Source organism: Protomyctophum parallelum, assembly GCF_964188405.1.
Source record: "Protomyctophum parallelum genome assembly, chromosome: 1".
Classification (NCBI taxonomy): Eukaryota; Metazoa; Chordata; class Actinopteri; order Myctophiformes; family Myctophidae; genus Protomyctophum; species Protomyctophum parallelum.
Window position 1 is genome coordinate 92,886,754 of NC_139697.1, and position 72,089 is coordinate 92,958,842.

Here is a 72,089-nt window from a genome sequence, read left to right on the forward strand (position 1 = left end):
CCCCCCCTTTTTTTTTTTTAGAATAATAAGAGGGATAATAAAAGTTACAGGTATGGTGTGTGCGATATTAATTGTTTGATTACCATAATGACGGTAATCATTAAAGGACCACTTTTCAACCTATCTTCATATAATAGGTCCTCACTAATAATCATGATAAAATGACACGTTTTTTTCTACTCGGTCTGTGTCACATAGGAGGGCTGTGGGCAGTTCAGAAACCCACCCAACAGTGACATCAATGGAGAATCCAAGCTAATAGAAACTGCAGGCTTTCTAGTCCTGAAAAGTTGCAATGCGAAAATGGAAGCCATCATTCTCACAATAATAAACCCTGTTAGGGTCCATTTGGTTCCATTTGTACACAGTTACAGTTACAGACCCATAAGGGTCCATTTGGTTCCAAACCATCATTTCCCTGGGGACCCCCTGGAACTGCCTCCAGGACCCTGGGGGTCCCCGGACCCCGAACCCCACTTTGGGAATCACTGCTCTATGTAATCTGATCTTTATAGTCTGATAAACTATTCTCACGTGAATAAATCTTGTTTAAAAAACAATCTGCCTAACGATGATGTCACTGGTGGTCGTGGACGGGTTTCTGAACTGCCCACAGCAGAGTGAGTGTGTGTGTGTGTGTGTGTCCGTCCAGTCGTTAATGTCAAAGCAATGCTGTTTATGCACTGTCAAATAGGTCTAGGCCTACATCTATTCTAAGGTGGCATATACCTGTATAGACATATTATCCTGCTCATTACTGTGCGGAAATATACATAAATCTTCGTGTTTGAGCACAAAAAGCATTTTGAGAACCCACAAATTTCCGCGCTTCGCGCGCACACTGTGCGGCCCCCCCACACACAATAATTCTACAGTTGTGGCCCCCGGCCTAATCTAATTGAATACCCCTGCCATAGGTACTAGCAAGACGTTCTTTATTTAAATACTGACAACGTTTCGATCTGTTAGATCTTCATCAGGTCATGTGAACATACACACAAGTTTGTACATTTATACTAAGGGAGTGCCCCCATTACCCAATCAAAAACACCACATTTTGGTGCCCCTCCCATCACTACAGGTGTGACACGTCAACCCTGAGTGAGTGGGTGGGGACCCAGACATATTGATGTGAATAGTCTGTTCAGAAGTTTTAGTGCACTAGTTAAAAACATTTTAAAACCAATTTAAAAAAAAACATACATGTATGTTTAACAATAATTGTCAACAATCTGCAAAAGCATGAGGAGCATATGCACTGTTCATTTCACAACTTCCTTTGCTCTTTCAACTTCATCCTTTATTTAGAGATATCTGCTTTCAATCTACCGGTATTGGCTTGTGTCCCGTTAGTGCTTACAGAGCAGGAATAAATACATTTAAGAATCATTTTTTAATGAACAAAGAGGCATATTCTTTTGGGTGTTCATTTTCTTAAACAAAGGATTTATTCAACATAAAGTTATGCAATACAAATAGGCCATTCTGGCGAAGTGCATCTTTAATTGAAAAACATATCCATAATATTACACAACTAGTTTTGTATTTACTTGCACATTCTTAAATCAAATACAATGAATTTTAAGGCAATAATCCAGCTTTATGATGGTCATTAACTGGATTATTCAGATGAACGCAGTATTATACAAATATACTGACATTCTTTATACAGTATAAAAAGAAAGCAAAGATTATTCCTCAAATTAGAAATTACATATATTCTTTTGTGATCATCTTCTATACTTCTCTCTCCACCTCTCTTATTTTGTTCAGAAATCAGAACCAGTATTTTATATTCAAATTATTAAATTGTTAAAGTAGTTTTAACATTTCAAATTATGCAACGTTAAACACCCAGGCCCCTATAAAAAGAAAGGAAATAAAAGACAAAGACCATTGAGTAAACTCACTTTGGTAGAGGTTTGGGTGTAGTTACCTTGTCATGATGTAACTACAATGTAGACACGAAATAAAACATAATTGCTCCATTGAGTAGAAATTATTTTTGAAGCTCCTCATTGACTTACATTGTACGCTGAAACAAAAATCACTATTTTTGTACGTAAACAAACACAAAGTTGATTCAGACCATATAGAGCATCATCAAACCCAGTGTTTTATACATGTTAACTTTTTGTTTTCCATTTTTATTAGGAAAAAAACCCGGACTGGATCCGTGGATCCAGATCTTCAAATAGTAAAATCAACCGGAAGTTAACACACTGAGCGAACAGGACGGAGTTCTCCATCGAAAATGTTCCCCCCCATTTTAGCCGACGAGATCGAAAATCTTAAAACTAACTATAACTATAACAAAAAATCTGTCCAATTCTAAGAAAAAAAGTGTTAGTTAGACACCCATCGCGGTCCCGTCGCTAGTCGCGATAGAATTAATCACACCTCCCGTTGTTGTCGATAGCCTCAAGAGTGTTTTGGCTACATCAAGCTACTTCAGCCACATCCGGGATAACATCCGGTCAATCGCTAAATGTGCTCCGCTGCTAAAAATCACTGGGCGCTATGATTTAATGCATTAAATAACCCTGGGCATTCGGGGTGTTAACATTTGTATTAAAAAAAACTAACTGGGTTTGGTGATGCTCTATATTTTCAGAATCAACTTTGTTTAACTTTCTGTGCCGCTAGGTGGTAGCATACGCACACCTAAGGAATGCCACCCGTCCGCTCTAACTCTACGGTGCTTGTTTCCTTTCAGGCTCGATGGAGCTGGATTTAAAAATCCCATAGCTGGTGGGGACGGAGGCTCTCCATAGTAACCGGAGCAATGCTAAAAGGTAAATAAACGGTCGGCGATTTCATATATGGAGTATACGGTTGTCTACGAACATACGCGTATATAGCACCAGTAGGTGCCGTTAGCCTAGCTACGTTTATGAACGTAGATGGCAGCGAAAAAGTTTAAGTTCCCTGCAGACTTGCTGCGTTTTTCTGCATTTATTATTATTATAATTATTATTTTATTTTTAAACGCAGCCAGTCTGCAGGGGCCGTTAGACATAGGATCCCCATCTCTCTCTCTCTCATGTGAGGAAGCGGTGAGAGGCTGTGTGGAGGGAGGGGGTGGTGGCGTATATCTCTCTCTCTCTCTCTCTCTCTCATGTGAGGAAGCGGTGAGAGGCTGTGTGGAGGGAGGGGGTGGTGGCGTATATCTCTCTCTCTCTCTCATGTGAGGAAGCGGTGAGAGGCTGTGTGGAGGGAGGGGGTGGTGGCGTACCTCCTGAGGAGCTCCTTGGCCTTCTCCTGCAGGGCAGGAGGCACCATGGAGGAGGTCCCACTGAGGTGGAGGAGAACCAGACAACACTCCATCACATCTGGACGAGGAAACGTCTGAGGAGACCAAAGAGGGAGTTAAGAGGATTGATTGAAAATTTGATGGACAAAATGCGCACACACACGAACATATTATAGGGCATTTGTACATATATCAGTCGAAAGGGGGGGGGGGGGGGGGGGGGGAGACAGACAGACAGAAAAGAGATGAGGCTCTCTACCCAATTCTCTCTGTCTCTCTTTCAACCACACAATAACCCAGCATTGGCTGGGTTACCGAAACCCAACATACAGTACGCCGATTGTAAGCACAAATACCCTTGGCAAGTTGAAAATCAGCGTGCGAGACATCACATGTACCTTGACTGTACTGGGCAGTTGTTCCAGTTCTCTCTTATACTCCGTCATCTTACTGGACAGAGAGAGCAGGGACTCCTGGTCAGTAGGAATGCTGGGAAGACAACACACACACACACACACACACACACACACTTCTTCAAAACAAGAACAAAGCACTTTCCATTCATACAATGAAATTCAACTCACTAATCCTACTATGCCAATGTCGTTGGGAAAGTCGTTCCGAATGTTGTTATTGTAGTTCCCAATGTTGTCCATCATTTAAAGATCGTTTAAAGATACCAATTTGTGATACTTATCTCAATTAAAAATGTGTCTTTAATCTATATTAAAAAGGAGTTTAATTTAGAGGAGTCGCTACCTCCTTTTTCTGGATCCAAGGGCGGACTTGAAAACCATGAAAGTGTTTGCCGCGCGCACACACACACACACACACACACACAAACACACAAAGTGTGTGAAATCCAGCATAAGTGTACAGACCGTGTCCCATCAGACGGTGGCTTGGTGGAGGACACGTCCACTATGGCAGACGGAGGCTGCGTTCCCAGCGGCGCTGCACTGTGGCGTGCCACCATGACACTCAGTCTGTCCTGGATGTCTGTCATCGCCCTCTGGGTGGCCTGGAAGGACAGACAGGTGCAACCGCTTCATCTAATTAACAGATTTTAATTCATTATGGGGTCTTCCAACAACAGGGCTTCCTGGACCCCGGCCTAGGGGGTCCTCAGAGGAACTACAGAAATCTCCATACATGCGCAAATCTTTGTGTGGGGAGAAACATTAGCCGAAAATAACCGAACTACAATAACGGCTCGCGCTGCGAGGCATTGTGAGCTTGTAGATTGCCAATTTTCTGAGAGTTGGTGTAGAGGGAAAAAAAGAGCAGACCAAGTACAGAGCCAACAGCCAACTTGACTAAAAAGACCCCTATTAATGAATTATTACACAATAACAGTCAATCATTGATTTGAATAGCCACGTGACGCAGCCCTCACCTGGTAGGCAGCGTGGCTCTCTGAGAGCAGCACGGGGCACGCCTCCATCCAATCCCTTCCTTCTGCGTTTTTAGCGCTCACGCACACGTCTGACTCGGACAGAGGCGCGTCTGGAGAAACCCTCTCTGATCGGTCGACGTTTGAAGTAGACACCTCCGATTGGTTGATACGGTTCTCACAGGTTGACGCCTGGTTATTAGCAGAATCACTATCTGCTGGCGGCTGGTGGCTAGTTGAATTGCTGTCGGTCGATGCCTGGTTGATAGCAGAAGTGCTACCTGCTAGTGGCTGGTGGCTAGTTGAATTGCTGTCGGTCAATGCCTGGTTGTTGGCAGAAGCGCTGTCTGCTAGCGGCTGTTGGCTACTTGAATTGCTGTCGGTCAATGCCTGGTTGTTGGTAGAAGCGCTGTCTGCTGAAGGCTGGTTGCTATTTGAGTTGCTGTTGGTCAATGCCTGGTTGTTGGTAGAAGCGCTGTCTGCTAGCGGCTGTTGGCTAGTTGAATTGCTGTCGGTCAATGCCTGGTTGTTGGTAGAAGCGCTGTCTGCTGAAGGCTGGTTGCTATTTGAGTTGCTGTCGGTCAATGCCTGGTTGTTGGCAGAAGCGCTGTCTGCTAGCGGCTGGTGGCTAGTTGAATTGCTGTGGGTTGATGCCTGGTTGTTGGCAGAAGCGCTGTCTGCTAGCGGCTGGTGGCTAGTTGAATTGCTGTGGGTTGATGCCTGGTTGTTGGCAGAAGCGCTGTCTGCTAGCGGCTGGTTGCGGTGCGTCCCTGCGGTCGTCCACCAGGTTTCATACAGTCTGTGGTAACAGATCAACGCCTGTAGGCTGACGGAAGCCGCCCCGGCCTCTTCCTGGTCCTCAGGGAGACATCTGAGAGACGCGGCACCTGAGAGACACAGTGAGACCAGCCGTTGCAGTATATTATGACCGGATTTTGGCGTTCACAAAATGCCTCTTTACAATGGGCAAAAGTGACGCCATTGGTTTCTACAGATCCACCATCTTTCTACTGTATATGCGGTCCAGAAATGCAACCGGTGTGGAATGCTATTGGCTGCAAACGCGGCGAGGGCGGTTCTTCACTCGGTAGAACCAGTAGAAAGCCAAGAAACAAACCCTACTTGATCATTCATTTTAAAATTAATGGGACCATAATTTATTAAACGCATATCATGATGATTAAAAAAATAAAAAAAGAGAAAGAGATTTGGTTCCTAAGAGATTGAAAACAAGGTGTTTATGAAAAGGTTTACTACGGTAATAAAATCAAGTGTAAAGTTTGCCCAAAACCTCACTGAGATTCATTGAGAATTGCAAACGATAGAAGGTAAAATAGCGACTTATAATAAATGATGATAAAAAAAAATAGCGACTTCTGCTGGTCCATTAACCCATTCTGACCTGAGATCAGATTCTAAAAACGTCTTCTACATCCTGACAGTTTTCTGAAAAAGCTATGTTTCTATGTCAGTCGTTCTGCTATTTTTCAATAGCTAAAGCATAACATAATGCTAACACCAAAAGGGGTTCCCGCCCCAAAATGGGTTAATAGGAACAGCAGGCTGAACGAGAACCTTGGAAATGGGGTTAAATTCCAGCGAACGGAGTTTACCCCCTGGTGGTAAAGCTGTGTGTGTGTGTGTGTGTGTGTGTGTGTGCGTGCACGTGCGTGCGTGCGTGTGTGTGTGTGCTTACCGTCAGGAAACAGCAGCATACAGAGGGCTGAACACAAACGGAAATGTTCGCTGGTCCCAGACACAGCCTGCCACAGCGATGTCACTTCCTCTACGCAGTCACACAGCAATAAGCTGACCACAGCCTGAGACACACACAAGGACACACACCACAACACCTGAGAGACAGAGAGAGAGGTCCGTGTTAAAATCATAATGTACCGTTTATATATATTCACATCGTTATTATAATTATGTTGCGTTTAGTAATGTCGTAAAAAGGCAATTTGTTTGTCCGTTGGAGGCAGTGGTTCTGAAGGTCTTGCCCCGAAATGCCCCACATTGACATGTACCGTAATTTCCGGACTATAAGCCGCACCTGAATATAAGCCGCACCAGCCAAATTTAGGGAAAATCCCATATACAAACCGCACCGGACTATAAGCCGCACCGGACTATAAGCCGCAGCTACGTTAGCTCAGAGCCTGAGATGGCTCTGCGTTAGCTGTAAAAATCCATATATTAGCCGCACCGTTGTATAAGCCGCAGGGTTCAAATCATGGGTAAAAAGCCGCGGCTTATAGTCCGGAAATTACGGTATATGAAAGGATGGCAGGGATCCACCATAAGAGATGTACTGTATCAGTAATGGATTACAAAAAAATAATCCCCTTTAAGCATTTTAAACTGGATCTCAAATGAACCTCCCCACTTCGAGAGGCACTGCTCTGGCAGATGTCCTACCTGTTTGAGAGGGAGGTTGGGGCTGGGCTGTGGGTTCTCTACAGCCTTCAGCTCCTGCAGGAGTCTCCTGAGCGTCTCCTTGTCCGTCAGCTCCTCCGAGACGCTGAACTCCTTGGCCCACACCTCCCTGATCCTGTGCCGCAGGCCGCGGGCGGCGCCGGGCGGCTCGCAGCTCTGAGACCAGGGGTGCGCCGAGGTGCAGGACCACGGCAACACTCTGCAGTCGGACAGCGTCAGGGTCAGAAGCTCTGCGACGCTGAAATACAACCTGTGGACCTGGAAGACAGCAGAGAGGAGAGGTTCCTTTGTGTTCTCATGAAGGCTATTCGTTTGTCCAGCTTAAGAACAGCCAAACAGCCATACACACGCAGGCACGTGAGGCGGCTGTATGCCTCACAGTTCTACTGCTCAGCCAATCACATTCGGAGGACGCAATAGAGGTATCGGCCAGGCCAGGAGTTCTGTGTCCAGCAAATCTCAGACGTTTGTCATAACTGCATACTGATTTTCTATAGTTCATTCCAATCGGCTATGATTAAATTAATTTGCGAAAAGAAATGCTGCAAAACATGAATGATGAAGCCCACATTGATGGGCAATCGGGCATTTGAACAACAAATACTACACATGTCACCGTTTGTTGCAGAAACATGTTTTCTGCCTTACCAAAGTGGGTGCAAATGATCTCTAGACAATGCCCGTCAAAAGGTGTCATATGTCATGCGTCATCTTAAAAGACGTCACATCAATGCGTTGCAAGCTTGCCGATTCTCGAAAAGTTTGAAAATCAATAATTTTGTTTGTTGCGACCCTAATCACACTGATCACATGTCAAAGGCACGATGAACATAATTGTGAACGTAATCGTTGGTTCCAGCACTAGCACCGTTGTACTGACCAGCAGGGCGTCCTCTGTGTTCAGAGCTCGTTGAGCGGCCAGCCAATCGTCGTCCGCCGCCAGGTCTTTGGCCAATCGGAGGCAGAGGGAGGCGGCCAGCCCCGCCTCCCCGCTGAGCCTGGCCACGCCCGCCGCCGTCTCCAGGGACAGAGCGTCGCTCTTCCTGGACAGAACTTTGGCCGCGTCGAAACCAGCGCCAGCAGCCAGGTAACTGAGGAGGAATATGTATCATTCATATATAATATATATACAGTATATATATATATATATATAGTGGTTCCCAGACATTTCAGGTTGAGGCCCAAAAGAGAGATTAGACGTTTGCGCCTGGACCCAGACTGGTGGAAATCTACAAGCGCACAGATCTAAGAGCGCGCAGATCTACAAGCACACAATGCGCCGCTTTTCACCACGTTGCGAGCTTGTAGGTCGTCTAATTCCACTACTTTTTAATAATTTTTATTCATCTTATTATTTTTTTTATAGAATTTCTTAGATTTGTTTGTCAGTTTTAAAATGTATGAAGATATTTAAAATGTCTTTATTTAATTAAAACAGAAAATACACATTATGTCTAACCTGCTACATATTTATGCTATATGTAATAATTTACATATCTCAGATTTTTCTTTAGACTCGTTTCTTTCCCATGTTTTCACACTTCTTTACACCGGTAAACCTGTGCTGTGACAAATCTGCTATAATTCGAAGTGGTTAGAATCTGCCCACACTGAGATTGGGAGTTTGGTGTAGTCAATATATCTACTAAAATGATACTCAACAGTTGTGTAGCTAAAAGCATGGAAACCAAGTGTATATAATAAAAGATGAATCAGATGAATGAACCATCGTTGTTCTTTACCACTTGGCAGCAGAGGACAGATGTCCGTCCTTCTCCAGGACAGCGGCCCAGGACAAGAAGAGCTCCTTCAAAACAGGATCGTCTGGCTGCAACCGGGCCTTGGCCAGTGCTATGGCCTCCCTGATGCACACGCACACGCACACGCACACGCACACACACACACACACACACACACACACACACACACACACACACACACACACACACACACACACACACACACACACACACAGAGGGACACACACACACACACACACACACAACTTGTGTGACTGAAGTGAGGGGCGCTCTTATCATACATCATCACATTCCGTGCTCAGCAAATCAAATCATCACATTCCGTGCTCAGCAAATCAAATCATCACATTCCGTGCTCAGCAAATCAAATCATCACATTCCGTGCTCAGCAAATCAAATCATCACATTCCGTGGTACAAGCACACACACAAAGCTGTGCAAAAAAAAAGTATAGAACATGATTGAAATACTTGATTATCTATGACATGATTATAGAAAATGGATTGGCATTGGCAATTAAAAAAATGTAATAATATATATTCAAAGATTTGAAGCACATTTTCATGATTAAAAAAAAGCAGACCTACAAGTTCATAGCGCGGCACTCTGTGTCACGCTATGAGCTTGTAGATCTGCTATTTTTCAATAGCTAAAGTATAACATAATGCTTTAAAACCCGCCCAAAATGGGTTAAAGGACCACTTCACCACTTTTCAACCTATCTTCATATAATAGGTCCTCACTAATAATCATGATAAAATGGCACGATTCTTTTCTACTCAGTCTGTGTCTCATAGGAGGGCTGTGGGCAGTTTAGCAAACCGTCTTCCAGTGACATCATCATTAGGCAGATTCTTTTTTAAACAAGATTTTTTTTACAAAAATGTTTAGATTTGTATTATCGTGAGAACGATGGCTTCCATTTTCGCATTGCAACTTTTCAGGACTATAAAGCATGCAGTTTTTATTAGCTTGTATTCCCCATCGATGATGTCACTGGAAGAAGAAAGTTCTTGACCAGTAGAGTAATTTGAAAAATTAAAATAAGACGGTAGGCATACCTGTACAGCTTGTTGCATTGCAGCAGATCTATGGCCGGGTACACTCTGTTGATGGACAGCAGGTGCGAGGCTGCTTTCAGGTGCTGCTCCTGCAGACACAGCTGTTTGACATAGGCCTCCACCGTCCTGGACCACACCTGGTACCCCGCTGCAATCACATCACATGTTACTGTACACCTGGTAGCCCGCTGCAACACATCACATGATATCCTGTACACCTGGTACCCATTTAGGGGCAGCGGGTGCAATGTAACTCACCCATGGGGGCGAGGGACAGCAGGTGGTCACTGAGCTCTCCCCGCTCGGTGGCAAGCTGCAGCGCCCCCTGGAGGTCTCCGCTCCACAGTCGCAGGTAGGGGATGGAGTCGTAGTGAGCTGCCTCCGCGTGGCCCTCCTCTGTCACAGGCAAGGTTACAATTTTCTGTGTTAGTTTTAGTTCGTTTTCGTTGCAGGTTTGCTGTTTTTTTTTTAAATTAACACTTCATTTATTTTAGTTGTTATTAGTTTTAGTATTTTTTTCCTGCCTGACTTATTTGTCAGGTGCAGGATTGCAGGACTCTTTTGGGTCTCGACGTGAAAACCACGGGTCGGGACCCGTTTGTGGGTTTTGCAACGATTATTTTTATGGGTTGGTAGGGAGGTTAAAGGTAGGGCAAGTGATTTTCTTTGGTTAAAATAAGTGTTAAAAAGCTCAATATTCTAATAGTAATACTCATCGCTAGAATGTTTGTTCAGTAACAGGAGTCGAGTCTCCATGTCTCTCCTGCCTTTTAGTAAACGGAAATTACATTTTCAGGTTACATTTTCAGGTTACCAATTATATACCAATAAGGAGAGGTTTCTTTCCACCCACGTGAAAATGTATGTTCTGTTTATTAAGGAGCCGGAGAGATGGGGAGACTCCTGTTACTGATCAAACACAAAAATGTGTTTAATTATAATGCATTGCAAAAGATTAACAAACAAAGATTTCTAGTTGTGAGTGATAGCAGTAGGTGTGTACTGTATGTATGTATGTAAGTAAGGTGATGGTACCTTCCTCCTGCAGCATGCGGTACAGGGCCTGTCTGTCACTGAACAGGCCCAGGTGGATGTACTCTCCCTGGCCAGGAACACAGCCACCAGGGGGCGCTAGAGACACACACAAAAACATATTATGATGATGATATTATGATGTGTGTGTGCGTGTGTGTGTGTGCGCGTGCATGTATGTGTGTGACTCACGGTGCGTGTGTGTGAGAGCGGCCAGTGTCAGACAGTCTTGTAGCTGCAGGTCTCGGGGTCGGTGGTCCATGGACGTACTGAGAGGAAGCATAGAGCGAAGCCTCCGTTTCTTCAGCGACGTCACCACGTCTGGACGGAGACACACGGACAAACATCAACCCACGTACACAAAAATTTTGCATTTATATAGCGCTTTCATCCAAATGGCTTCACATAGATTGTGCATTACATTCACAAATTATACATTCACACGCGGAATGGCAGAGGAAACGATGCAAGGCAACGACCTGCAGATCGGGAGCAATTTGGGGTTCAGCGTCTAGGACACTTTGACACTAACTCTGCTAAATATGATGCTAAACAAATTCAAGAGCAGCTAAAAGTCCTGCAGCCTGAGAGCCTTGGTCATTCCAAAGTGTCACATGGAAACTAATCTCTCACAGATTGTGCTATACATCAGCATTACTGCCTTAAACATGTAAATGTTGTTGTTAGTAGGAATGAACAGAGAAGCCCCCAGGAGGAAGCGCACTAAGAAACGGGAGGAGCCAAACCGAGTTCCTGTTTTACACAAAAGGGAGGTGGTGGAGGGAGGTGGCACGCCGTCTGAAGGTGACTGGAGCCACGAGAGGCACCGACGAGCAAGCGGAGGTGAGCGAGTCGCCGTGGCGATAGTGGTGCATACATCGATATGGCAATATATCGATCGAAAATAGGTGAATCGATCGAGAGGCTGCTGTCGACACGGCAATAAACGGCATAAATTATCTTGAGCAACTCGCTCCCCTTGCAAGTTGCAATGCAATCCCTTCCCTGACCTCTTGTTAGGATGTTTATACATTTTATTTTAATTTAAATATCTCTGTGGGCCTGAAAGTGTTTTATTGTATTTGTCCAACATGGTCATTATTTTGAATAAACGTATAATCGATATATCGTATATATCTATCGTGAGATTGCAAGCAATCTCCACCACTACGTGGCGAGCGTTGCGAAGTCACCTTCAGCCGGCTCAGCACTGTCCGAGTTATAGAATCATAAATCGCCACATACAGTACCTGGTCTTTCTTTGGTCTTTGAAGTTGTAGAGGACTTTCTGACTGTATCAGCACTTGCTGGAAGCGCACGCACGCGGAAAGACACAGACACACACACACACACACACACACACACACAGACGCACACAATGCCAGTTAATTCCACCACACCTACACCTGTCTGTGTTGCCACTGCTGTTGGAGCGTATATTCATATGGTCATATTTTTGATGCGCGGCCAAGCCAGCGTCGCTGCCACTCAAGTGACTACTAGCCTACTAGGCAATCACAATGCTTCTTTTCCGGGACTCATCAATTCAACCCATGGAGCTTTATTGACGTGAGAAACACGTTCTGTGACTCAGACGGAAGCTTGGCAATCTTCCACATGCGTCACAGAAGCTTGCCTTTCCTCGAGATACAGACACCCCAGAGCCGAAGAAGGTCGTCTACCTTTCTATGTCTATGTCCAAACAGTTATATTTCAGGAAATGGAACGGAAACGTCAGGAAACAGTGACAATATCAGATCTACAAGTCCACAAGGCGTTGCGTTGTGAGCTTGTAGATAGGCTAACTTTGTTGAATCTCAGCCCGGACCACTCCGTATTACAATAACAAACTGAAATCGAAAACAAAAAAACAATATAAATATAAAACACGCAACACTGTAAGAGCCTTGGTGCCGTTACCCGGTAGAGAGACAGGAAGAGGAAAGCTGCTTCTCTTCTCCTCTTCATCATCTTCATCAGAGGGCTCCTGTCTTGCCGGTAGCGAGCTCTCTGCTCCTCTTCCTCCCTTACCTAAAAGAACACATCTTTTTGCTACATTTGCTTAATTTTACAAATTTTGTGGATGCTTTTTACCGCTTTTTCCTCCCCGATTCAGTTGTTATGCCAATTGATTCCTCCCCATCCCTCCAGAACACATCCTGCTGACAGGTGCGTGATTATGAATCCTACCACAGCTCTAGGATAGACCTGTCTGGTTGGCTCCCGGGCAGGCAGTTTTACTGAGGTTATAGTTTAGGTATCATTTTACTGAGGTTAGGTTTAGGCATAGTTTTACTGAGGTTAGGTTTAGACCCCTTTTACACGAGAACGGTGTTCATAGAAAACGGCAAAATAAAGTATCGTTTGCGGGTGTCCTTTTAGACGAGAACAGCGTTTTCGGGGGGTGAAAACGTAACAAATTGAAAACACTCTCCAGAGTGGAAATCTCATTAAGATTTCCTTTAATGTAGGAAAAGAAAATGTTTTTTTTTACTCGAGCCGTGACCCATAGAAATTGGTCCGTGACCGACAAATGGGTCCAGACCCAATGGAAAGTGCAGTCAAGGAACGTTTATGCATGCACTATGCAAACTCTTAATTTCCAGACATGTAAAGGACCCCCAAATTGACACTCATTAGCCTCGTGGACCCCCATTTGAAAAGACCCCCAATTTGTATTGTAAAATCTATGTCAATTTAACTCTGAGAGTGTACAATGGAGCCAAATGGACCCTACCGGCTCACACTCTCAGAGTTACAAACCCATGAGGGCGGACCCCTGGGGGTCCGCAGAACCACTGGGCTCGTGAATGAAGTGGTTCTTACCCGTGCTGTCTCCATTGACAGAGGGAACTGGGCTCGGCACGGAGCCACCCCCTCCTGCCCCAGACGCTCCCGATTTCTTCTTCTTCGCTTTGCTTTTGGGTTTCTGTTTGTCCCTCAGGTTTGCAATCTTATTCCCTGAGAGCAGTGTTGGAAGAAGAACAAAGACGTTTCAGTTAGGCATATAGCTCCCCAACGTTCCTTTTTCTGTACGGCATTCGCCAGAAATAGTCGATCTACAACTATGAGTAGATGAATACAGTACGCCGGAAGCCCCCCCCCCACCCACCTCTCAACGACCCCTGTGTGTCCCCAGACCCTATACTACCTTGAGAACCACTGACTGCCCCAAGGCGCTGTATAGAGGGTATGCGCATGCTTAACCCATTCTGACCTGAGATCAGATTCATGCGAGGTTTCCACTGGACACACACTGGTCTGATGAACCCATTCTGACCTGAGATCAGATTAAAAAAATGTCAGTCGTTCTTCGATTTTTCAAAAATAGCAGACCTACAAGCTCGTAGCGCGCCACTCGGTGGCGCGCTATGAGCTTGTAGATCTGCTATTTTTCAATAGCTAAAGCATAACATGATGCCAACACCAAAATGGGTGCCCGGTCAGAATGGGTTAAAGTGAATAGCACATCGAGTGGCAAAGCAACATGCAAAGTGAGTTTAACATTGTTTAAATGTTGTTTAATGCAATCAGATAGGACTTTTCTGTGTGGATGTATGGGCTGTCGGGGCCAGGAAAGTAGTTTTTTGCCACTCAGTAGTAGGCGTTCCTGCATAACTTCCTGGTTTGATGATGATGTCGTCACGCGCATACCCTCTATTGGAGAAATCATGGTGAAACAATTCTTATCTCGTAGTCGTGTTGTAGTGAGTGACAGTTGTTTACCAGTAGATGGCACTGTCACACTCCCATTGTTATTCCTCTCTGCTCGCCTCAAAATTGTGCACGCGCGTGTGTGTGTATTACAGTATATGTGGTTGTGAAGGCCAAATGTGCCAAAAAGTAGAAAGAAAACGTTCCCAGTTCCCAGTCCAAAATTGTTGTTTGTTTAAATACACAATTAGCACGGAAAAGTACAAAGACATGCACATCCAACCCAAACTTGGGCAGGTGCTGAGCGGTGAGCAGCATAAAGCACAATGCTGTCTGAGGAAGAGCATTGTGCTCAAAACGTCAGTCGTCTTATTGTGCAAATAAAGGCACTTTTCACAGCATATCGGAGCCCACAGTGTGCAAGGCGGGTCTTCATTTTTGATCTAAATACACTATTAGGTCACACCCTCAGCTAACATGACCGGTCGGTCATCACCTTTAGGTGGCGCTGTGAACTCCTGCTGCGACACCCTCCACTCCTGCACGGTGAAGTCGTCAGCTCCAGTCCAGACCACGTCGGGGTCCACAGGAGACCAGTCCACGCACAGCAGACGACCCCGGTGGTCCCGGTAGTTACACACACCTGTCTCCTGTTGCACGTCCCACACCTGGCACAGGAGAACACACACACGCCGTTTTCAATTGTGGTCCCAGACATCATGAACATTTGTGGCCAAATTTGACTGAGGGACTGCCATTGGATTTTTTTGAATTTTCGTTTTACATATATCATAATCATGGCTTCAAATTGACATTGGTTGTTCAGTTTGACCCACCAGTTTTGGAGATATGGCTTATAGAGTAATGTCTTGCAGAAAACAGCGTGTTGAGAAAACGGGCTTGAAAGGTTCACTTCTGTGATCTCCAACATTACACCTAGCTACATGTTTAAGCATTTATTTCATATTTGTTGATTTCAGCTCTGATACTCAGACATGCTCTAGTATGTGAATAGTCTGCCTGTGATTAACTCATTTTGGATAAAAATAAAATAAAATAAAATAAACGTTTTTCTCCTCTAGTGAAAAGCTGGAAGTTGTGCGATGGCAGGCTCTCAGTCAAATCTGGTCACATTTTTTCCCATATATTATTTCCAGGAATTCCATGACCGTGTCGGGAACCCTGGACACTGACCTGAGCGGTACTGTCGTAGCAGACAGTGACCAGGCGTGCTTCGTGGTGGGTTAGGGTTAGGCTTACACTGACCTAGGGCTGACCTCGATTAGTCGAATAGTCGACTAATCGATCGGAACGGGTCTCAGTCGACTGACCACCTCTTAGTCGATGTTCATCATGTTTTTGCCCCAAAAAATTGTATATAAATTCCTGAGCGGTACCGTCGTAGCAGACAGTGACCATGCGTGCTTCGTGGTGGGTTTGGGTTAGGCTTACACTGACCTGAGCGGTACCGTCGTAGCAGACAGTGACCAGGCGTGCTTCGTGGTGGGTTAGGGTTAGGCTTACACTGACCTGAGCGGTACCGTCGTAGCACAGTGACCAGGCGTGCTTCGTGGCGGGTTAGGGTTAGGCTTACACTGACCTGAGCGGTACCGTCATAGCAGACAGTGACCAGGCGTGCTTCGTGGCGGGTTAGGCTTACACTGACCTGAGCGGTACCGTCGTAGCAGACAGTGACCAGGCGTGCTTCGTGGCGGGTTAGGGTTACACTGACCTGAGCGGTACCGTCGTAGCAGACAGTGACCAGGCGTGCTTCGTGGCGGGTTAGGCTTACACTGACCTGAGCGGTACCGTCGTAGCACAGTGACCAGGCGTGCTTCGTGGCGGGTTAGGGTTAGGATTACACTGACCTGAGCGGTACTGTCGTAGCATAGTGACCAGGCGTGCTTCGTGGTGGGTTAGGGTTAGGCTAGCCTCGATACCCAGGCTTTCATTTCGTCTGCGCGAAAGATGAAAGCCTGGAAAAAGCCGTGGGCTGAACCAGTCTAAAAGTGGGAGTCAACCCTTCCGGGTGGGCGTCGCTCTAAATGATGTGACGTAGCGCTGCACTAGGGGGGAGAGGAGGGGCCGGGGGTGAGGGACAGATTGATGAGATCCAATCAGGGTGCGCGCATTTCTGAGGCGCGACCCGCCCCTCTAGACCAGAAATGTCTCTGCTTAGGTCAGGCTAGGGTTAGGCTTACACTGATCTGAGCGGTACCGTCGTAGCACAGTGACCAGGCGTGCTTCGTGGTGGGTTAGGGTTAGGCTTACACTGACCTGAGCGGTACCGTCGTAGCACAGTGACCAGGCGTGCTTCGTGGTGGGTTAGGCTTACACTGACCTGAGCGGTACCGTCGTAGCACAGTGACCAGGCGTGCTTTGTGGTGGGTTAGGCTTACACTGACCTGAGCGGTACCGTCGTAGCAGACAGTGACCAGGCGTGCTTCGTGGCGGGTTAGGGTTACACTGACCTGAGCGGTACCGTCGTAGCAGACAGTGACCAGGCGTGCTTCGTGGTGGGTTAGGGTTACACTGACCTGAGCGGTACCGTCGTAGCACAGTGACCAGGCGTGCTTCGTGGCGGGTTAGGGTTACACTGACCTGAGCGGTACCGTCGTAGCAGACAGTGACCAGGCGTGCGTCGTGGTGGGGGCTCCACGCCAGCCCAGTGACCTTGGCGGTGTGACCCGCCAGGCTCCTGTAGGGCTCTGTGATGACCACAGCACTGGCTGGAGGCTTCTCTGTGGGACACATAAAAAATTAAAAGGTGTCTGCGCATTTCTAAAGTTACAATTTAACATTTTAAGACCTTTTACATAAGAAAGAGGTAAACATTGTGAAAATAGCCCATCTACAAGCTTGCAACGCCTCAGGTGTTGGGAGTTTGAAGTTTGTGCTTGCCAGTGTGGGAGATCCCTAGTTCAAATATGGATATAATACTGTATGTTTTTGGGGGGGTCTGAAAGGTTTGGGAACCCTTGCTGTAAGCGATACCAGTGAAAGTGACTTTGTGGTTGAATTTGATACACCTTAAGGTCTGTATCATGAACAATATGTATACCAGCTGTTATGCTCATGCACTTTATGTCTAAACCTCATGCACACACTGGACGGATGGACATGGATTGTGTAAATACTATAGTTTGATTCTTTCTTGTTTTTTTTTCCCTTGATGCACAAACCCTGTTAACCGTGCTCACCTTTTATTCTAATAATAGCAACACTACGAATGAAAACTACAAATATTACAAATAAACAATCATGTAATTGCTACATCATGTTTCTCCCCAAACAAGCGAGACCAATGAGGGATCACACAAAATAATTAGCTTCAACTTTGTTGCCAGGTGGACAACATTTTGCACACCTGTGCACAGGGGAAATAATGTGTTCATCACAGGGGAAATAATATTATGTTCTTCTAAAGAACACACATAAATAATTTGTAAAGAGCAACCTCAGAGAACTCTTACTTTGAATTGCTGTCAAACATCTACTTTTAACAGCACTTTTTCATTCTTCTTTGGATGGATACATTAAGCGAGAATAATGTCGGTATACTGTCAGGCAGAAACCTTGTATCTCCATATTTCAACTTTCGACAAATGCTTCTTTGTAAAACAATGTCCTACTTTGTCATCCACAAGCATCGTGACAAAGAAGAGAAAATATAGCAGTTTTCGCAATATCACAACGCATGTTGTGAACTTATAGATCTGCAATTGTTGCTATTTTTTAACCATTTTGAAAGTGAAAGGCTAAAATAATGACTACAATGCATTAATTGGAGCACAGCCACCCCCACCCCCCGCCCCCCTTGCCTGAAAAGTATCCGTTTTGGACATAGTCCTACAAGGTTTCATGGATGAAATATGATATGATCCTCAGTGTGAGTCATAGTCATAAGCCTTTGCAGTTTCAGCAGAAAACGGACAAAGTGTAAAGCCAGCTAACGATCCTAGAGAGTAAGGGCCGATTCATACTCCTTTTTTAGAGACGAATAAAAGTCGCTTCGGCGCTGTAGAGCCTACAATGTGACATCATTTGAGATTCGGGGGCACGGGTACCGTCCTAAAGTCGGCTCTTCGGTGCTACTGAAATTTTCTGACGAGCCGAAATCATTTATATTTGTATGAATTGGCCCTAAATAGTATGCACTAATCAGGAGATGAGGGGCACGTCACAACAAGGTCCTGTGGACCCCCTGTGGACCCCCCCTACAGTGATGGACAATAACGGAGCACATCTACTTGAGTGTACCGCACTTAACACATTTTTTTGGAGTGTATGGATACTTTCACTCCACTCCACTCCATTTCAAAGACACATATTGTACTTTGTATTGTACCTACATTTCTCGGAAGGGAGAAAAGTACGTTACGCATACTGTATGCTGTTGCATCACGCCTGTAGAGGGTATGCGTGGGACATCATCATCATCATACCCGGAAGTTATGTGGGAACGCCTAACGAGTGGCAAAAACTAGTTTCTGGCCTCGACAGCCCACACATCCAAACAGAAAAGTCCTATCTGATTGAAAATAAACACCGTTAAACTCACTTTGACACTCACGTTATGCGTGCGCATACCCTCTATTGTGTGCTTGTAGATCCACCATTCTCACAATTGTTTACATTATTTTTGGGGATTTTTGTCTTTTTAAAGCAAAGACCTTTCGAAACTTGAAATGATTGTTCACCCCCCTAAAACACTTATTTTCTATCACACCCCATGAAGCCTTGAATTCATTATTTTGTATTGCATTCCTAAGACAATACAATACTTTTCCAGTAGGAGACTATAGAGCACCGAAGTCTGACGTCACTTTCAGTAGAGGGCGTCAGTCGCCAGGTTCATGTATTTGTTTAGTTGCATTGAAATCCCCATTGAGGCGATTTTAGATCGCCTCATATAACAACTGTGTTTGAAAAATAAACATGTCACCCCGGCCGCTTCACTCATATGGATATGAAGAACCAACTGACTGAGAGAAAACACTAATGTTACTGCTGCTGAATTAGTTACATTTTCGCTAGAAGCAGACTGTATCATATATGAGTGACTGACTGTTGCAAACGATACAGAGACACCTCCCTGACAATAACGCAGAGACAGCTTGTTTATTTTTGGACCACAACGCTTATAGTAGACGATATTAAGATCACCCCATGTTATACTCCATAGAGAAATTACTTCCGCGAACCAGGGGAATGGAAGGGATGAGCGAGTTACGTCAGGACTTCGGTGCTCTATTGAGACTCTTTGATTCTCCTACCAGAGTCTCCGACGGTCATCAAAATATGTGGCTTAGAAATTTGACAAAAACTACAAAATCTCCATGACATGTGAGTAATCGTCTCGAGAGTGGGGGAAAAAAATCATTGCGGGGGTGAACTCTCGCTTTAACCCATTCTGGGCGGGAACCCCTTTTGGTGTTTTAACTAAGCATTATGTAATACTTTAGCTATTGAAAAATAGCAGACCTACAAGCTCATAGCGCGCCACTCGGTGGCGCGCTATGAGCTTGTAGGTCTGCTATTTTTGGAAAAATCGTGAAAATGTGGCACAACTCTTTGAATATATATTCTTTCAGAAGACATTTTTTCCCCCTTTTTTTTTTACATCAGGACTAGTAAATGGGTTAAGTATTTTTACCTTCTTGACCAAAGTACTGAAGTCGTGTGCGGTGTCCACCACTGCTTCACTATGGTACTAATGTGGTTTCCATAATAAACAATAAACGCTGGCTCTGCCAGCTGCTAGCCTCCCGTGTGGCCAATTTATGAAAAAGCCTTCCAGTATTATTATGCACCACTTAACCAATTCTGAACGGGAACCCATTTTGGTGTTAGCATCATGTCATGCTTTGGCTATTGAAAAATAGCAGACCTACAAGCTCGTAGCGCGCCACTCGGTGCTATTTTTTGAAAAATCGAAGAACGACTGACATTTTTTAGAATCTGATCTCAGGTCAGAATGGGTTAATCAGACCAGTGTGTGTCCAGTGGAAACCTCGTATGAATCTGATCTCAGGTCAGAATGGGTTAAAACACTCCTGTCCAAAGTCCAGCCGAGGGGCCAGTCGTGGCACGATGGCAGATTGTATATGGCCCTCGGCTTCCTTCCTAAAATATAATATTCATGACCCGCGAATATAGTAAAGTTCCTGAGCTTTTTGAAAAAAAGAAAAAAAAAAGGTTGGATACATGATATTTTTTTGGTTAAAAATGGAATGCGACAAAAACTTTAAAAATAAATCGCCATGAATTCAAGGCTTCGTGGGGTGTGTATTTGATAGAAAACAGTCTTTTTTAAAACTCCTTTAAACTGTTGACCCGATGGACAAGACATTCGAGCACAGCCAAGTTCAGCCAACGTCTGATCGGTTCAAACACGCATTGTGTCAATAAACGGTGCATGTGAGAGCTAAAATAAAACGAGGAGCCCTGACTCAGTTACATCGGTAGACATTAGAGGCCAAATGTAGGCCATATCAGTAGCCGATATATCGGCCGGGGCACTAGAACCCTTGCAGTAGTCCCCGGTGTAATGCTTGTAGGAGCTGACCTATGACGGAGCGCAGGTCGTGCACGTAGACGACGGCGTTGGTGGACCCAGAGGCCAGCAGGAAGTGGTGCTGAGGCTGCGGGCCGTGGTCGCCGTGCCAACGCAGGCAGTTGATGATCTTGTGATGCTGCTGGATGCTGCAGAGCTGCTTCAGACTGGGAGCCTTGTACACGTCTATGGAACTATAGAAAACAACACAGCTGCTTCAGACTGGGAGCCTCGTACACGTCTATGGAACTATAGAAAACAACACAGCTGCTTCAGACTGGGAGCCTCGTACACGTCTATGGAACTAGAAAACAAATAAGAAATAAAGCAAACACACAACGTGGGTTTCTGCGTGGGGTTGGTTGAGTGGAGGAGCTAATTATTCAATACATCGATTACATGATACCAATTCCATAATTGGTCAATTCTAGCAATATTTATCAGTGTTACCGGCACTATCAATTTCTCATTTACAACAATGAAACTTTTTAACAACAAATAGTATTTATAACATATTATGACCCACAATATTATAAAGTTACATCTTTGAATAACAATCATCCTTCCATAAATGTATTGACTCAGGAGGGTCCCTACTAAGGCCTTGACATACATTAGACAATGAGTTTCATCCTGGCATTTGCCAAGGCAGAACTGCCAGTCAAAGTGAAGACTGGCCAATCAAAGCGCGTCCTCGCCAGACATGCTTGCAGAGACTCATGTGTAATGAAGTCAAAAGGGCGTTTCAAACAGGAAGCGAGGAACGCAGGCGTTGTTTCCTGGATCAACGACAGGTCTGCTACAGGTCTGCTCAAGAGGGGCACGAAAAAGAAAAAAAAGCGAAACAGAATCCAGGTCTAGTGAGACGCGGACGTGTGCACGAAACGAGCATGCGCGCAACAAATTCACGGGACCATGCTCGGGTAAATACGCTTGCATTGTCGCACCACGACTGCTCCACGCAAAAACGCAGGTCTCATTGAAAACGAACTATATGCGCGTTAAATCGCTTCACGTTTGAAAGGCCATAAAGACATTGGCTCTTATATTATTCGTGTCCAAAGTGGCCACAGATACCGTAAACTACACAATGCTGCTTTAAAACGAGTGTTAAACATCTCTATAGTCATATAAATCATTGTATCTGTTAGTGTTTGTGAACAGGTCTCAGGTCAAACATCTAAGCGCAGAGATAGAGAGTGTTTGTGAACAGGTGTCAGGTCAAACATCTAAGGGCAGAGATAGAGGCACATATTACAGCAACACTGATCACACTCAACACTGAAGATGTCATGATACGATTAACACGCGTGTCTCACCCGTCCTCGTTGCCGATGGCGACCACGCTGTTGTCTGGCTTCCAGCTGATGTCGGTGTGTGCAGACAGTTTGTGCTGCAGGAAGAGACACAGAAAGCTGGTTACAGTGGTGGGAAAGGAAAGGTACTCATAATGTGTTACTTAAGTAAAAGTATTATTATTAGGGGTGCACGATTATGAAATTGTGACCGATTATTTGCAGGGTCATATCTGACCGATTCTGACCGATTCCGATATTATACAGAGGACCACAATGGAAACAAGCCTAGGCCCTATAGGGGCTTGACCCAAAGCCTGTTAATAAAGTATTCAATCAATCAATAAATAGCATAATACTTTTCCAAGTGTCTGTTTTCACAACTGAATGACTGAGATGAGTACACAAATTAAATGTAGATTTTTTGCTGGTGAAAATTATTCTGAGACCATTCCGATACCGATATAGTATTTCTATGGTAAATATGGCATATATATATGCCTATATGCTAGCGATTAATCGTGCATCCCTAAAAAGTATCAATACTTAAATGGTCAATTCTAAATTTACTTGAGCAAAAGTACAAAAGTATTGGTATCAAAATGTACTTAAAGTACTAAAAGTATAAAGTACTCATTATGCCGAATGTCCCATTTTCAAATCAATTTGTTTAAATAAAAATATATATATTTTAAAAGTAGCCCATCTACAAGCTCTCAATGCATCTCGCTGCGATGCCTTAGTTCTACTGGATCTCGCCAGTCTAGCAGTCCCTCCCTAACATTTACATCTAGTTTTGATTTGTTGACAAAATTGTATTTAGTTTTTGTCATCGTAGCTTAGTAGTTTGTATTTAGTTTCGTCAGGGGGTGGGGGAGGAGGGTAGTCGACATACTCTTGACTGGTGGCATCTGGTCACTGTGGCTCTCACCTTGATGCCGTTGGTGTCCTTGATGAGTTTGTCCACCTCAGCTGCGTCTCCAGACAGGTTCCAGGGGTCGTGCTGCAGGATGTTGCCCTCGCCTGCACAGCTGTACAGAGTGTGGGACGGGCGGTCCGCGGAGCCGCCTGGAGGTCACACACAGTTACACACACACACACACACACACACAGTTATACTTCTGTGCACATCAGCAATTTATGATAACGAAGAAAAACAAATCAACTACTGTAGGTGCTCAGTGGAGGTGTGGATGGTGCTACAAAGATCAAAGGGATAGCACAAGAAAGAGCAGCGATCCGAGCACTCAAAACGGTAAAAAAAAAAAAAGAAGAAAAAAAAGGAGAGGGCGGATAATGCCGGATATAAAAAAGGGTACTTTATTAAAGTTTAAAACATGTTGGTGTTTGAAACTTTAATAAAGTACCATGATTTTACATCCGCCCGCTCCTGTTTTAACCGTGCTGGGATTGCCACTCTCTCTTGTCATGATGACAATAAAGTATCCGCATGCTTAAAGTGAACGGCACATCGAATGGCAAAGCAACAGGAAAAGTGATTTTAATGTTGTTTAATGCAACCAGATAGGACTTTTCTGTTTGGATGTATGGGCTGTCAAGGCCAGAAAGTATATATATATATTTTTTATCCCACGATTTTGTAACCCATTTTTCACCCCTGTGTCAGTCATCTAATGTGATCCTGGGCTCTACACACCCTCCACCAACCTAGTCCCCCATATATGGGGGACAAGGGGAGAGCAACGGACTTGAACTCATGCTTCCTTCATGCCTGAGTGTCCAAGTTGCTCCTTTACACCTGACAGGGGGGAGTTTCCCTGGTTGGACGTAGCGCGTGGAAGGAACACGTTATTCCAACCAGTTCCTTTCCCCTCCATCAGGCGCCCCGGCTGGCCAGGGGGAGGCAGTTTAGTGACCAGGATTACTGCATGTTTTTTGTGAGGGTACCTACCCTAGGGGACACGGGGAGAACATGCAAACTCCACACAGAAAGGCCCTTTCGCCAACCCCGCCTTCGGGTATGGGCACTGATGACGCGGAGGAGGAAATACGCCGCCAGCACCCACAGCGTCCCGAGCGGGAATCGAACCCAGGACCTTCTAGCTGTGAGGCGACAGCACTACCAACTGTGCCACCGTGCCCCAAGAAAGTAATTTTTTGCCACTCATTAGGCATTCCTGCATAACTTCCGTTTGATGATGATGTCACGTGCATACCCTCTATTGTATAAATGCCACGTGTGTGCTTTTTTGTGAGCTTGTAGACCAGCTATTTGCACTATTCACGCACACACGTATTTATTGTGTTTGCGTGTGCTGTACAATACATCTGCATGTAAAATTTGACATTGACAGGGTTAACGGTGCCAGAGATTAGCTGTTCACAGACGGACGGATGGACGGACGGACACACACACACACACACACACACACACGGACGGAGTGCAAAACATACTCTCTCCCCATACCTTCGGCCTGGTGGTGACAACTAAACTAAAATGTTAGGAAGGGACTAGTGGACAAGTCATTTTACAATTAGTTGCATGCTGAAAATAGCCGATCTACAAGCTCACAACGCGTTGCAAAAACCTTGCATCTCCGTTTTTTTTGCCCCCATAAATTAATTCATGCCTTAGTAGTTTGTCACACTACAGCGTGTCAGCGCTTGTGACTAAAATAGCAACTATATTGGATCCATTGGATGGTTCTAATTTTTCTTCCATTTCCTTGAAAAGTAAAAGTTTTGGACATACACGTTTTTCACCCGACGTTAATGACGTTAGTGCTTTCTGTGTCCCTGCATCTCATAACTCCCAAGGGGCTCTCAAGAATCACTAACCAGGCGTCACCTCGAGAGGACGGAACACGAGTGCAACTGAAGTGCGAGCTGAAGCCGTGCAAGCATCGTAGCAAACAAATTAGCAGCATCCCTTTGTTAGGTTTTTCAAGCACGTCAGCTAATTTTCTCTCCTCTGCCCTGCACGGTGGCGACGACAATTACGTTTTCTTTTCTTTACGGCCGTGACTGATGCCGCTAATCAAAATGTCATCCGGTGACAGCTGGTGAAAATTAACTCCGCAAACATCTTGATTTTTGCCCCACGAGTAGCTCAGAGGGAAGAAGTGAGGTGTAAGCGCTTTTAGGGAGCTCTGCCTAATTAGTGGCGAGTAGATTAGTGTGTGTGTGTGTGTGTGTGTGTGTGTGTGTGTGTGTGTGTGTGTGCGCGCGCGCGCGCGCGCGCGCGCGCTAGTTCCGTCTTTCGCTGACTCACTAGCTTTTGTTTCTTGGCCATATTCTCCTGAACTCTCTGTCTTTTTGTTTGTCGTCGTTGTCATTTCTGCTGGCTCAGATTTATTCCGGTGTGAAACCAGACCAGGGTGACAGTCGTTGTTCATTAGTGAACTTACCGAAAGACATGGGAGGGACGGGGGGGCCCCAGGCCAGCGAGTACACCGTCTTACGGTGGTAGGAGCTGGACACGTGGGGAGGCCTTAGAAGAGGACAAGAAACATAACGCTTTAGAAAATAACGGTTTAGTCAGCAGTTGACTCAAACGAAACAATATGCTACCTCGCATCCCTCTGCCTCCATTCATCGCTTCCATTATCATGTTACAAAATACAGATGGTTAACAAAATGTTTTAAAAGAAAAACAATCATAGTCATCAAAATAAGCAGATTATCCTATCCTTACTTGTTGGCGAAGGCATCGTAGATGCCGACTTTACCGTCATCCGTCCCGAAAGCCAGAGATCCTTCTTTCTTTGGATGCCAGGCCAGCTGGAAACGACAAAGGAAATGTAATTACTAATAACACAAATATTAACTTAATAGAACATTTGTACTAAAGCTCGTCTTTCTGTTAAGAGAGCGCCGATTTTCAACGTTATCGTCATAGAAGTAGTCATTCCTGTGTAAGTGCTCCGTGTCTCAGAGGTGAGGATTGGACAGTTAGGTTTAGAAACGTTACTGTAATGGCATCTTCGGTGGTCACTGGTCATTTCAAGATTCCAAACAAGATATCCATCCAAACTTTACAGTAAGAAGAAGGCTGCGGTTTCTATTGGCTTGGAATCCCCACTGATGGTCTCATTGGTGGGCAGGTTTCTGAAATGTCCAAGGCCCACCAATGAGACACAGAGTGAGTAGACGGAAATGGTGGCATCTTATAATAGTGAGGACCAGTTACATGAAGGTTGAAAAAAGGTGTATCTGCCATCCGGCAGCCTGGCCTCCCTATTTGACTATGTAATAGGCAAAAGCTCACAATGTGATGCATAGATGGGCTATTTTTATAAGTATAAAATAGGGCTGAAGTGGTTAAAACTGCTAGACTACTCATTAATTGGAGTTTGCATGTTCAAATCATCGCTATGGAGTGATCAGTCAATCAAATCATCGCTAAAAGTCACACAAACACACAAAGGCTGGGCATAGGAAAGAAGCATTTCCTGTCATGCATTTCCTTCGAACCCCGAACAAACTGGTTTTTCCCTCGTCTGCATCAAAAGCTGGACTTGAACCCTTACCGCTGTGACCTTGGACTTGATGCCTTGCCAGAAGGTGCGGGTTTCGTACACGTTCTGGAGGGACATGGTGCTCCACACCCGGATCATGTTGTCCCCCGTGCCCAGGGCCAGGCAGCCGGTGGCCACGGGGGAGAAGGTGAGGGCGTAGACGAAGCCCCCCAGCGTGGGCAGGGTCCAGAGGCAGTCCAGAGAGGACAGGTCCCAGCACTTGACCTGCCAACACACAGCAGGGATGGAAAAGTTCAATAAACTAATCCATTTAATCGACTAGGAAAAATAAGCGGAAAGGAAGCTCAGCTGAACACGAGGGTAATAAGGAAGTGATTTCCAGCACTGTACCCATTTTGGGTACAGTGCTGTACAGTGCTTTGGGCATTATGTTATGCTTTAGCCATTGACAAATAGCAGATCTACAAGCTCATAGCGCGCCACCGAGTGGCGCGCTACGAGCTTGTAGGTCTGCTATTTTTGAAAAATCGAAGAACGACTGACACAGCTTTTTCAGAAAACTGTCAGGATGTAGAAGACATTTTTAGAATCTGATCTCAGGTCAGAATGGGTTAAAGGCCTAGAGTGGTTTTCAACCAGTGGTACCGGTGGTCCTTGAGGGGGTTCCAGGTGGTCCCCAGCTATATGATGGAGTTGGTAACCAAATGGGCCCTTATTAGATATTTCACTCTTGCGACAGAGCGTAAAATTACACCAAATACGGCCTAATTAACGAACAGCGGGTAGTGCCATGGCATAGCGTGGCGCGCAAGCTAGGGCCCCACCCAGTGTCTTACCTCTCTGTCCATGGAGGTGCTGAACAGCAGCTCTCTGCCGTCCTGCAGGCACACAGAGCTCATGTTGAAGACGATGCGAGTGTGATTCTGTCCCTCTGACGAGGAACCCAGCAACGTCCACTTCTGCTTCCCCGTCTTGGTCAGGTCCCACAGAACCAGCTCTCCACTGCACGCGAGCAGACACGCGCGCACACACACACACACACACACACACAGTAAATGTATGAATTCATGCTCACACAACACACCCAAACAGAATAAATGGACACGTATAGACACCCAACCCTGCCCTGAACACACACACTGAACATACTCAAACACATACATAGGCATAAGTACATGGGCAGGATCGAGAGCATATGAGTGACGTGGAGTGGCAGGATATTGAATTGTTCGTGGAGCGGGTTTTGAAATGGGTCGGAGCGGCTTCGGAGAAAGGACCGCCTGCCAATTGAGAATGCCTGGTCGCAGGGACAGACACAGAGACATGTGCTTCGGGTTTCGGACACGCAGAAAGACTTTATCTGTGTGTGTGTGTGTGTGTGTGCACCTGAAGCATGTGGACAGCAGCTGCGTGGGTCTTCCTTTGGGCCAGTGGACACTGAGCCACAGCCTCTCTTTGACAGTGGGGTCCACTGACCCTCGCCTCTTCAGAAAGGGCAACTTCAGGGTCATCACACCTGGGGAGGGCACACATAAAAGTACTGAATGATTGATTTACATTTGTATTGACAAAACTGCTAAAAAGGAAAATGAAATTCACTTTTCCTCTGGCTTACCATTAACCTCAACTAATAACAGCCTCAAACTAGTTAAAAATGCAGCAGCAGCTGGGGTCCGAACTCCGAACTAGAACAAGACAATTCGACCCCATCATCCCAGTCTTCAATCTCTCTACACTGGTTTGCCAAAACAAGCCAGAGCGGTTTCAACAAGGTGCTCCTCTTGACCTAGAAAACCCAATCTAGCTAGCCTAATATCTAGCCTAATTTCACCCTAGCTATTCCATATATTTTAACTGAATCAAATGTTTGGACTGGTTTTAGCTTATTGTGTTTTTGTATCTGTTTTTTAATTATTATTCCTGTCTAGCCTACAGACCTAGAACAGAGATCCCTTGGGGTGACGATGCACCACAAACAAATCTAATTAAAAAAACGGAAATGTAACCATATCTCACCTTTGCCCCTGGCCGTGCTCCAGATTCTGATCGTCTGGTCTTTGCTCCCAGAAGCCAGAAAACCTCCCGTCTCCTCCCTCTTCTCCTCTCCGTGCAACTCTCCATTTGTTGCTAAATAAGAAAAAACAAAAGATGTTTAGATAAAAATCACACTGGTAAAAGGAGTGAGGGGCGCTCATATCATCATACATCATCACATTCCTTGCTCAGCCGGTTGGATCATTCCCCTACTAACTCGTCTTTTCCTGTCTCTCTTCGCACTTTCAAAGTAAAATAAAGGCTCATTCACAACACTGTGCTGGAGAGCGCCGTACGTAGACTTATATACTGTAAGCAGATAAGGACTCCCGCTACCATCCCGGGCTGGTAACATGACGGACAGAGAGCGGCAAAGACATGTCTTGTTGAAACCATGAAGCGTATCAAGCACCACATTGGGGATTTCCTTTGAATCCGGATGCTACCTCTGTGTCTCATTAGTTATTGCTAAGTATGTACCAACATGTATTTTTAAGAAGAATTTTCTAAAACATTAGGTTATGTTTTAGAATGCGTTTTTAGAATCGGGCCTGAGGTCTAAATGGGTTAAGACGACCACCTCCAACCTACAGTATGTGAAGGTGTCACATCCCTGACACTGATGCGTTGTTTCAGCAAGAGATTGGTGTTAGCGGGAAAACACAGTAGTAGACCTCATTTTTTCTAATGGATAGCACAGTAGAGAGAGAGAGACAGGCAATAGATGTTATGCGCGTGACATAATCATCATATCAGAAGTTATGCAGGAACGCCTACTGAGTGGCAAAAAACCACCAGGCTCGGGAATCGAACTCTGAACACATCGTCAGGCATCAAGGCCTAAGTGGTACGCGCCTTACGCACTCAACAAAGTACACATGGTTTAAGTGGGTTAAGCGAGTGCACCTGATCATAATGACCTACCTGTGACGTCATCAGGCCGGGCAACGTACAACCTCTCCTCATTGGCCGACGGGGACCAGGAGAGGGCGTGGATCTCGTCCTCATGGCCTCGCAGGCGGTGGAGCACCTCCCCTTTCTTGCTGATGTCCATCAGCACGATCATCCCGTCTTTGTAGCTGAGACAGGAAGTGACATCATTCAGCGAGGAACACAGTGACAGCAAGCCGTTTATGGTAAGCGACTCTCAACATGTGGACTGAGGCCCACTGGTGGGCCCCGAGGATATTGCAAGTGGGCCCCCAAATGATTGACAAAAGATTAAGAATCTCATGACAATGTAGCAACAATATAAAAATCACACTTGTGTGAAGTGAGCAGTGCATTTCATCAAAAATGATGACGTCTGATGATGTCAACAACCTGATGTCCAATCATATTAGCACAGACAGACGTACACACAAAGCTGTGCATAGGAGCGGCTGCACCGCTCAAAACAAGTCTGCCCTTCTGTCAAATCTCTAGGGGCATTTGCATGTGCCACAGTGCCACTGGCAGGGAAATATTTTCAGATGGGGGTCCAGTCCACCGCCAAATGCATACTAATTTGGGGATCCTCGACATGAATAAAAAAGAACCACTGGATGAAATGATTTCGTGAGAAGATGTGTGCGGCTCCTCACCCCACAGCCACCAGGTTCCAGGCGTGAGGGGAACAGGACAGGCAGAAGACGGTCCGGGGCTCTGGGAAGAAGCTGAGGGTGTCCCCGGTGTGGTACCAGTGACACACCACGATGCCCTTCTCGTCCCCAGACACCACCAGGTTCTTGTCCACGGGAGACCACTGGACGGCTGTCATGGTGTTCTGGACAACAATGACACACAGTTCAAGTCCAAACTTGACGCAAAAGAGGTGTGCGTGCGTTTATATGTGTGTGTGTGTGTGTGTGTGTGTGTGTGTGTATTGTGTAAGGGGGGAAAGGTGCTGGATTAAGACGACAGTGAAGGAATGTGAAAATGTGCAGGCATTATTTATACATTTCTATGACACTATTATAAAAAGGTTGAGTTAACGTGTCGCCACCTCGCACCTTATGTCTAACCTCATGTATCTGCTGGCCTAGATATGCATTTCTTTTTTATTTGTTTTATTAGTATATTGTCTCTTTATTGCCTTGAGCTGTCACTCCGTCTCCTTTGTATAACTGCTCCCCTCGTCTTCTTTCTAATCTAAATAACAAAATGGTGGAGCAATGCACAAAAGCTTATTTCACCAACTTTTTATACTGCGACGTGACAATAAAGTTGACTTGACTGTAGGACCTTAGGAGTTATTGGCCACATCGTGAAATGGCTGTTCAGTCACACTAACTAACCCATTAGTGTGACCATTTTGGGCGGGAACCCCTTTTGGTGTTTTAAGCATCACGTTATGCTTTAGCTGTTGAAAAATAGCAGATCTACAAGCTACGAGCTTGTAGGTCTGCTATTTTTGGAAAAATGTGAGAATGTGCACGCAAATCTTTGAATTCTTCAGAGTGAACGTTTAGAAGACATTTTGTAGAATATAGTGTCAGGCCAAAATGGGCTAACCGACACACTGACGTACTTACGTACATACATACGTACGTACGTACATACATAAGTACGGGTGGGAGCTAAAACACAGTCTCCAGCCTGGCGGAGACAATAAACAGGTGGCACAGACGAGGAATACAAAGTAGCTCACCTGGTGCGGCGAATGTTCCTTCAAGAGCACCTTGTCGTCTGCGTCCCAGAACTTAATGGTGCCGTCATCAGAGCAGCTGACACACAGCTGGCTCTGTCCTGCATGCTGGCTGAAGGAGAAGCCCGACACCCTCTCTCTGTGACCTACCAGCTCACCTGGAACACACAAACAAAATCATTTTTTTAATTCCAAGAACTCCACAGTTCCCCTAACCCCCATCAAGTATATAATATATATATATACTTGTTATTCAATCAAAATGTACAGATGTGTGTTAGCGGGCAGTTTAATTAAGACCAATGAGAAAATGTATTGACTATGGGTTCACACTTGCTCTCAAATCAGGCCCAGTCAGGCAACCTAAAAGTGAAAGCGAACTCCACCTGCCCGAAGGTTTTATTGACCTGCCAGGGGGAGGTGGGCAACCCTTAACCCATTCTGACCTGAGATCAGATTAATACGAGGTTTCCACTGGCCACACACTGGTCTGATTAAACCCATTCTGACCTGAGATCAGATTAAAAAAATGTCAGTCGTTCTTCGATTTTTCAAAAATAGCAGACCTACAAGCTCATATCGCGCCACTCGGTGGCGCGATATGAGCTTGTAGATCTGCTATTTTTCAATAGATAACGCATAACATGATGCTAACACCAAAATGGGTGCCCGGTCAGAATTGGTTAAGGCTCATACATAGTCTGGATTTTCGGTGGTGGGGTGACCACCGAACTACAACATGACGTCACGAGCCGCGGTGAAGAGCAAACCACCACCACCGCTCCAGCCCTTCTCTCTGTTTTTACTCACCACCACTCAACGTTATTTTGCGGTGGTCAGCTCACCACCGAAAATCCAGACTATGAACAGGCCTTTATAGTGTCAACGCCTATTCTGCACTAAATGTAATCAACAACAAACTGTTCTAGGACCTTTAAGATGGTACACATTGGGACAGAGACCAAACATACATTGATTGATTGATTGAAGAATGTATTGACAGTTTGCAGAACTCAATACAATAACTGGGGGTCATATCAAACTGGGGGCCATCCCTTGATGATAAACAGGTTTACTTATAGGTTAGAGCAGTGGTTCTCAAGCTTTTTCATGTCAAGGACCCCCAAATGTACACGTAAATTATCCCGTGGACTCCCATTTGAAAAGATATGCCAGGGACCCCCATAAGAGAAGATTTGTATGGCTCTAGCAGTGTTTCTCAAACATTTTTATTTGAAGGACCCCCGGTTTGACATGCTTTTAAGCTATGCATTAGGCCATGCATTTAGGCTATGCATTAGTTAGGCCATGCATTAGTTAGGCCATGCATTAGGCCCCATGTAATGCCATTTCTATCTCTGGGACCCAGATTTATATTGTAAAATCAATGTTAATTCAACTCTGAGAGTGTACAATGGTTCCATGTGTACACTCTCTGAGTTACAGACTCATAAGGGACCGGGTACATGTGGTTCCTAACTATCTATCATTTTGCTGGGTATGCCCTGGAACTCGATCCTTCAAGGACCCCTGCCCGGGGGCCTTGAACGTGAACCACTGACTTAGAGAATCACTGTGTCAGTTATTACGGATACGAGCCATCAGCTCAGACTCACCCACCACCCTGCAGGAGGGCGAAGCCACATCAATCAGATAGATGGTGTTCCTGGCTCCAAAGCCCAGGGTTCCTCTGCCATTGGTGTCACTGCAGCGGCTGCAGTACCAGTTAGGAGACGCCGGGAGAACTCTGTCACGCGGCATGGCTAGCTATGTTCACTCCGAGATATAGTATAAAGTCTGTAAAAAATTATAACAATTAAACTACGGTCGCTATCATCATTCACATGCAGCCAGAGGCAGCATCCATGCTTCTTCTTCTTCTTCTTCTTCTTCTGCGCGTCGTAAACACCGCGACACACGGCAGAAACAAGTGTCGTAAAATTACCGGTGGGATTACGGTAATTATTTTTACCCCAGGTAGGGTGTCAAGACAAACTCTCAGCTGCAATACATAAATACATTAGGTAAATATAAACATTTGACATCAGTTTAAGTTGTATATAATTATGTAAATGGTTTAATATTGCTGGCAACAGAGTCAGACACGACCCCAGCTGCCCGGCGTCAGACAAACTGTCAAGACTGTCAAACTGTCACGCCTGTCACGGCAAAAATACACCCTATGTCTGCCTATGGAAGCTCATATGGGTCAAGCAATGCGAATTTGCGTTCAACCGTAACCAGGTTGCCATAGTAACTTCGACTATTATTATGTTGTCCTTTAAATTGTTTGGTTATTGTTATGCTAACGTGATATACACGAAAAAAGTTTCAAATAAATGTGATTATATGATAATAATATTTATGACGCCATCATCATGCCAAGCTGTTACGCCAGGGCTCCACTGGGCGCGTCTGCGTCGCGTCTCCGTCACCATAAGATTGAACCGGTTCGTTTTTTGATGCACGCACGCGTGACGCAACGCGCCCAAACGCGCCCAGTGGAGCCCTGGCGTTACCGTGGCAACGTGCGACAGAGGCTGCGGTAAAGCGGAAAGAAACGTCACTCAGCGTCGCAAAGACACAATGCAACATGGCGACGTCTATGACAGGTCGTGGTAAGAAGGAGCGTTATATGTATTATTATTCAGATATTCACTGCCTGATTGCTTCGTAACGTTCATGAGTATTACTGACACAGTGTACTGAATATTTTCTCCCAGGTCTGCTGTTCCTGAGGAGTGTGACTGAGCACATGTTGTCAAGGTTAGTGTACTTAAACCTGCATCACACATCAGTCTGTCTATCTGTCTGTCTGTCTGTCTGACTGTCTGACTGACTGACTAGACTCTCTCTGAAATGACACACACACACACACACACACACACACTGGAAAATACCTGTGGAAATAGCTGATCTACATGCTATATCACTTTGTGACATGTTGTAAGCTTTATGTGCTATTTGAACATGTATTAAACATTTGTCAACTTGGTAACAATTATGGCGATAATGCAAAAATAAAATTGCGACTGTCTCAACAACAAACAAGTACAAACAAACTGGTCAGGCTACTACTTGGCCTCACTCCCCGAACCCACCTCACCCCTGCCCACTTTGATAGGCTGGAATAGCATAGGGTTGACGACAGAGTACAGCATCTTGCAATGGCTCTGGTCCACAAGATACGATACCCATGTACCTGTCTAAATACTTCCTTAATGTCAACGAAGTCCACACCCATAACACCAGAGGGAGTTCAACAAACCATGTGACAGGGCCAAATTGGGCCGTGGCCCAGGGGCCCTTCATGGAAATTGGACTGCGTGGTACTGGGTTCACTTCATTGGCCGTTGATTTTGTTCAATTTAATAATAATGTACCGGCCCAGGGGCCCTCGTGGGGGTTAATCCATCCCTGCATGTGCAACCCAGATTCGGCACAAACAAGGGACTAAATTATTTTCGCTCCTATGCCACCAAAATGGGGAACGCCCTACCAACAGTCATTAAGACATGTTAATCCTTAGACTCCTTCAAAATCGCTCTCAAAGGGGACCCAAGGACGGCTGCAATTCAAAACTGGCCCCTGTAAAATCTGAATCCCCCACCCACCCTGCTATAAGTGTATATTTGTACGTCTCTAAAATGTTATGATGAATTGAACATGGTGGTCCCTATTGTAAAGAAGTGTAATGCTTTATGGTGTCGTCCGCAGTTAACAGTTTTGTATTGAGTTGTGCTTGAAATGTACTGTAATTCTCCAATCCATACTTCAATCAATCAAATAATTGATTAGACAATTATTTACAGGTGTGGTCTTTTTATTTAAGAAAACTTAAACAAATAAAAAAACATTTGCACACGTAGATAAAAAATGCAAAAGCTGGTGCGTATAGGCATAAACAAGCAGACAAAATCTCAACAATAAAAGTTAAGGCTGCACACTGAAACTTGCACCGTCAAGAGCTGTGAAGTTTAATTATGATTGGAAGCAACGTTTTGGTCTAGTAGATTCCTGAGGAATGCCTACTGGACCAAAGCGTTGCTTGCTTCATAATGAAATGTCACTCTAGATTGTGCGAGTGGCCGGCTGGCAGCTAGTGCGCAGGCTTATCTTTCATTGTTGAGATTGTCTACTTTTACTCAAGTGAAAGTAGCAATGCAACCGTGTAGAAATACTCTGTTTAAGGAAAAGCCATGCATTCAAAATGTTACAAGAGTAAAATTACAAGTGTTACACAGTCACACTATATGCTGCATTCATGTGTTTATCGCCTTGATGTTGCTGCTGGTAAACGTGTGGCTGATTTGAGTTCATTCTAGTTGAACTATTTTTTTCAGTTGCTGCGACTATAGGCCACATGAGCACTTTGAGAATGGCAGATCTACAAGCTCACACCTCACGCAGATCTACAACCACACAAGTTGTGAACTTGTAGCCATTTTAACAACACAAATCTCGTATGGGTCGCTGCTGGTGCCAAATATTTTCAGATGTGGGTCCGCGCTACCAAATATATCAATTTAGGGGTCCTTGACTTTACATGCACACATCTCTCTCAGTCACACAACGTTGTTTCTGTGTGTTCAGGGTGTCAAGCCTCAGCGCTGGGCCTCATCAGGCAGCATGCTTCCACGCCAGCAGCTCTCTGGAGGTGATGAAGAACTGGGACAGAAAGAACCTGCAGAAGTTTCCTCCTCAGACGCCAGACGAACCTCGCAGAGCAGCAGTGAGTCTTAGGGTTGATTCATTGGTCGCCGCATTTAGGACGGTACCCGCCTACCTGCCCTCCTGAACCTCTGAATGTAGTCTGGACAGAGCCTAACCGACTTAAATTTGGCTTTAAAAGTGGAGTATGGATCGACCCTTATTCCAATGTGGGAACTTCAATAACATGAACTCTAGGCATTTATTTCTGGGGGTTGACATTTAGCGGAAAATACAGTGACTCGGGGGTGAAGTCCCTGCCCACCACCGAAGAAAGTCCATGGGTTGGAATCCACCGTGGCGAAATCCGGCTTCAACAAGCGTCTATACGAACACAATTGTTCGTGTTCAGGGGGAGGGAAGCCGGGCTGGTAGGGCGATATGTCACTGTACACTACAGTATGTACTCCTTACAGGCTGAGGCTGCACCTGTCAGTGGGAATGTTGTAGGACTGAGGCACTACGTCCTCACAGTGGGGGCTCCTCAATGGCATGGGAGTCATCACACATCATTGCTAGGATGATGTTTGTCCTTCACAGTCCTTTTTGCCTGTTCGACCACCTGCTCTCTCGTAAATGTCCTGCAGAGACAGGAGAGGAGGTGCGTCCAGCCGACCTCACCTCCTACCCAAGTCAGAGGTCTTGGCAAGAGCTCTGTCCCCAACATAATAGTCATGCCCCCTGGCAGGCTGTGCAGTCCTTCATGATCACATTTAACTTTTGGAGAATTGAGGAATATTTCCGCCAACGAGCTGATGTTTTGTTTTGTTTTGTCGACAGGAGGTTCATCACTGTAGACGGCAGGTCAAATACAGCATGGACAAGATGTGGTACCTGGCTAAACTGGTGAGGCGTCCAAAGACAAAAGCTACAGACACATGCATTACTTGTTTAACATAATTATTATAGAGTCACTGTCTCACTGACGGCAATCCGCAGGCTATATAAGTAAGTAAGTAGCCTTGCCGAGCCATGAGGCCCATAGGGCAGGAGCCTATCTCCTGTTTCTGTAGCGTGAGGCAGCTTGATGTACAAGTACACCCCAAGTAACTCCCCAAGTAACTCCAAGTCTGATCTATGTTTGAGTCTCAAACATATAGATGGATGGATTTGACATATTTTATTGACAGAGTGCATACTGGTATGAATAAACATATACTGTACCTGTAAATCTGTCAAAAAGATGAATACACAATAAAGATCTAGCTTATTTCAATACTATTCTTTCTATGCTAGACACATATTTTGACAGGCAGGCAGACAGACCTTTATTGATCCAGAAAATCAAATTCAGATGTCATGGCAGCACAGCAGTAAGAACTACAGGACGGATGCCGATAAATGGTGCATTTACAGTAAATATAGCATCTTTATCCAAAGCGCCTCACCAACCCGTCAGGAGCAGTAAGGGGGTTGCAGTGTCTTGCTCAAAGACACTTCGACACCAGGGGCAGCAGGGGATTTAGAACTGGGAACCTTCCGTTGGAAAGTAAGAAAATGTTTTGAGAAACCACTGCATTAATTGAACTGAACTCGGAAGTTCATAAAATGAGCAGTCTTCATTCCACCCAACAGATCAAAGGGATGAGTATCGACCAGGCCATCGCACAGCTGGAGTTCAACGACAAGAAAGGAGCTAAGATCATGAAAGAGGTTGGTCACACGCAGGGTTGGGGTGATTTTTCCTGGGGACCACCATGGACCACAGCAAGCTCAACTGGCTTGATGTGGCTTGGGAATGATTAGGACACGTCACTCACAGGGTTGGGAATGGGATCCTGTAGGATTTGAATGATTCTGTTTCCTTAACGATACCCTCTTAACGGTCTGATTCCTTGACGGTTCCCCTGAGTGATTCCTATCGGGAAGAGAGTGTGACGAGTTATCTTATGGCGCTAGCCCCTCCTATGGCCAGCTTTGTGTGTCTGTGATGATGTATGATCATAAGTCAAGAGCACCCCTCACTTCACATATATATATATATTTTTTTGTATAGCAGAAGTGAAGTACACATGCCAGCTCTGACTGTGTGATTAATTAAAAACCAGTTCCGGAAACGGTTCCAAATGTGATGGAACCAATTCCGGTTCCAGATTCTGACCCTATAGTCACCCACAGCCACAAAAATGCTCTTCCTGTCCCTGTGTTGCATCTCCAGGTGCTTCTGGAAGCCCAGGATCTGGCCGTGAGGAGCCACAACGTAGAGTACAAGTCCAACCTGTATGTAGGTGAGTATCAGCAGGACACATCCAGTAGGTAAATGGGCCAAAGGGGAGACATTGTTAATGTTAATACCGTGGGTGTAACTCTGTTTTCAGTTAATAGCTACTCGGGTCGAAGAGTGCTTGGGGGGGGGGGGGAAGCAGTTACAGGTCAAGTGTGTTGCTCACGGACACCTCGAGACACAGCCGGGGCCGGGAATCGAACCTGGGACTGTCTCTTTCCCAGGCAGCCTATACCAATTCCAACGATTACAATACGCTACCCCCAGTAGACCATATGAGGAAGAAATGGGTCGAGAGTACAACCTTTTCCCCCAAATTATTTCTTTTGGGAATGCCTGCTCTACAGTGGTGGTTCTCAAACTTATTTTTTTTGTGCATACAGTTTTGTCTGAAATAGGCCACGTCTCCCCATAAGTGCACAAATGGACCTTGACCTGCAAGGCTTTCTTTTTTTGGTTCTTAACTCTCAACCGTTTAGCTGGGGAAACCCTGGAAACCTCTCAAGGACCTCCCAGACCCTGCTTTGAGAAGCTCCGCTCTGGAGCAAGGCACTAATGCCTCTCGGGTTAGGTGTTCCATTCCCTCTATAGCACATTGGCTACACAATGAAAACAACAACAAAAAACACTACATTAAGTCCAATACATCATTATGTAAACACAGGTGATGTCTGTCTTGTCAGCAGGGGGCGCCATAAGAATGCAACAATTATGTTTGATGAATTATTGATGATGACAATGTTTATCCGCCATGCGTCTTGTGCTCCAGTCTCAAACTGTCAACTTAGTACATTAATTTCTCGCTTAAACTAACAAAAGAGGCTTCCATTCTCCTCCCTGCGCCGGGCACGGTGTGAATGATTTATGTAAATGTCATGTTATTACAGATAAAGCCTCAGCTGGCTTTTCTCCTGAACGGCATTTTACATTCACCGGCGGTGTCTGTCCTGCATTTAATGGGTTCTTCTGTCCATCCTGTCGCACTCCTCTCGTCTCTCTGTCCCTCTCTGACGTGGGCGCTGATTTATTACCAAAATTGTGTTTCCCCTTTTTCCTCCCTTTGTTCTAGTCACTAGTCACTGTCTGTTTCTTGCTACCTTCAGCCAACTACTCCTTAAATCGCTCTCTTGCCCCTTTCCTTCCATCACTCTGTCGCCCATCTCTCTCTCTCTACTCTTACTCTCTACCCCCACCCCCTTCTTCCTCTTCAATTCAGTACAAGTCTCAATGAAAAGTGCCTGTATTGGCATGGGAATCGTATACATTTACATTAATTGCTAAACCAAGTGTGAAATAAAACTATCAAAACCTAAAGAAAGAAATACGTGTACAATTCAAATTGAATAAAGAAAATGTCTACAAAGAGCTGTCACATTGCAAATACAAACCAACGGTGCTTTTACTGTTGAAAAGAAAATACATGAGGATATAGTAAGGATAATTTAATTTACTGGTTCTCAACTTTGGGTCCCGGGTCCAAATGGACCCTTACAGGCCTGTAACTCTGAGTGTCCAAATGGAACCAAATGGACCCTTGCAAGTCTGTTTGGTTCCATGTGTACACTGACTCTCAGAGTTAACTTAACACTGAGGATTTTAGATTGTAATCCCAGAGATAAAACTACGGTAATTGGGGATCCATGGTCTAATGCATATAAAACCGGGGATCCTTGAAATTCAAAAAGTTGAGACTTACTGACTTTAAAATTATGAAACTTCAATTATCTCTCTCACTCTCTCTCAATATACATCTAGGCAGGGGTAACTTTGTATAAAGCTTTTGAAGCAAAATATATCAGCAGTCACAGTCACAGTCTTGGTATACTAAATCATTTTAAGACAAATATCAGCAATTATTTAAATGTATTTGAAACACTACGCGCAGAGATTCCCTATAGCCTTTTAGCTCAAGACCCAAAAGAGAAATACGAAAGAAAACTTCAATTTATATAATAATAAAAGTTTATTTATATAGCACCTTTTTAAACAAAGTTACAAAGTGCTTGAACAATCAAAACGGCAATAAACAATAATGCAATAATGAAATAATAGTAGAAAATACAAAATAACAAACAAGTTATAAATCAAGGAGATAAAAAGGCCATTCTATAAAAGTGGGTTTAAAAATAAACCCAAATAAATAATAAAGGAGGGATTTAAAACTTGTTAAAGATTGAGTTCCTCTGGTAGGCTGTTCCAGAGCATTGGGGCCTTTACAACAAAGGCCCGAATCTCCTTTGTTTGACCAATGTAGCCACACGGATCCATAAAAATGGGTCCTCGACCCGTCAAACGGATTTCGACCGGTCATTTCTGTCCTCCTCTCTCTCTCCGTCCAGCCGAGTCCTACGCCAGGAAGGGCAAGTACCTGAAGCGGATCCGCTACCACGGCAGGGGCATGTTCGGCATGATGGACAAGGTGTACTGTCACTACTTCGTCAAGCTGGTGGAGGGAGCTCCGCCCATAGTGGAGGAACGCACCGGGCTCCAGCAGGCACAGGAGTACGTCCAAGGCCTCCGAAACCGCACCATCATTCACGGCCTGTAGGAGCCTGTGTGTGTGTGTGTGTGTGTTTGTAATACTGTACTTGTGTTGGACAAATGTTATCACAAGTATAGTAGAATTTGAGAAACAAGACATTGTAAGGACCATTTTCCTGGTCCTCAAAAGAGACATTGATATTTTATGGTTTAAAATGATGTGGGAAAAGATTGAGGTTGGGATTAGGTATTTTGGGGTTATGCCTGATTTATACTTTTCTATATGGTTTCTCGCGCCAGTGTATTGTCTAGATTTTATTTTATTTTGAGCTGGTAGATCTGCTATTTTGGGAAAATAATGGTATTCATAAAAATCTACATCCTAAGACGTTGATGTCCTCACAAGTATAGTTGTACAAATGTGTGTGTGGGTTGGAGATCGTGAGTCTTCCTGTGTTTTTTTGTAAATAAACGAGTGGTAAATGATTATGTCGTGCGCTGTGGCTTCATTCAGGGAATGATGGGAACTGTCCCTCTTCTCTCTTGAAGAAAGCACAAGCAAGCACTACGTGGTGTAACGGGTCGGGTCCACGGTTCTGGGATACAGACTGTAGAAATGAATACCAGCACTCACGTTGTATCCTATAGGATTCTTCTTTTATTCATTTCTACAGTATCTGCGTGTGTGTGTGTGTGTGTGTGTGTGTGTTACATCACTTGCCTTTCTTCTTTCTCTCAACCAGTAGCCCACGGTCCACGGTATATAATTGCAGGTGGTCAATGGGTGGAAAAAAGATCTACAGTATATTGTACCCTTTATCAAAACTATGTTTAACTTACGGTAAATCCCAGCATCCGTATTCTGGGGAAAGGTTTTGCCAAAACACATTGCAACGTGTGACGCATAGTAAGGTTGTTTTCAGCAAAGATATTTTAGGTAGAGGGAAAACGGAAATGACGCGTACAGAGCCATGAAGGACTGCTCAACCATATGGTGGTTAAGGACTGGAGATATACATAGTTGTGCATTATGGATGTTTGTCACGACCACTGTTGACCCACAAGGCAATTTTGATATATAGATCAGTGATCAACCTGCAGGCTGGAGCAGATCGTGATTCGTGAGGATATTGCAAGCGGGGCACTAAATAATTGGCAGAGCACTAAGATAATATAACATTAATGACACCCGCGTGAAGTGAGGGGCACTCTTATCATTGTACATCATCATAATAACATGTCAATTTGCTCAGACACATGACGTAAATGCTCCATTCATTGTCAATGGGAATTTACTGTTTGTGTAAGACGAAAATCTACACCAATAGCTGAATATAGGAGGGGCTATAGCGCTCCTCAATCAAAAAACGCTCTAAACAAACATTAAAAGTCCATAGACTACCATATCATGTAATTTCAAAACCCATGCATCGGAGGGGTGCTATGTAGCCCCTCAAAATTGTTATAGTTATAATAATAATAGTTTTTATCTTTGTATTTTTTTGCATGTGATACAGATGATGTTGGTTCCATTGATCATTAAAATAAACATGTTCTGGAAAAGGTGGCCTCTAGATTTCATGCTTGTGTCAACCTACTCAGAGCATGGGTTACACATAACAAGTAGTAGTATCTCTTCACTGTAAATGGGGGCATGCAAATATTGATTGTTTTTCCATATCTACCGTAATGTGTGTGTATAATAATGTGGTAGCCTATTTATGCTCTCTGTGGACTGTGGCCGACGGGCACGTACGTGCAGGTCTAGTTGGCAAAAGCTTATAAAAAAGTCTCTTCTGTGCACATTTTATCATGATGATCATATATGATGGTGAAGTCACAGAAAGACATCACGTGACGTCATTTGCCATTGACTTGGCCTGAATGTTTGTAGGAACAAATTTCGTCATAAAAAGTCCATAGACTAGCTTGGCCACGCATGATGTCAGAGTCGGAACACACAAAGCTTGTCATCACGCTTGTGTGAAGTGATTGATGCCCCTTTTTCTTTCTTTTTTTTCTTCTTTTTATTGCTTGTTATTTTGGAAATAACGGAATAAAAGTCCCCATTTACTGGTCCTTCAACTCCCTCAGTCTCCTGATGGCCGACTTGACTGTGACAGCAGAAGTTGTGTTGTATGTCCAAGCACCTCCAGCCACTGTCTTCATGCAGGATCCGCAGTGCCAGATGCCCACAGCACGCCTCTTCATCTTTGTCTTGCCACAGAAGGAGCAGGTATATTTTGCGTGCTGGCTGATCTCAATCTTCTTCACCATCTTCCTCAGCGATGCGCCATAACGCGTGCCGTATTTGCCAACGATCCCCACCTTCTTGGTACGTTTGGCCATCTTAACAGCGTAGACGTAGGTCCAAAGAGCGAGTGGTGCCTTTTATCATGATGATGATGTCAACAACATGACATCACGGTCATAATAACCCAGTTTGTCTGTGTCCCTTTTATTCCCAAATATAGAGTTCTTTGTCAGGCATGCCCAAATATGTTGTCTATGCTGATGTCAGCAGGTCAGAACAGGCCAGCTCCATATGGAGATATAGGGGAGATACACACAGAGCCTTTATATTTAGATAAAGCTCCACTGCTTTTCTTCTGGCAGCCATTGATCACCACTGGCCACTAGCATCATCCTCACTTTAGTCATATTATAGTTGCCTCACTAGTATCCATTAGCCCTTTCTATATCTGCTGCACTACAGCTCTACAAAATGTAAATAAAATAACTTGCATAATGTAAATAATGATGCATAAAACATTGTTTTTGATACAAACAATGCAGGTTGCAGTCTAATAACACGAATACATTGATTTTCTTCCCCAAAAAAGGTTACTGCAGATGTGCCAGCAATAGTATGAATTGTAGTTGAAATAGAGCCAGTGATGCATGTAGTCCAATATAGTGGACAGATGATCAATCGTCATTTCCCCCCACTTTAGTGGCTTATATGCAACTCTGCCATTAAAACCTAGTCTTACCATAGAAAAATGACATTTTAATAACTGTTCACTGTAGTGACCGTCATGTGTGAAAGGGTTAAAAAAGAACAGACACGTTTCAAGTATATCTAAAAACTAAGGAAACATACTATTTTCTCAATGCACCGTGTGCCCCTAACATGTGTACGTATAAGTCAGGCAGCACATATTTTCAAGCCCTGCTCCATGCCCTGCTCGCTGCCCCGAGCATGGCCCTGACTTTGCAAAGGGCCAGAGACGCACGCATTCCCAACGATGAGCAAGGGGGTGAAGAGTGGCTATCCACCCAGTACCGTAGCATGTCCCCGGGTGCGGTGTGGTGCACGGACACCATGGCCTGGTAACAGCAACGCCCGTAGGGCACGGCGGGTCCTCCCGAGAACAGAGGGCAGTGTGTGGGCAGCACTCCAGCCGCGCGGGCACACAGCCCGACGAACACATCCTCAGGGGGCAGAGGGGCGGACAGGGGCGCGGCAGCGGCCACCGGGGATATTTTGAACAAGGCCGAGCGGGAGAGGACATAGGTCGTGCCGCTGCAGTAATCCGGGTAGACGTCGGGAGGGTCTGGCCCGGAAGGGTGGTAGTGTTTGCTGCCCGGGTCACGGTCCGGAGCCACGCCGAAGTGCACCCGGCCGAGGTACAGGTCTACGTGTTCGCCGGGCTCGCCGCCCCTGTTCAGGAAGCGCAGCAGAGCGCCGGGGTTAAAGAACACATCGTCGTCCACTTTAGCCATGAAGTGGGCCTGGGGGCAGAACCGACCGACCCAGCCCAGCATGCTCAGGGTCTTCAGGGTGAGGTTGGAATAGCTGTCCAGGAAACGGCCCTGGACCAGGTCCCCGTGCTCCCGTGCCTCCTCGGTCAACAGCTCGGCCAGGCCAGGGTCGGACACCTCGCCGACCATGAACAGAGTCATGACCCGGAGACCCTTCTCCGGCTCAACCTCCCCGCCCCAGCTCTCCCGGATAGCCTGGCGGGCTGTCTGATGGGCAGGTGCTGACGTGACCATAACGATGAGATATGGCTCGGCACGCTGACAAACCAGGGGACTGGGCATGAGCGAGAACTCCTCCGGCCTAGCCGGAGGGACACCCCGGGGAGGAATGCTACCCGCATGTGGCTCCACTGCCGTGTTCATGCTCATAGCCGTGACCCATAATTCAATAGAGTCCACAAAGAGCAGCGCTAGCAAGGCGGCAGCCGCTATCCCGGCAATGACAGGCAGAAACCCAAACCTGCTCCCTCTCTGTCCAAATCGGGGCTTACGCACACAAAGCAGCACCCATCCCAACATGACCTGAATCTTAAATTTATTTCTCCTCAGCTATCAAGTGTGCTTCCCCGATAAACGGTTGCCTCCGCGGGAGTTTCGCCACGCTCGATCGATATCCACTGATCGTGGGTTCGGCAGAGCTGAAGGGAGTGGATGTGGTGGTGGTGGTGGTGGTTTTCTCGACTCCAGCTTCAGCCCTACAGAATCACTGAGCAGTTGCATGGACGAAATGGTCGATCTTGAGGCTTCTATAGAAAAGGCCTGATATATACTCAGTAGATGCTATTCTTCTGACTACAATGACGTCACATGCTGTAGGGTCAACACATATTAGATGATGCCACATCCATGGGACATGAATAAAGATAACATAAACAGTCCATAGACTTGGGCTGCCACATGACGTCACGGGGGCATGAATGAAGTTAACATATAAAGTCCAAAGACTTGGCTGTCATGCACATGACGTCTGACGGGAGGCACACACAAAGCCATGTGTTGAAAGGAAACATGCTTAAAAGTAGCTAAAGTTAACATACTCAAGCAGAATTAATCATTTTGAAAATAGCTGATGTACAAGCTCAGAACATGTGAGCCTGTACGGTGGTGTTTTCAGCTATTTAGTTGAGTTAGTTATATCAAAGTGGTTGAAAAGTAAAACAATAAACAACAATAAAATCAATAAAATACAGTACAACAATGTCCGCCTATGCTGACACACCCAATAAAGATATAGACACACATAAACCTTACAACACCGAACATCCTTTAAGCGTCTACCGACGGATCTTTTTTAATAAAGTAATTTTATTTTTCTGCCGTGTGTTGTAAAGGCCACATAAGTCTCTGGGTTGCACTTTGGTCTGCGCGTCTGTTTCCTAATTGGCCTTTAGTTGTGAGTCGCTGTCCGCCTGTCACAGCTCTCATCCCTCCAAAGCTGAGCGGCTTTGAGTGTGTTTTCAAATAAAATGCCCATCTGCCCGCCGCCCCCAATTTCACCAGACAAGTAAGTGCCCCTCAATTTCAGGTTGGAGGACATGCTCCCTCCGCCCGGTGACTAATCCTGTAACCGCACAAAGCACTGTGGAGCCACAGTGAGATTAGCATGGATTGTCTTGTTTTGTTGACAGGCCTATAGTGTACAGTAGAAGAGGAGAAAAACTAGCACTCTCAGTCTGTATGCAGTTTATCGGGTGCACAGCTCACGGTCACGGCTCACGAAGATTCACAGAACGAAAGAGATAGCCAACGCTCTGAAGTCCTTCTGGTACTGTAAATGCAGGCAGCCAGCTGTTTTTTCCGTCAAAATGTCATTTTTTGCCATGGGGATATGGCAGTGGACAATAATATTACCAGAAACACATGAAAAGCACCTAGGTCTGTAACTCTGAGAATGCACATCTGACAGATGTTCTGGCCTGACACTTCCGCCGATACCCGGCCTAAGGTATCAGACTTAGGTTGTGACCAGATGAGTAAACCTGGGACAGAGGCTAAGGCAGGATAGGCATAGCGCAGTCTGAGCCAGGTTGTGACCAGATGAGTAAGCCTGGGACAGAGGCTAAGGCAGGATAGGCATAGCGCAGTCTGAGCCAGGTTGTGACCAGATGAGTAAGCCTGGGACAGAGGCTAAGGCAGGATAGGCATAGCGCAGTCTGAGCCAAAATGACACAATCACTCTCGTCTCGAACCTATAGACCTCTTATGCCAGATGAGTCGTTCCAAGATAAAAAAACAAGCCCATAGTCATATTTTACCTAGAGTGTAGACAAACGCACTGTAGGCCTATACTTGGTGTGTTAATTTTCGATCCACACTGTCTTCGTCCCAAGTTGTAGGTCGATCGGCTATTTTTGGGCAAATGTCCCCCACACAGGATAGGGATATGCTGGAGTTTCCAGTGGTTTTAATCAGAGTAGAGTGGGGATTCACTGTGGTGTCCTGTACTTTATCTCACTGAACGGGGACAGAACACCCAGATTGAAAAGTCACAGCAGCACATTGGCTTGTTAACTGGTACAAAATAAAAGTTGTCTGTCTGTCTGTCTGTCTGTAGTACTACAGTATGTGGAACAGTGATTCATGTAGCGCTTTCGTCACTAGGTGTCACTGTTGTGCCACGGTGACGTTCCCACCATCATAAGAAGGTCCCCCCCCCCCCCCCCCCCCCTCCCCTGAGCCCCCTCCGTGGTGGGATAGATAGATCACCCACCTCCCTGCAGGCTGCATATGTCTATAGACTGGCCCTCCAGCAGCACATAATACAGAGACCAGCCTGACACCAAGCCGCCAAAGCAACGTCCCTGCTTCTTCTCTGAAAGACACACGGAAATACAATCCGCAGCAGCCTCGGATTCCTATTGGGTATGCATGCTCCCACGCTCCCTGCAGCTCTAATTCACACACATTAATTTTTTCAATATTTCAATTTGCCATGCACGCATCGCCTCATGAGTCATGAGCATAGAATGAAGTGGGTGTGCGTGTGCGTGTGTGTGTGTGCGCGCGTTGGGTAGGCCTACAGGGATGTCAGTAGGCCTATAGCCCTATATTGTTAGTGAATATTTTCGATTTGGGACATAATGTAATTGGATAGCCTACTCTACTGTGTAAGGTATTTTTAATTTAATATTTTACTACTTACAATAGTCAATCAAATGGCTCTATGTTGCATTTTACATCTATCTACACTCAACTTCATGTCTGCTCCTGCTGAAATGTGGACCAAATCAATTATCAATTAGAAGCCATGATTGTTTTGTTTTTTTGTTTGTTTCTTTTGTACCATTGCTGAGGCAATAATGCAAATGTTTGACTAATTGGAGTTAATGGGATACATTAAACATCACACTCGTGGCGCTCTTATCATCAATCAATTCTTCCTCTCTTATCTTATTTATTACTTATTTAAATGACTACTGCTCAGTTCATTACTACTGTACTACTGTAATTAATGTATCCTCCTTGCTGACATGTTTGCACTATTGGTGAGATGCGAAAATACTTTTCGCTGTGCTGTGCTGTACTTGTACTGTACATTGACAATAAATTGAATCTCATCTCAATCTCATCTCATACATTCCGTGCTCATCCAATCAAATCATCACATTCCATGGGAAAAAACACACAAAGCTGTGCATAGTACGGCAAAAATCTAAATCACGGCCCCATCACGCATCAGAATGTTCTTCTGGATGAGCGGGCCAATATTTTTTCCATACCTTTTAATGGAAAAAATGAACTGCTGAACAAGAACTATAGGTCTGGTGCAGTGACTCTGCACTGCACAGACTGAACTGAACTGGTCTCCTTTTAGTAGAGACTACCTATACACGTAGGCCTAGGCATAACATATGTAGATTAGTCATGTAGGCCTACTATGCACTTTATGTTTTCTTGTAACTGCATTGATGAGCCTGCACAAACAATAATTGCACCCATGTTACTTGTAATGTGATGTGACAATGAAGTTTGATTCTTTGATTCTGATTCTGATTCTTCATTCATTTATATACTTTTTTAAATTGAAGTTTATTATATCTGAAAGTGAAATACATGTAGGCCTATCCTCCCTTTGATATTTAAAACATTGTTTTTTAACCTGGATCATCAGTGGGCACATTAGTGATTAGGTCACTGTGAGAGTTGTTATTCTCGTATGTAGTTTAATTTTGGTCTCCTACAATTTGGTCTCCATATCCTCAATTATTCAATTATTGGGTCAGGATTAGGAATGCAATAAAAACTACAAATGAATTCAAGGCTTCAGGGGGTGTGTAATTGATAGAGAAAAAGGGTTAAGTATTCCTTTCACCACTAAACCCCATATATTATTGAACGGAGTTCCTCAGGGCCCCATAGGCTAGAGTAACTTTTGTGTTTTCGTTCTACATTCAATATCTTCACTGAGAATAGCCAATCGACAAGCTCACAACCCCCCCCCCCCCTCTCTCTCTCTCTTTCTCTCTCTCTCTCTCTCTCTGTTTATCTCTCTCTCACACACACACATGCACGCACGCACGCGCACACACCATGGAATTCTCTTGAAGTGACTGTAAAGTCTAACTCCCATGATGTTGCCATGGAACACATTCTTTATTAACAAAGAACATTGCGCCTTCTATCCAGTTAATGAAATATTGATTTGGAAATTGTAGCCTATTGTAAGGCGATGAAAGCTTTTAAAGTGGCCTGGTGCCTTATAGCTCCGAGCCACCGTCATCCATTATTATGTTTTACCCCGCCTTCAAATGGTATTACTGGTATTTTAAACCTCTCCCCCGAAACCAGAAATGGATATTATTTCTCCTCTGGCACAAATTAGCTAGCACGCTCCGCTGAGGCTGCGATTTGCGTCATCGCTCGGTACCGCGGGGACCGAGCGCAGCACAAACGGCTGCATGTTTCATAAATGAAAGATGTCAGCATCTAACTGGGTTTTAAGAATGACAATGACAGCGGGACATTGCTGAATTAGCAATGTGCTGCGTTCTATTTGGTCCAGTTTGAAAGTAAGGAAAACGGAAGGGAGAACAGACCACACTTTGATATGTATTTAAACCAACAGCATTTTAATATACAGTACAAGCCTAAAATGTGGCGCTATGAGCCGCATTCTCAGCCTGTGCGCTCGGGTGGCACAGTGGTAAATTAGAAGGTAACACGAAGACTCGCCACTTTTACCCGGGGCGACTCTTCTTCACATTCTGGCGAGTTTCTTCACTTCATTGAGAGAGTGTAGGCAAGCGCACCACAGCTCAGTGGACATTAAATATAGGCTACCATGTTTGATAAGTCATATAAAAACATTACTTACACCCAGATGAAAATATAAACTTCACAGATTATAGATCACTTGGAATTATAACAATCTGTTGAGTATTGCCTGAATAATGCCACTAGTGAAATCCCAACTTTTATCGATGCGCCTATAGGCCTACTATTTGCCTGTGTTTTTTTTTTAATTATGTTCTTTTTGATCTCTTCTTAAAGTTTACTTATTATGGTTTACTTTCAACCATAAACCATAATATGATTGACAAACCTTGGATTATAATTCTTCATCGACCAACAGCGCATGCAGCATGACTATGAGGTCATAAAAGGCTCCCCTTTTGGCGAGACCTCTTCACTTTCCGGGGAGAGTTCTCAGAGAGAACTCGCCCCGGGTCGAGTCTTCCGGTATTCAATTAGAACTGCACTCTGTTGAGTGCATACTTGCTTGTTGCACACTAGTAGGCCATAAATGGCCAACTAGTGCGCAAGCAGAGCGCGCAAGTACTTTCGACCGCTGTAAACTGTGAAATCTCAGTATCTCTGTGAAGGAACGTTTGAAATGTCTAATTATTAGGTGTAACTATTTGCTACCTACCTACTTTATGCATGTAAACACCTAGTATTATTAAGTATGGTTCAAGTTTCTATCTATATAAGAAATACAGTTTTATCAATTTAGAAATATTCTGGATCCCTTTTTAGTTTTTCAAAGAAAAATAAATCATTGATATGTGATGAAAAAAAGGTATATAAACTGAATTAAAATATGTTATACAGTATAATTATTATATTATTTATTCTAAATTGTCAATTGTTTTAAATGTATTTCATCTTGGACTATAGTGATATTAATACTAGGTGTTGTATAATATGTCAATCACTAAAACATATCGTCATTACGTCACCATCGAAAACCAATTACACTCTGGCATTGGGTCCTTTAATCCACATATTTCTTACGTCATCATTGAGAGCTAGTCATACATATACTATATATGTAATTTGTAAGTTGATTAGCGGTATACTGTGGTTACTTTGCGCCAAAAACCGTCCCAGCCAACCCGCCACTTTTGATGCGTATGCAAATAAAACAGCAAATTATGCCTGATTTGCTGGGACCAGATTACATACATGACCCTATTTCTTACGTCATCATTGACAGCTAGTCAAAATTATACTATATATATGTAATTTGTAAGTTGATTAGCGGTACAGCCAACCTGAGTTACATAAATCCTTTATTTCGGCGATAAGTCTGTTGAACTCCGTTCTCACTTTCACACACTGTACCACGGCGCCAGCCAGTTAGTGGCGTTTTTTATTATTATCTTTTTTTTACTAATTTCTTTCCCGGGCTTCGGGCCTTGAGTCTGTTTGGAGGCCCCAGTCACGACAGCGTTCTACATTAACATATGTGGATGTGCTCAAGAAAGACGCAGGAGCGCAAAGCACCAACGAACTGGCCAGATGTTTGGAGAAGCGGGATGCTTTTCTGAATTTATTTAGATATAGCACAGTACACTGCATGCCATGGATTAAAGTTCTCAGTCGCCACGACTGATTTCAGTCATTTGGATTCCATAGGAGTCTTTTATGGAAGCATGCATTAGAGCCTATATCAAGAATGTGCTTTAACCACTAGGCTCTCAGCACCCAATATAATACAATATAGTAATAATAACAAACTGCAGTGACTGGTCAGCAATTATAGTTTAGAATGGTTTATCATATCCACGCAACTCAATGTGATGAGTTAATGATGCCTGAAGCTCTGCATTAGAGGCTAGAAGTTTTGGTTACTTCACATCAAACACTTGAAGTTAATGTATTTAGGTAAATGCAATAATATAGCATCCTTTCCTTTGAAGCAACCCTCTACCCAAAAGGAAGCAAGCCTACTAAATCAAAGTTATAGTGTATAGCTGCAGTTTATAAATCCAGCGGGTTCCCTTGCCAGATCTATGCTTTTTGACCAAAGGGTGAATTCATGCAGAACATATGCAGGTCGATTTTGAAGGTGCAGTTTACCAGGTCGTGATACATAAATTGGCCTCGCTCTGCGCACATTCGTATTATGAAAGGCATATCGGCCCGTGTTGAACGCACTCGGCCCGTGTTGAACGCACACACATTTGGCATACCGCGTCCCTGAATATTTTAGCATTGTGGGAGTGTCCATATGTTAATTATTCTCGCTTTGCGCAATTTGCTATTAAGCCCCTTGACCTAAAGACACTCAGCGCATAACGATTAGACGTGGGTCTGACCACCTCATAAACGCAAAAAGCACTGTTTGATTTGACACTTGAGCGGCTCTGGAAGGCTGGTAGAGTGTTGCCATGTCTGTTTATTATAAGCGGCTTATTTTTCTGTAAAGTTGCTTTGTGTGGTTGCTTTTCTTGTTTCTAAAGTGGTTATTTGGGCTTTTCTCCTAATGTTGTTTAAACCAGTGATCGTCACACAGCACATTCCCATGTCAAGGATCCCCAGATGAATGCATTTGCCCAACTAAGGACAGCTAATCCAAAAATTAAATAAAAAGATTACTTTTGAAAATAGCAGATCTATACCAGCTCACAATGCATCACATTCATTCATTAAAACTATGAACTCTGACTGCAGGGGGATATATAATGATCATTATAACAATGTGCAAGAACATATTTAAAAAGAAGGAAGAACTTTATATTTGTGGACAATCAAAATATGTTTTTTTATTTTAATGTGGTGTCATTCAAATTAATCTGGATATGGCAGACTCACTATTTAGAAAATAAAAACATGGCACTTCATTTAAAATAGGTTACAGACCCCTGTTATATGCGCTTATTTTTATAGACCTATTTACTTGTTTCTATGAGACATGGCAGTTTTGCGTCTTTTTAAAAAAAATGTTGAGATTAGAAACGGCCATAATTCTTTCATTTCTCAACCTTAAAAATAAATAAAAACATCTCCATAATCCGTGGGAAATGTGCTTTCATATGCTGTATCACACCCGATTCAAGTCTTCTTCAATAAAATGCTACGAGCGAACTCAGCGAAGACCATACCATCGGGGCCACAGCATTACGCAGCACGCATTCAACTCATTCCTTCGTCGTGACTTGAATGAAATAAAATATAATAAACGTTATTTTACTGGTGTTTTTCAATAGAAACAAATAAAGAGTGTGTGTAGGCTACTGTGTGCAAGTGCAACAGTGCATATACATGCATGCACTAGGCTATATTTCTTCCGTGTCGGGATGGTGATTGAGCTCTTCAAGTTCACAGCCCGTTTGGTCTTTCATAAAAAAACGTTGATATTAGCCTATAAACACTCATGGTTCTCTCATTTCTCAACCGTTTTATTAAATGTAAAAATCTCCATATTCCTTATGAATCTTGCTTTCATTCGCTGTATGGTACATGGTTCTATCGTTATCGAATTAATTAATTACGCATGGATTGGCAATTTGCCAATATGCTGCTATCTACTCGCAATTCCATTCCGATCTGAAAGGTGGGTCTGTTCTTTTGAGGCATAAAGGTGACAGCATGCAGTGCAATAGGAATAATTAACCCAAATGTGACAAAGGCACAGACTGAACTGAACTGGTCTCCTTTTAGTAGAGACTACCTATACACGTAGGCCTAGGCATAACATATGTAGATTAGTCATGTAGGCCTACTATGCACTTTATGTTTTCTTGTAACTGCATTGATGAGCCTGCACAAACAATAATTGCACCCATGTTACTTGTAATGTGATGTGACAATGAAGTTTGATTCTTTGATTCTGATTCTGATTCTTCATTCATTTATATACTTTTTTAAATTGAAGTTTATTATATCTGAAAGTGAAATACATGTAGGCCTATCCTCCCTTTGATATTTAAAACATTGTTTTTTAACCTGGATCATCAGTGGGCACATTAGTGATTAGGTCACTGTGAGAGTTGTTATTCTCGTATGTAGTTTAATTTTGGTCTCCTACAATTTGGTCTCCATATCCTCAATTATTCAATTATTGGGTCAGGATTAGGAATGCAATAAAAACTACAAATGAATTCAAGGCTTCAGGGGGTGTGTAATTGATAGAGAAAAAGGGTTAAGTATTCCTTTCACCACTAAACCCCATATATTATTGAACGGAGTTCCTCAGGGCCCCATAGGCTAGAGTAACTTTTGTGTTTTCGTTCTACATTCAATATCTTCACTGAGAATAGCCAATCGACAAGCTCACAACCCCCCCCCCCCCCCTCTCTCTCTCTCTTTCTCTCTCTCTCTCTCTCTCTGTTTATCTCTCTCTCACACACACACATGCACGCACGCACGCGCACACACCATGGAATTCTCTTGAAGTGACTGTAAAGTCTAACTCCCATGATGTTGCCATGGAACACATTCTTTATTAACAAAGAACATTGCGCCTTCTATCCAGTTAATGAAATATTGATTTGGAAATTGTAGCCTATTGTAAGGCGATGAAAGCTTTTAAAGTGGCCTGGTGCCTTATAGCTCCGAGCCACCGTCATCCATTATTATGTTTTACCCCGCCTTCAAATGGTATTACTGGTATTTTAAACCTCTCCCCCGAAACCAGAAATGGATATTATTTCTCCTCTGGCACAAATTAGCTAGCACGCTCCGCTGAGGCTGCGATTTGCGTCATCGCTCGGTACCGCGGGGACCGAGCGCAGCACAAACGGCTGCATGTTTCATAAATGAAAGATGTCAGCATCTAACTGGGTTTTAAGAATGACAATGACAGCGGGACATTGCTGAATTAGCAATGTGCTGCGTTCTATTTGGTCCAGTTTGAAAGTAAGGAAAACGGAAGGGAGAACAGACCACACTTTGATATGTATTTAAACCAACAGCATTTTAATATACAGTACAAGCCTAAAATGTGGCGCTATGAGCCGCATTCTCAGCCTGTGCGCTCGGGTGGCACAGTGGTAAATTAGAAGGTAACACGAAGACTCGCCACTTTTACCCGGGGCGACTCTTCTTCACATTCTGGCGAGTTTCTTCACTTCATTGAGAGAGTGTAGGCAAGCGCACCACAGCTCAGTGGACATTAAATATAGGCTACCATGTTTGATAAGTCATATAAAAACATTACTTACACCCAGATGAAAATATAAACTTCACAGATTATAGATCACTTGGAATTATAACAATCTGTTGAGTATTGCCTGAATAATGCCACTAGTGAAATCCCAACTTTTATCGATGCGCCTATAGGCCTACTATTTGCCTGTGTTTTTTTTTTAATTATGTTCTTTTTGATCTCTTCTTAAAGTTTACTTATTATGGTTTACTTTCAACCATAAACCATAATATGATTGACAAACCTTGGATTATAATTCTTCATCGACCAACAGCGCATGCAGCATGACTATGAGGTCATAAAAGGCTCCCCTTTTGGCGAGACCTCTTCACTTTCCGGGGAGAGTTCTCAGAGAGAACTCGCCCCGGGTCGAGTCTTCCGGTATTCAATTAGAACTGCACTCTGTTGAGTGCATACTTGCTTGTTGCACACTAGTAGGCCATAAATGGCCAACTAGTGCGCAAGCAGAGCGCGCAAGTACTTTCGACCGCTGTAAACTGTGAAATCTCAGTATCTCTGTGAAGGAACGTTTGAAATGTCTAATTATTAGGTGTAACTATTTGCTACCTACCTACTTTATGCATGTAAACACCTAGTATTATTAAGTATGGTTCAAGTTTCTATCTATATAAGAAATACAGTTTTATCAATTTAGAAATATTCTGGATCCCTTTTTAGTTTTTCAAAGAAAAATAAATCATTGATATGTGATGAAAAAAAGGTATATAAACTGAATTAAAATATGTTATACAGTATAATTATTATATTATTTATTCTAAATTGTCAATTGTTTTAAATGTATTTCATCTTGGACTATAGTGATATTAATACTAGGTGTTGTATAATATGTCAATCACTAAAACATATCGTCATTACGTCACCATCGAAAACCAATTACACTCTGGCATTGGGTCCTTTAATCCACATATTTCTTACGTCATCATTGAGAGCTAGTCATACATATACTATATATGTAATTTGTAAGTTGATTAGCGGTATACTGTGGTTACTTTGCGCCAAAAACCGTCCCAGCCAACCCGCCACTTTTGATGCGTATGCAAATAAAACAGCAAATTATGCCTGATTTGCTGGGACCAGATTACATACATGACCCTATTTCTTACGTCATCATTGACAGCTAGTCAAAATTATACTATATATATGTAATTTGTAAGTTGATTAGCGGTACAGCCAACCTGAGTTACATAAATCCTTTATTTCGGCGATAAGTCTGTTGAACTCCGTTCTCACTTTCACACACTGTACCACGGCGCCAGCCAGTTAGTGGCGTTTTTTATTATTATCTTTTTTTTACTAATTTCTTTCCCGGGCTTCGGGCCTTGAGTCTGTTTGGAGGCCCCAGTCACGACAGCGTTCTACATTAACATATGTGGATGTGCTCAAGAAAGACGCAGGAGCGCAAAGCACCAACGAACTGGCCAGATGTTTGGAGAAGCGGGATGCTTTTCTGAATTTATTTAGATATAGCACAGTACACTGCATGCCATGGATTAAAGTTCTCAGTCGCCACGACTGATTTCAGTCATTTGGATTCCATAGGAGTCTTTTATGGAAGCATGCATTAGAGCCTATATCAAGAATGTGCTTTAACCACTAGGCTCTCAGCACCCAATATAATACAATATAGTAATAATAACAAACTGCAGTGACTGGTCAGCAATTATAGTTTAGAATGGTTTATCATATCCACGCAACTCAATGTGATGAGTTAATGATGCCTGAAGCTCTGCATTAGAGGCTAGAAGTTTTGGTTACTTCACATCAAACACTTGAAGTTAATGTATTTAGGTAAATGCAATAATATAGCATCCTTTCCTTTGAAGCAACCCTCTACCCAAAAGGAAGCAAGCCTACTAAATCAAAGTTATAGTGTATAGCTGCAGTTTATAAATCCAGCGGGTTCCCTTGCCAGATCTATGCTTTTTGACCAAAGGGTGAATTCATGCAGAACATATGCAGGTCGATTTTGAAGGTGCAGTTTACCAGGTCGTGATACATAAATTGGCCTCGCTCTGCGCACATTCGTATTATGAAAGGCATATCGGCCCGTGTTGAACGCACTCGGCCCGTGTTGAACGCACACACATTTGGCATACCGCGTCCCTGAATATTTTAGCATTGTGGGAGTGTCCATATGTTAATTATTCTCGCTTTGCGCAATTTGCTATTAAGCCCCTTGACCTAAAGACACTCAGCGCATAACGATTAGACGTGGGTCTGACCACCTCATAAACGCAAAAAGCACTGTTTGATTTGACACTTGAGCGGCTCTGGAAGGCTGGTAGAGTGTTGCCATGTCTGTTTATTATAAGCGGCTTATTTTTCTGTAAAGTTGCTTTGTGTGGTTGCTTTTCTTGTTTCTAAAGTGGTTATTTGGGCTTTTCTCCTAATGTTGTTTAAACCAGTGATCGTCACACAGCACATTCCCATGTCAAGGATCCCCAGATGAATGCATTTGCCCAACTAAGGACAGCTAATCCAAAAATTAAATAAAAAGATTACTTTTGAAAATAGCAGATCTATACCAGCTCACAATGCATCACATTCATTCATTAAAACTATGAACTCTGACTGCAGGGGGATATATAATGATCATTATAACAATGTGCAAGAACATATTTAAAAAGAAGGAAGAACTTTATATTTGTGGACAATCAAAATATGTTTTTTTATTTTAATGTGGTGTCATTCAAATTAATCTGGATATGGCAGACTCACTATTTAGAAAATAAAAACATGGCACTTCATTTAAAATAGGTTACAGACCCCTGTTATATGCGCTTATTTTTATAGACCTATTTACTTGTTTCTATGAGACATGGCAGTTTTGCGTCTTTTTAAAAAAAATGTTGAGATTAGAAACGGCCATAATTCTTTCATTTCTCAACCTTAAAAATAAATAAAAACATCTCCATAATCCGTGGGAAATGTGCTTTCATATGCTGTATCACACCCGATTCAAGTCTTCTTCAATAAAATGCTACGAGCGAACTCAGCGAAGACCATACCATCGGGGCCACAGCATTACGCAGCACGCATTCAACTCATTCCTTCGTCGTGACTTGAATGAAATAAAATATAATAAACGTTATTTTACTGGTGTTTTTCAATAGAAACAAATAAAGAGTGTGTGTAGGCTACTGTGTGCAAGTGCAACAGTGCATATACATGCATGCACTAGGCTATATTTCTTCCGTGTCGGGATGGTGATTGAGCTCTTCAAGTTCACAGCCCGTTTGGTCTTTCATAAAAAAACGTTGATATTAGCCTATAAACACTCATGGTTCTCTCATTTCTCAACCGTTTTATTAAATGTAAAAATCTCCATATTCCTTATGAATCTTGCTTTCATTCGCTGTATGGTACATGGTTCTATCGTTATCGAATTAATTAATTACGCATGGATTGGCAATTTGCCAATATGCTGCTATCTACTCGCAATTCCATTCCGATCTGAAAGGTGGGTCTGTTCTTTTGAGGCATAAAGGTGACAGCATGCAGTGCAATAGGAATAATTAACCCAAATGTGACAAAGGCATGTCATGTCTTCTATGGTGCCAGCCTGAAGAAATGTCATACCACGACCCCCAAAGTGCGCATTCCGTATGTGACATCAGCTGACTGGTAAAGAGAATAGTACGGACATGTTGATTGGGTACGTCTCAAACACGCCTTAAACACACCCATGACTAATTCAAGGCCGTTTTGCGCACTCCGCGGGGTGTCAAAAGCGCTTCTTAACATGCCCAAAATTGCAATATGACATACTACACGCCCCCAGATCATAATACTGTAATTAGATTAGTAATATAGAAGTAAGTAACATAGAAGTCCTAAATCGACCCCATGGTCTGTGGATAACAAAAAGCCGTAGAGAGTTTCCACATTTTGTTCTGTGACATTAAATTATACCTGTTAATATCACGGCCATTAATTCTGAAGCAGTTATGTGCTTTCTTCAAACTTAGATTAATTGCCTGTTCAGAAATATTTAAACATTTTGTTGAATTGTTCTTCTTGAACAAAATGTGTCTTAAGTTTTAGAAGGCGTTTTTAGAATTGGCCTCTGGTCTAAATGGGCACAGTAACAATGTGTACTTTTACTCCACTAGATTTCCAAGAAAAATATTAATTTTGTCATTACTGTTAAGAATGGGGCACATGCGTTGTTCCGACGTACACACAGTATGACAAGCAACAGTCCGACAACATGCGTGGCTAGTTAAGACTCACCCGTGGCTCTCAACATGCATAGCCGTTTAAGACACACGCGTGGCGGTTTAAGACTCCCCACCACTGGTGGAGTCTGGTGGTTCAAATCCACCACGGTACGGTTAGAGTTTGGGGTAGGGTGTCGGACTAATGTGTTTGGTCCATCAGGCATTAGTCTCATGCCTGATGGACCAAACACATGCACCCGTTAAGCATAGCTTGTTTATTGTATTGTGACTTTTTTGTTGTTGCTGCACTTCCATAGTTTCTTTTGTTGCTGTTTCTGTTTCACCGTGTACAGCACTTTAGTCAATTTTGATTATTGTAAAGGTGCTTTATAAATAAAGTTTGATTTGATAGCTTAGATTTTAACCTCCCCTGCTCCCCAATTTAATTGTTAGGCTATGCCAATTGATTCCTCCCCTCACACATTTCTGTGTTGTCACTGCTGTTGTATCCTGACTCACCTGCTGCCAGAGGAGCCCCCACCAGGAGGAGCCTTCATCCGCCTCCTCCTCCCGCCCTTTCATCCTCATTCCCAACAAATTGTTTACTGCAGAAGTGCACGTCTTTTCACCTTTGGAACCTGAGTGGAAATGACCTCAAAATGAAAAAAAATAATAATACTGTAGTTCCTTGTTGGGAAGGCTTCAAGGTTCAAGTTTATTTAGTGTCCCCGAAGGGCAAATTGGGTTTCAGCTTCGCTTGCTTGTGAATTAATTCTTTACTGAGTTTGGCTGAGAACACAGTGCACCTATAAAAGCTAGAAATGTAACTGGGATTTTAAGGTTGGTTGACTGTTGGTTTGTTTTATTCTCTGAGAAATCTGCATCTACAGCAGTTCCACCGTCTGACTAATGCCTTTGTAGATTTTATTGTATTTCTTTGCTGACATTTTCTATAGGTTTGTGTAGCATAGTCGAGTCATTCTACAAGCATGTCAATGGATTCATTAGCTGGTTTCACAGGGTTAGGAGGCTGCGTAAATGCACTGTGAAAACATTCAATGTGTTGAACAGGAAAAACAAGTGTTTCTGTACTTGAAGTAAACATTTCATGTAAAGAAAGAAAAGGAGGACCGACCTCAACTGCAAAGCATTGCAGAGGGTTGTGTGGACAGCCGAACGCATCCCCCCCCCCCATCCAAGCCCGTCCTGGGATACGGTTTCACAGTCGCAAAGCCACTGGTAATTTGCAAAAAAGCTTCTTTCCCCAAACAATCAGATACATGAACGAACGTACATGAACGAAGCGTGCATGAGAGATGGAGAGAGAGAGTGTTGTCTGCTAAATCCCCCACACAGTAACTCTGTCATTTCTCGACTGTTGCGGACGCAGGGCGGCTTCCCGGAACCGGGCCGGCACCCTGGGCGCGTTTCTGTGGGTCTGGAAGCTCGATCCCCCCGGGCACCCCCAGACAGAGTTGTATACCACTCAGTTCATCTATTTTTTGTTTATTTGTGAAAAGTCATGATGAAATATTAAAGATTGTAGTACAGCCATGTATTGCTGTACTACAATTTATTTTATTTTATGGAATATTTTACAATGGATCAAATAAAATATACCCGTGTTAAGTGACAAATTGTTTAGTGTTCTAGGGTTAAATGGTGCATTTATATAGCACCTTTATCCAAGGCGCTTTACATAGATTGTGCATTACATTCACCCATTCACACACACATTCATACACCGATGGTGGCGGAAACCATGCAAGGCACCAACCAGCACATCAGGAGCAATTAGGGGTTCAGTGTCTTGCTCAAGGACACTTTGACACTAACTCTGGGGGAGCCCACAGGGTTCGAACTGGCAACCTTGCGGTTACCATCCAGCCACTCTAACCCTGAGCCACCGCCACCACATTCTACATGCTACAGTTTGTGGATCTATAGTTAGCATGGGGTACACACCATGCTAACAAACCAAAACATCACAAAAGTCAACTTTGAGTTTCCCAAACATACTGTACTGTAACACATGAGAAACCAAACCACAGCCGAACCACAGCCGATGTAGCTTCACAACACTGGATTCTGTCTATTTGGAGCTCCCCGAGATAACTTTGACTTCCTTCTGTATTACTGATAAGAAACTAATCCAGCACCACAATTCAGCTTTTTCAGGGTTCTGTAAAAAAAAATATAACTTTGAACCTCTCTCTCTCTCTCTCTCTCCCACTCTCTCTCTATCTCTTTGCCAAGCGTGCCTCTGTGCTGTCCTGATAAGGAACGCGCTTATCAAAGTAAAAATGGGGGGGGGGGTGATGATGTGTGTGGTTTAATATGAGACAGAGTGACATCCTTAATCTGGGCAAGACGAGGTGTTGATGAATGTGTGCTGTTTTATCCAGAACACGAACACACATTATGAGGTATATGTATACTGTGTGTCGTCGCTGCAGGTCGGCCAGAAACCTTGAATCTCCAGATTTTGATTTTTTTCGTTTTTATTTAAAAAAAGAATGTGAATTGTGAAAAGTTGCACAAGTTGCACAAACCTAGCGAAAATAGCTGATCTAGAAGTTGTTGTGAGCTGTTGTGAGCTTGTAGATCGGCTATTTTCATTATTTGATTTGTGCTTTTTTCTCCCCAATGTATAGCTGTTAATTATGCCAATTGGTTCCTCCCCGGACTAGTCCCCACACACATTTGTGTAGTTGTCACTGCTGTTGTATCCTCCTGCCCCCACCGGGAGGGCGTAGAGCCTTCGCATTTTGGGGGATTATTTATTTTCCCATTTCATGAAAAGTCCCCATTTTGGACATACAAGGTTTCCATCTGACATCGCTGCTTTGTTGAGGTAGATACAACGTATAGCGTAGGACAGCCCCACACTCGTTAAGTTGATAACCTCCCACCTCGACACTTTCATCAGATGGTGGCAGAATGGATTAAAACCGATCAACACAGCCAACAAGAAAACATTTAAATCTACAGATAAAATAATAATCCTATAAGAAATAAAATGTAATCTAACAGAGTAAGTAGTAAAGTACATCAAGAACCTGTCTAACTGTCCTGGTAGGTATTACTAGGTAGGTAGGTAAGTACAGTAGGTAGGTAGTAGAAGTTTGGAAAGTGGTGGTACATACATAAACTTTTAGAAGTCGTTTTTAGAATCGGCCTCAAGTCTAAATTGGCTAAAGTAACATGTCCAGGTACTTTTTCTTTACTTGAATATGTCAATTTCTCAAAACATTTTACTCCACTACATCTCAGAGGCATATTTTTGTCATTGTTACTCCACTACAATCATTCTAAAAATGTAGTCACATGTCAGTGGGGTCCGTGACCCCTATAGGGGGGGTCATCAGAGTTACAACAAGGAGTCCGCCAAAGAGAACATTATAGCCGGACATAGCAGATCTACAAGCTCACAAGTTCACAACGCCTCGTAGAATGGCTATTTTCAGAGAGTTGGTGTAGTAGAGGGGAAAAGTGCAGACCAAGTACAGACCAAGTGCATGGCTAAATATTGAGCGTTTAAAAGGTTAACTATCTGAAAATACACATTGGCATTAATCCAACTATGTAGGCTATGAAATATACGAAAAGGTTTAATCTACAACACAGTTTTATACAATATGGGGGTCCCTGCTTCATCTCTCTCTCAGCTAAGGGGTCCTTCCTTGGGCTGAAAAACATTGAAGTCCCCTGCACAAGTTGCTTCGTAGATTTGTTTAAAATTATTACTGTAAGCCCTATTTTATACAAAATACGCAATGTGACTCATTATGTACTAATTGTGAACGACCGGGACGGATGTCTGGACAGACAGACGGACAGACGGACGGAGAGAGAGAGAGAAGACTAGAGAGAGAGAGAGAGAGGGGACAACGTTACAACCTGTTACCTCTCAGCAGTCTGACAGGATATGAATAACAACAGCACAGCATGACACAGAGTAGCCTATAGACTGACTGAGCAGACAGATAAAGTTACTTTGTGTAGAATATTGCATCAGATTTACATTTGCATTGTGGTGCATATTGTATCAGATATGCAGTTGGTGCATATATATTATACAGTTAAATTGTGGTGCATAGCTTTGCTGAGAGCCTGACTCAGCCATGCTGCAGACCGAGACTCCTGGCCCTTGTAGGTCTTGATCCAATGCAATGACACCACCGTCACACACCAAGTGATTATTATCAGGGCACCTCCTCTTGTCTGTCGGTGACCTCTCCTGTCTCCTCTCTATATCCCATTACACTCAGTACGCGGAGGCACAAGTGCAGGGATGTCCTTCGGGAACGTGTTTATTTAGTTGGCCCGCGGGCAGCAAACAGACAGTGTTTGTCGGCACAAAGCCTCCTTCAGTGTAAAAAACGGAAGGGCCTCTTGGGGAATCAGAAGGCCACTGGTTCGTCCCATGGTTCGCCCTTTTTAAAGTGTCCAGGAGCACCAAGACACTTAACCCTGGCTCAGACACCAAAGCTTACACAGGGCGTGCGTGCCTGCGTGCGTGCACGTGCATGTGGGTGCGCTGTGTGCGTGTGTGTGTGTGTGCGTGCGCGCGCACGTACACATGCACTGCATGCGTGTGTCACACCAAATGCCACTGTATGGTACACACACCAATTTTTAGGTAGCCTACCTTTACTTTGCTAGGCCCGAGGCCTGACTCAAGTTTTCTGAAAAACTTAAATCTTGTATATATCAGCATCAACATTTTTACATTTTTGAATACTGTACATACAGTACATAACCCAAAAATGGGTTCCCGGCCTGAAGGGGTAAAACACCTAAATGGGTTCCCGGCCTGAAGGGGTAAAACACCTAAATGGGTTCCCGGCCTGAAGGGGTAAAACACCTAAATGGGTTCCCGCCAATACCTAATGGTTACTTCCATGGCACTTTTTATTGCATCACAATTACCAGTATTTGGATTTTACAATCCTTTATGTATTTGTATCTTGTGGTACTATTCTTATTACTTAATCCACGAACACCTACACCTACACACACACACACACACACACACACACACACACACGCACACACACACGTGCCCAGATCAATCTTCTGCCATCCAATTTAGACTGTGGCGAAGGGTTTCCAATCGATCTAGGTTGTGCTTTTTCGACAAGACTGAACCCATGGCCTGCCCTGAACCCAGCCATGCCTGACCGAGTGTGTGTGTGTGTGTGTGTGTGTGTGTGTGTGTGTGTGTGTGTGTGTGTGTCATTCACATTGTGACACGTTGGGAATTTGTAGATCTATTATTGTAATTTTTTGGGAAATTTCGGGAAGATCTTTGAATTGTGGGGGTAAAATTGCAACAAATTAAAAAGATGTACAATTTGTACTCTTTAATTAAATGGCAGTGGTTGGACAAAATTGCTTTATTTTGTTTCTCAACTGATAGCCAGGATAAAAAAAAATCTACCCTGATCTGCGCACTGCTAATACCCTAAATTTGCCTTAATCAAAGACATTGACAACCTATATAAGGCAACATTTTCAAAATGTTCAGGTCGTCATCACAAAATGTGATGAGGTCAGTAGGGTTAGCCCAAGGAGTGTTTTTCGTGCAAAATCAATGCTTAGTTGGAATGGATTTAGGTTGTCAATGTTGGCATCTTGGATTAAGGCAATTTTTCTTTTCTTTTTTCACTATTTTTAAAAACATTTTTGAATAGTTCAGCTAGCCTCTACATTGACACGTAGTGAGCTTTTAAATTGGATTACTGGACTATAATCTGAGTTGGAAGTGTTGATGTTTCAGAGAGAGGAGATAGGAGGGGTGTGTGGGGGAGGGTGCAGGTACAGGTGGGTCTGAGGACCTGATGAGCAGAGAATGAGACGTGTGGAAGGAGAGAGAGAGAGAGAGAGAGAGAGAGAGAGAGAGAGAGAGAGAGAGAGAGAGAGAGAGAGAGAGAGAGAGAGAGAGAGAGAGAGAAATAAAAATTGAAATAACGCTGGAGAGAGTGGGATTAAAAAAGGGGGAAAAAGTTTAAATAGAGGGATATAAAATTGAGAGGTGTAAATGAGAAAGTGAGCCAGAGAGAAAGAGCCTGATGAGTGTGAGAGGTTGAGGAAGGTTGTGAGAGTGAGAGAGACAGAGATAGACTGTGTTTGTGAGAGAGAGAGAGAGAGAGAGAGAGAGAGAGAGAGAGAGAGAGAGAGAGAGAGAGAGAGAGAGAGAGATGTAATGGGATTTGCTCTAACCCAGTTTGCCACAGTTACATTCCACAGCACAATGCAAAGCTCCATCTCTCTATTCCATTCACTCTCCATACCTCTCTCTCCATCTGTCTGTCTCTCTATACATTTCTCTCTGCAGCTCTCCCTCCATATCTCTGTGCTTATCTCTCAATTCAATTCAAAGGAGCTTTATTAACATGTGAAAACGTACATTTACACTTTGGGTAAAAAAGATGTGTGCATTTTCTCTCTCTCTCTCTCTCTCTCTCTCTCTCTCTCTCTCTCTCTCTCTCTCTCTATATATATATATATATCTAGCTCCGTCTCTCCATATGTCCCCCATTAATTCCTCCTCTCTCCCCCTCTCCATCACTCTCTTCTCTGGACCAGCAGCAGCCTCAGATCAGAGCCACACATAAACGTGCACCACAGCCTTCCACAGAGTAAACAGCTCAGCTTCACTCCCACACACCTGAAGTTTACCACCTGGGGGAGCATATACTTTGGTCCGACATATCATTGGTTCGAAGGAGCATTGGTCCGACTCGGGATAGGGTTGGGGGTTAGGTTTAGGTGTGCTGCCCCGTGCTCGCGGTTATGGTTAGGGTGAGGGTTGGGGGTTAGGTTTAGGTGTGCTGCCCCGTGCTCGCGGTTATGGTTAGGGTGAGGGTTTGGGGTAGGTAGTCGATCAGACCAATGTCGGACCAAAGTATAGTAACCACCACCTGACTACCTCATCACACGCCTGCACGGGTCAAAGTGTGCACGTCGGAATTTCAGTATGGCAATTTTATGCTCCATTTATGCTGTCTTGTGCTGCTAGATTTTCAGGCCCATATGTGGCCTTCAAATCTAGTCCTATATGTCACACTGATCAGAGAGCATTGGTCACCGGGTTATATGTGTTCAATGGCAGTCCCGTGAACAATGTTGTGCGGATCGGATCAATGGTGCGCCTCGCAGGTCTGAGTTAAATTAAATTGCAGTAGCCTATACTTGTATTCTATCCGCCAGCTCACAACATTTTAAAGTGATACACTATACAGTATAGTCACCTACTCTCTTCATAGTTTGTCCTTGGACAAAGTTGTTTGTACCTTGATAAGCCATGACAATTACAACCAAATTCTACATGATTTGGCGTGATGTTTTTGCTCACAGTGCAGCCTATATGGGTGCTGCGTTGCTGCTTTCCTATCGGGCCTGCATGGCTCTTTAGACGACTGGTAACGTACTGTTGATACAAGGTTCCGGGTTCGCCCCTCCCGGCCGAGGCCACGACAGCACCGCAGAGCAGGACGGAGAGTGTCTGCCTCACAGTTCACTCACCAAGGAGAGGGAATTCTACTGGGAGATTTGAAACCATTTGAACTTTGACGATTTGAAAATAGCCGATGGAGGCCTGGGCCGTGGCTCAGCGGTCCAGGCACCCTGGCTGGTAGCCCAGTCTGGCAGTCCCGATGCCGACGGTATTTACTGCGTGTCACCCCCCCCATCTCTCTCCCCATTTCCTGTCAGCCTACTATCTATCCCTCTATAAAAATAAAGGTGAAAGCCACAAAAACAAACGATCTACAAGCTCACAAGTCATGACGTGTCGCGACGCGATGCATTGTGAGATTGTAGATCTGCACTTACAATTTACAATTTTGGCATTTAGCAGACGCTCTTTTTTTTTTTTTTTTTTAAGATATTTTTTTTGCGGCTTACGCCTTTTATTGATTTTTTAAGGGACAGATAGTAGGCTGACAGGAAACGGGAGAGAGATGGGGGGATGACATGCGGTAAAGGCCGTGTCGGGTTCGGGAGTCGAACCCGCGGCACACCGCGACTGGATCACCAGTCCGGTGCCCAGACCGTTACGCTACGGCCTGGGCCTTAGCAGACGCTCTTAATCCAGAGCGATTTACAATAATCAAGAACAAAAAGCATGGGAATACATCACAAAAGCATTTATCATAAAATTCTTTGTGTGTGTGTGTGTGTGGGGGGGGGGGGGGGGGCAAATTTTTTCAGATGGGGGTCTGCAGGCAAGATTCTCAATTTGGTGGTCCTTGACATTGAAAAAGAACAAACACCCACACACTGTCTTCAAATGCATTGAGAAAACAGGGAAACAGCAACGTTTCGGACTCTGCGGCCTTCATCAGGCTATCTTTATGGCCCTTGACGTGAAAATGTTTGAGAACAACTGATGCAAGGGACACAGTGCTTGCGGTGTCGGCTAACAACATAAAAGCAGATGTGCAGTGGAACTTCATTATCACAGCAGCACCGCAGAGCGAGATGGAGAGCATGCACATTAAACCTTATCTGTGTGATTCACATCAGGTCACACAAAGCAGCAAAACAGGAAGTAAAATGAGATTGAATCCCAGGCTCATAAATGTCCGGCCGTTGGTGGAAGAAGTATACTCTGATTTTCTGTTGTTCTACTCAAGTAAATTAGGCAGTATACCACAATGTAGAAGTATACTCTGTATAAAAGTAGAAGGCCTTTGTGATCTCCTTCCTTTCATCTAATTTCCCATTAGAACTGGGCGGCCGATAACAACAACAAATTGAAATGGGCTTACAGTATATAAGGTATATAAGAATCTGTAGTAGCCAATTACTTCCAAATCAGTAGCCTTCATTCTGACTCTTCTGTAGCGTAATTGGATTGTGTTCCTGGACATAGCCACACCTAACACAGTAACACTATACCGTAGGTATGTGTCCCTGACTCTCCAATAGAACCTACTTGTAAACAACAGCCAGCTCTGCATCATTAAAAGTAGTGTCCTGGTCGAGTCAGGCTTTATGGGGCCGAGACATGGACCCTCGCAGCACAATATAGAAAAGGGCCCTGGATGGAGTCTACACAAGAATGTGTATAAAGAGTGTGTATGAATGACCAGTGTTGGAAAATTTACTTTGCAATAGTATAACTGAAGTTTTAAAATCAGTGTTTTGTACTATACAATTGTATGTATAAGGACAGAACAAAGAATATTTGTTTTTGCCATCTTTGTTGGAGAGTGAGCAATTATGTTTTAGTTCATTGTATTATGCCAGTGTTAATTTTTAGTTGGCTAAGACTAGATAGTTTAAGTAGCCTAGGCAGGCCTAAAGTTCAATGGATTGTTCAAAGACTGAGCTTAAAGGGATAGTTCAGATTTTTTGAACTGAAGTTGTATGAAATACTTGCCATTAATATAGTGGTTGCAACTGTATTAATTGATTGCCCGAGTCCCGTGGTGGGAGTTCTGCTCTGGTTTTAGTGAATATTAAGTAGTTCTGGCCATTTTGTGGGGGGCACTGGGGCCACGCAGTAAAAGTAAAAGTTTAATCCACAAAACGAACGTAATTTGTATTGTTAACCTATTTCTAAATTATTAGCGAGACTTTCGTTCAACTTTGACCCCTCCATCACATGGAACAATTTTTTGGGCGTAGTGATATGGACACAGAAAACATAGTTCTGTGTGATAGAGGGGTAAGAAAATAACGAAAGTTGCACTAATATTTTAGAAATAGGTCAACAATACAAATAACGTTAGTTTTGTGGATTAATTTACCTTTACTGCGTGGTCCCCAGTGCCCCCCACAAAATGACCGGAACTACTTGTTATTTCACCAAAACCAGAGCAGAATTCCCACCACGGGACTCTGGCAATCAATTAATACAGTTGCAACCACTATATTAATGGCAAGTATTTCATACAACTTAAGTTAAAAAAATCTGAACTATCCCTTTGCTCCCTCCCTCTCTCGCTCTTCTCTCTCTCCCCTCTCTCTCCCTCTCTTTCTCTCCCTCTCTTTCTCTCTCTCTCTCTCTCTCTCTCTCTCTCTCTCTCTCTCTCTCTCTCTCTCTCTCTCTCTCTCTCTCTCTCTCTCTCTCTCTCTCTCTCTCTCTCTCTCTCCTCTCTCCCTCCCTCCCTCTCTCCCTCCCTCCCTCTCTCTCTCCCTCCCTCCCTCCCTCCATCCCTCTCTCCCTCTCTCCCTAAACCTCTCACCTTCTTCTGTACTATCACACAATGACAAAGCTGTGTGTTTTTGTACATCATCGTCACCTATAGTCATTTTGGGATAATCCAGTCGTGTGACTGTGAACCTATGATGGTTTTGTTCAAAAGGTGAATCTGAATCTTTCCACAGGTACAGTAGTTTGGTGGAGGCTAGAGACAATGATGTTGTTTGTTGATTCACTTGTTTGTTTGCTGTAGCAGACAAACTTTGTGTGTTTTTGAAACCAAATACACACACAAAACATGCAGAGCCATTAAGTTCCGCATGACATTAAATGATAAGTGGTATCTGTGTTTAGCTACTGTAAAGTACACAACTGTGAAAATGACATGATATTATCGTATATCATAGGAATACATTAATTTGTCTCCTGTGTTGACTCTGCATACTGTGCAAATTACACACTGATTGAATATTGTATTGACATTTGCAACAACGACAAAAACACAGTACCACAGTATCAATACGGCAATGTAACCAATGCCTCAAGTAAAGTACAAAAACCTCACAATTGTACTTAAATAGATGTACTTAGTTACTTTCCACCACTTGGATTTGATTTCAAAGACCAAGTGTTTCTCTCTCCCCCGTCTCCCTGCCTGTGTAGGAAGGTGTCTGAGCACTTAAGGCCTGGCCATGCTAAAAGCAGTATAACCAGGTTCATCTCCTCAGCCTACCTCAGACCAGTCCATTTTATTCCCAATTGCATTCCAAGATCTACCACTAAAATATGTTAAAAAATCACTTGTTTTTGCCATTTCTGACAGGCTCAATGCATGTGCACACATCCACACAAAGACTAGTTGTTTAAATAATAAACACTACTTTATATAATCAATGCCTAAACGTATTATAAATAAAGATATGACAAAAATATAAATACACTTTTTTTTGTACTTTGTAAAATGATCTGAGAAAGTTTTTTTTATCCATTATTGTCTATTACATTATAACATTTTTAAACGTGACACCATATCATAACATCAGTGACTTGTGCTTTAGTTTGAAATGTACCTATTTGGCAGCACTATTTGCAAGCTGGAATTACAATTTTGAGGTATTTCCGATTTCCAATTTTCCTTCTACTTCAGTAGATCTCAGAGGCAAATATTGTATAGCTTGAGGCTATATAATGACTACATTTGATCCACGAGTGGCCCGGAAGAGAATTTCCAATTCAATGTTCCCATAGACATTTCAGAAAGTATTTATTTACAGACCTGTAAGCCTCGGACAAAGCCAACTCGGATGGTGACAACTCATGACAATAAACACTGTTTAAAGCACAGGGTACAACACCTTTTTGTTTCTTTCTAATTATTTTTTTCCGCCCAAAATATTGTGTTTATTGTCACCATGAGTCACCATCCGAGTTGGCTTTGTCTGAGGCTTACAGGTCTTTAATTAAATACTTTCTGAAACGTCTATGGGAAAAATGAATGGGAGATTCCCTTACGGGCCACTCGTCGTCATGAAAGATTATTTGTATTTATTTATTTTTCCATTATCTGAAAAGTATAAAAAGTTTTGCAGGTTTACAGCGATGATGTGAAACTGGGGCTCTTTGAAATGTAAAACGTTGAGAATCACTCAACTAAACTGCACTGGAAGCCCCAATCCTGAGTGCTTTGGTTCCATTAATTTATTTTGTACACAGTTATACAGACCCGTAAAGGGTCCGCTTTGGACTGCAAGTGGTCCACGGACCTGGCGTTGAGACCCAGTTGCACTAGAAGCGCCATGTGAGTAATTGGACTGTTGGCTTCAGCGTGATTAGTCTGATTGGTCCATTATTCACTGTCCCCTCTGCTGGCCATCACCAGCCACTACAGGTGCTCGCTTTCATTAATTACTTTCTTAATTGATTTGGAAACGATGCACAAGTTTGTTTATCTGAGGGTGTGTGTGTGTGTGTGTGTGTGTGTGTGTGTGTGTGTGTGTGTGTGCGCACGCCCCTCCTTCTTGTCTCTCATGTACTTAGGAAGATAAATGGACTTCATATTTTTGGAGCAGATTGTGAGAGCAGATTGCAGACGTCGTTGGTCCAGAGGAAAAACAAGCGACTGTTATAGCGGCACGGCGGGCCCACGGTCGGACAGACGGACGGATGGATGGATGGATGGACGGACAGACGGACAGAACTCTGTAAAGTCTTCCTTTACAAGTTTACAGGCCCATTTGGCATTTGGTTCCATCTGTATGAAGACATATACTCAATGGGGATCCCAAACTAATAGAAACTACAGCCTTTCTACTACTGGGAGGTTTGACATGCTGAAATAGAAGCCATTGTTCACGCATTCAGAAAACAATTAATACAAACTATACTTGACTTGTAGCTGAGTAATATTTGACCAAGAGTATCTATTCTTTGGGTACTTTGTCCACCTCTACCGTCAATATATATAGCCATTACTTTAACACAATGCAGCAAGGCGCAAGCAGCTCATAACCAGCCCGACAGCAAAGAGAAGCAGCTCTCAGGGGAAGAGATACGATCAACAAAACATTATTTCGCGGCCCTCCGTTTTGACTCCTTCTTTTCACAGGGAATACAATGTGCCTCAATCCCTCTTTAGCGAGAAGAGGTGTGTACGTGATGGCC

The 72,089-nt window shown here is 43.8% G+C and overlaps 4 protein-coding genes across 5 annotated transcripts; 1 reads left to right on the forward strand and 3 right to left on the reverse strand.

The window, feature by feature from the left end:
* Positions 1-1,430: 1,430 nt before the first annotated feature.
* On the reverse strand, positions 1,431-33,415 carry gemin5 (gem (nuclear organelle) associated protein 5). 2 transcript variants are annotated; one of them, XM_083772548.1, is made up of 30 exons: positions 33,156-33,415; positions 31,543-31,697; positions 30,497-30,678; positions 29,838-29,992; positions 28,896-29,006; positions 28,266-28,395; positions 27,716-27,881; positions 26,931-27,143; positions 26,096-26,181; positions 25,809-25,891; positions 23,372-23,508; positions 22,465-22,538; positions 21,158-21,339; positions 17,191-17,330; positions 15,086-15,257; positions 13,762-13,896; positions 12,856-12,966; positions 12,186-12,242; positions 11,128-11,256; positions 10,939-11,034; positions 10,162-10,299; positions 9,904-10,051; positions 8,825-8,944; positions 7,963-8,173; positions 7,065-7,340; positions 6,343-6,499; positions 4,650-5,533; positions 4,135-4,274; positions 3,652-3,742; positions 1,431-3,348 (listed from the first exon to the last, which is right to left on the reverse strand). In XM_083772548.1, exons 1-30 carry the CDS (start codon positions 33,298-33,300, stop codon positions 3,184-3,186), a joined length of 4,989 nt encoding a protein of 1,662 aa, XP_083628674.1. In that variant the 5' UTR covers positions 33,301-33,415; the 3' UTR covers positions 1,431-3,183. The 2 variants fall into 2 exon arrangements, with proteins under 2 accessions (XP_083628674.1, XP_083628675.1); XM_083772549.1 differs by lacking the exons at positions 30,497-30,678; positions 33,156-33,415 and having other exon boundaries at positions 31,543-31,667.
* A 698-nt stretch (positions 33,416-34,113) lies between these two features.
* On the forward strand, positions 34,114-41,440 carry mrpl22 (mitochondrial ribosomal protein L22). The gene is made up of 7 exons (XM_083788656.1): positions 34,114-34,157; positions 34,263-34,305; positions 36,133-36,271; positions 37,030-37,095; positions 37,825-37,902; positions 38,408-38,477; positions 40,813-41,440. The coding sequence occupies exons 1-7, from the start codon at positions 34,133-34,135 to the stop codon at positions 41,019-41,021; spliced, it is 630 nt and encodes a 209-aa protein (XP_083644782.1). The 5' UTR covers positions 34,114-34,132; the 3' UTR covers positions 41,022-41,440.
* Positions 41,441-43,010: 1,570 nt separating this feature from the next.
* Positions 43,011-43,318, reverse strand: LOC310856922 (large ribosomal subunit protein eL43). Its single transcript, XM_083762475.1, has one exon. It carries the CDS (start codon positions 43,301-43,303, stop codon positions 43,025-43,027), a length of 279 nt encoding a protein of 92 aa, XP_083618601.1. The 5' UTR covers positions 43,304-43,318; the 3' UTR covers positions 43,011-43,024.
* Positions 43,319-44,102: 784 nt separating this feature from the next.
* On the reverse strand, positions 44,103-45,238 carry LOC310855526 (beta-1,3-galactosyltransferase 4-like; the record flags this gene model as incomplete). Its single annotated transcript, XM_083760561.1, is given in 2 exon segments — positions 44,103-44,141; positions 44,144-45,238. Coding segments are annotated over 2 exon segments (1,134 nt in total).
* Positions 45,239-72,089: the final 26,851 nt, after the last annotated feature.

Excerpts from the sequence above, each read along its gene's own strand:
- gemin5 (XM_083772548.1), bottom strand. The coding sequence starts at position 33,300 with ATGCCGCGTGACAGAGTTCTCCCGGCGTCTCCTAACTGGTACTGCAGC. Across the intron at positions 29,007-29,837 it reads CCGGCCTGATGACGTCACAG|CAACAAATGGAGAGTTGCAC; the intron begins GTAGGTCATTAT and ends TTTCTTATTTAG. Across the intron at positions 26,182-26,930 it reads TCAAGTCCAAGGTCACAGCG|CTGGCCTGGCATCCAAAGAA; the intron begins GTAAGGGTTCAA and ends TGTCGTTTCCAG.
- mrpl22 (XM_083788656.1), top strand. The coding sequence starts at position 34,133 with ATGGCGACGTCTATGACAGGTCGTG. Across the intron at positions 34,306-36,132 it reads ACTGAGCACATGTTGTCAAG|GGTGTCAAGCCTCAGCGCTG; the intron begins GTTAGTGTACTT and ends CTGTGTGTTCAG. Across the intron at positions 37,903-38,407 it reads GAGCTAAGATCATGAAAGAG|GTGCTTCTGGAAGCCCAGGA; the intron begins GTTGGTCACACG and ends TTGCATCTCCAG.
- LOC310856922 (XM_083762475.1), bottom strand. The coding sequence starts at position 43,303 with ATGGCCAAACGTACCAAGAAGGTGGGGATCGTTGGCAAATACGGCACG.